The sequence below is a fragment of the Panicum virgatum genome, chromosome 9N, assembly GCF_016808335.1.
Source record: "Panicum virgatum strain AP13 chromosome 9N, P.virgatum_v5, whole genome shotgun sequence".
Classification (NCBI taxonomy): domain Eukaryota; kingdom Viridiplantae; phylum Streptophyta; class Magnoliopsida; order Poales; family Poaceae; genus Panicum; species Panicum virgatum.
The window spans coordinates 58564011-58633128 of record NC_053153.1 but is presented as its reverse complement, the minus strand read 5'-3'; the positions used below and the strand labels follow the sequence as shown (position 1 = coordinate 58633128).

Here is a 69118-nt window from a genome sequence, read left to right as displayed (position 1 = left end):
AGACCTTAAGGATTGGAATATCTCTAAAGAGATAGCTTTGGATAGGAGTGCTTGGAGACTAGTTATCAATGTGCCTGAACCTTGAACTTATTTTTTCGGGTTTCATCTCTAGCTTACCCCAACTTGCTTGGGAAAAAATACTATGTTGTTGTTGTTGTTTTTTTTTTGATGCAGCCGGTGCTGATGTCTCACATTAGTACCGGTGCAAGCAACAAGTGGTACTTTTGGCCTGGATCTTTGGCCTGTTTTCTAGTAGTGAGTATACTCTCTCCTCCAAAGTATAGGTTCATTTTGCTGTAATGGTTGTTTCAGAAGCCAGCTTTTTCAAGTAGTGCTTCTCTAGAATATATTATTATTTTGAAAAATTGGGATTTTCTCCTTCCTATAGAAATTAAGCCATGACTACTAAACTTAGTAGTTTACCTGTTGTTTATTTCTAGATAATGATATCCTGTGAGTTCTAAATGGTGCCTAAATTTAGTGGTTTACCTGGTGTTTCTTTCTGCCTTTATCCGTGCTTTTGAATTTGATTAAATCATTATAGTAATTCAATTAATACGCTAACAGCTTGCTCCATCCTGTTTTTTTTTCCTTAAATATTAGTCTTCCCTTTTGCCGCACTGCACTGGAATTCCTTAGGGGCAATGAGTTATTGTTCTGTAGACTGTAACAAGGCAGAATGGAGAGTGATTTGATTTTTAATTAGGTAATAATCTGTTTTTTTGTTATGCAGACATTATATGGTGTGCCACGTTCCCTACTCCTAAAAAGGGAAGCAAATGAGTCAAACAAGTCTGTAGAAACATAATGTGCCTTGATTCTTATAAGCTTACTAAAGATGTGGTGGATTGATAGTCCACCAAGTCACCAACCATAGTTTCCGCCCACAGTTTTATTTACAGGAATCCAGCCCAGTTTCCTTGATCACTTTCACTTTGTGGTTTCTTTTATGCGAAGTGTCTCGATAACAACTGATCTGCCACAAGCTGAACTTTGGGCCCAGCAAACATTATACTAGTTATGTGTGTCTTTAGCCCAAAGGAAAAGGATGATGGGTGCTTATCCTTAAACTTGTCTGATGTCCACTCGACTATCTCTTTTTCTAACTTGATTATGGGTGTTATTTTGCCACTGCGCTCATGTTCTATCCTTTTCTCTTCTGAGAGGAGGCTAATGTTCTGTCTTGATTTTACCTCACTTCATGTTCCAAGAGGATCAAACAGAATATCTATTCACTCCATATTTTGATTTGACTTTTTGTTTCATTCTTTTTTGGTGCACTTGGCTGGGCTTTCTTCAGGAGCAGCATTGGCACGAACCCAACACATAAGAGTTTTGATCGTAACATGTTGTATGCATATCTATAAGATAACAGGCTGCACTTTAGGAACTCTCTTCTCCAGGATTAATCAAATGAAACTGAAATGGGAAAATGAGAGCCCACTGCTTCACTTTGATCCAGCAATTTCTAAGCTGTTTTTGATGTGTTTGTGTGTCGTCAAATGCCATTCCTTTCTTTTAGTAGCTGCTAGTGAGTGAGGACTGGAGTATCAGTAGCCAAACAAACACAGGTGTGTGATGGATGCATGGCAATTGTGCCACCTGCGACCTGCCTGCCCGCAGGAACGACGATGCTGGGCATGATCTGGGGACGGGGTCTGCTCGATCGGTGTGTCTCGCGGTTCCTGGTACACGCCGGGGTCGAGGCGGTTGTCGGACGCGGCCACCCAAGCGCATGCCCCCCGGCATCATCGTGTGGAGCAGAGCAGAGCAGCATCGTGTGCAGCCGAGCCGAGGGCAGGGGTGGGGACGTCATCGGCGAACAAGGTCCGTGCCTGCCTGCGCCCGCAGCCCGCCCGTTGGGGAGGGAGCGGGTCGGGGATGAGCGGCGTGGTGGAGGTTGGTGAGAGCGCGCCGGAGAAGATGCTGGCGGCCCGCGGCCAGAGATGGCGACCTACTCTGCTTTCTGCTCGTGTGAGCTGTCGAGGGAGGAAAACGACGCGGGCTGTTTGTTCTTCCGGCGCCGGCCATGTGAGCCTGTTCAATGATCCGGGATCAGCCCGCTGCCGCTGTCCCTGGGATCCCAGGTGGGCCGTTCCGGCTGGAGGCCTTCAGAAATCAGCTCTCTGAAAAATTCGAATGGCAAAACTATCAGGCGTTCTCAAAGCATTTGGAAGCCTGCCGGTAAGAGTTGAGCAGACGAGTGATTGGGAACAAGGACAGCTGGCATGCTGCTCAAATATTGACCAACCAATTGAGAACAAGGAATATTGCTTAAAGAATTGCCAGAGTACATGGAGGTGCTAATCATTAGGGCTACAGTTTCGATCTTGGTTACTAGCCGAGCGAATTTCTGCGACTAAGCCGGCATGCTACAAGTAGCCTCCAAAGCATAATATAAGCCTTGCCAAAGTTCGGGAAATGTTACGAATGGTCTTCTGCGTGCAGGAATAGGTTAACTGAAGACAATTCTTCCTGTAAAAAGGAACAGGGTGCCGGCTGCTGAGAAGGGCACCAGATTTTATCAAAGCATCAATGTGGAGAAGCAGTCCCACTGTCAGCCTTGACCACCTGGATGACAGTGAGTTTTGTCTAGAACTGAAACTCCGAGCGGTTGGACTGAGTAAACGACACAAGCATAACAAATCAACATGAACAGTCATTCCCATGCAAATCCAGGTTACTCCTATATAAGAAACCCAGCAAAGCTTAGCAATGCATTTGAAAACCCACTTACAGAAACTGAGAGTAATTGTGTGGTAACTTTATTCATTCTTCAACCAACTCACTAACTACATGGACTTGGTATATTGAACATGCAGTGCTGCAGTTTACATGGACTTGGTATATTGAATACCAAAACACGAGGTCAACGAGGAAATTCTGCAGAATATATCATTTCTTGCTCCATAGTGTGGCACCTGGAGATAGCCTGAGATGATAGATTAGCAACAAAGCCAATTTCAGCTCTCCTGGTCATGGTCGGGGAAGTAGATTTATATTCTGAGGATAATGACTGCGGATTGTCTCTGCCTCTTTTTGACTCCTCTTTGTGTGTTCTAGATATTTTAGCTCTCAGGAGTTGCAATCTTAACTCCACCTCTTTCATTTTAGGTCTGTTTTCTCCTTTAGACCTTAAACACATCTCCGCAACCAAGGCAATCTCATCAATTTCACTTTGGTTGGCTTCCTCGACAACTTGAGGATCCACCATATCCATAATAGTTTTATCTCTAAGTGATTGAAGGAAATAATGACACAAGTTCTGTTTTTCACCAACGCAGTTGAGGAAAATTGACTTTTTCCTTGTTAGGAGCTCAACAAGTGTCACGCCAAAACTATAAACATCACTCTTTTCAGTTAATTGGCCTGTATAGTAATATTCTGGATCTATGTACCCAAATGTCCCCTGCACAGCTGTAACCACACGAGTCTGATCAATCGAAATGGATCTGGAAGCACCAAAGTCTGAAACCTTTGCAGTGAAGGCATCATCCAAGAGTATGTTAGTTGATTTCACATCTCTATGAAAGATTGGTATAGCGGCAGAAGAATGGAGGTAAGATAGTGCCCCTGCAGCCTCTAGAGCAATCCTGATACGATCGTCCCATGTTAACAAGCATTTGGCACCCAGATCGCCATGAAGAAGATCATGAAGTGTGCCATTGGAGATGAATTCATACACGAGAAGAGGCACCTCGGATTCAAGGCAACAACCAAAAAGTTTCACCACATTGCGATGAATTATCTGGGATAGGATCGCCACCTCATTAACAAATTGATCAATCTCACTTTGCTCCATAATTTTGGACCTTTTAATGGCGACTACCCGTTGATCAGATAAAATACCCTTGTAAACTGTGCCATGACCTCCATGTCCGATGATTCGTGTTGAGTCAAAGTTGTTGGTTGCTTTCTCTAACTCCATTGAAAATATTCTTGTGTTATGTGTAACACTTTCACTGGACGAGATCAGCTGCTCCAAGAGTAGACCTTTGTTTTTCCGGAAGTACGCCCTTCGGATTTTCTTTTGCATGCCTCTCTTCCACCTTTTGACTGACATGATTGCAGTCAATGTAAGAAGTAGAACTCCAAAGCCACTGCTAATTCCAACAGAAATCCCTACATAAGTATTTGCAACAATTGAAAACTTATATTTCAACTGGAATTTATAGAAACATCAAATGATAAGGAAAGCGGGACATACCCAAAAGAATATTTTGCCCCTTACTAGAAGTGCACTGCCTTTGTACTGGATCAAACGACATACCATGAGGGCAACAACTATAGCTTCCTTGAAAGTTATAGCATGTCCCATTACAATAGTTTGGTATCAAGCACTCATCAATATCTGAAAATAGAATTCCAAACAAAATAAACTGGAGCGGATAAATATAACTCACTTTTGATGATGATCCTATTGCTTTATTTCAACTACACATTCATTAATACTCCCTCCGTCCAAAAATTAGGAGCGCCTAACCAAATTTTTTTTTTCCAAGAATCGGAGACGTCTAAGTATGGGAGCACAGTTTCCACATAGTCCCAGGCGCACGCAGCTATTCCCAGGCGATAGCGGCTCCTCGTTGCTAGCTCTGCATTAGATGCAGCACCACGGCTCTGCTGGCTTAAATACCCATTCCGTTCCCTCCCGTTAGCATTCAAGTCGCCGTGACAAATTTCGCAGGCGATGGTGAAAAGAAAGCGACGGAAATTTCGTGCGCAGTGACGGCGTTTGGAGCGGAGTTAGCGGGGTTATTTACTCAGTAAATAAACAGACGAGGCCTGAGTTAAAAAGGATGCGGCGATTTAATGGCATCGCACGCATGCACCGCTCCTCCTTGGTCATCGCGCAGGAGGGTTAGACGCTCCCAATTTTTGGACGGAGGGAGTATATAGAAACGGCATACAATCAAATTCAACGGATAGCATACAGATACTCCCTAATCAAATGCATGCATTGGATACATTAGAGAATGTGTACCTGCACATCCATTTTGAACATAAGGATTTCCTTCAAATCCAGGAGAACACTTGCAACGATAACCAATATAGATCGTCTCATGTGTAACACCAACGCACTCGCTGTTCGTGCTGAGGCATGCATAAGTACTGTTTTGTTTTGCACTTTCACATGTCGAATTGGTTATTGACCAGCTCCAAGCACCATACTCTTCAGATAAGCCAGATTGCCCCAAACCATAAATTAACTGCTGGCCAAAGTAATCAGAACCACCATAGTATATTGATAGATAATTTGTGTTGGCATCTTCAGATTCTGAAAGCTTATTGACATACATGAGTCCTTCATCTAATGAAATATTTGTCACTTCATATTTTGCAGGTGGTCTTGCAATAAGAGTGCGGTTGGATGCACAATTCAGTTGAAATCTCCTTTTAGCAAAACACCCTGGCTCCAGCCCAAAAGGGAAAGGAATATATGTCTTGCCACATGATAGAGAACAGTTCGTCTTTGGCGTTGGGTTATACTCTGCTCCAGTTTGATAACCAAAAGTATGTCACAAGATAATAATCAATGACAAAAAGAAACACTTGAGAGTAATTGGGTGCATACCTTGTTTGCAATCATCAAGAAGGTAAGGATTGCCACCATCAAAGTTTCCGGAGCAAGCACAAGAGTATCCTTCGTTTTGTACATCTATGCAATTGCTACTGCTGCATGCATACCGCGTCTTATTATTCAATTGTGCACTCTTACAATTGGGTTCATCTGCAATGACTGTTGAGAGGTATGCTGACAAAGCACCAATGGTAGTTGCATTTATTTTATCAGACAAAAGATCCATAATACTGAACTTATATGGACGGAAGCTTAAGAAAGCCTTGACAGTGATATCATTGAAGGGTTGTGGTACTGTATCATTGCCTTTAATGACAGTCACTCTAAATCCTCGAAACGGCACAGGGAATGTGACGGTGCAGCAACCCATGCCATTGCAGCTACCTCCTTGTGTTGCTATGAGCATAGCCGCCATGGAGGAACACTTGATTGTGCAATGGCCTACGAGGTCACCGGTGTCTGGGTGGAACAGGTAGACCCCAATTCCACAACCAAGGAACGCAAAGTAATTATAAGACTCGATATTGAGATTCCACCCTGGAGATTGCCATGACAGGTTGTAGGTGCCGACGCCTGGTGCCATGGGGATGGTGTACACAAAAGAGGCAAGGACAGTTCCTGAAGGATAGAGGCCGGTCACCTGAGTGATGGTGTTGCCCAAGAAGAGCTTCCAAGGTTTGGTGGTCCTATTGCAAGTTACCTCGAATCCCTGTCGGAAGCAGCCAGGCCCGATGCCAAAGGGATATTGGATGCTCACATCGCCACAGGTTTTGGGGCAGTGCGCGAGACTATCAGCAGAGGGAGGATGAGCTCCAGATGCGATCAACATGACGGTGGATGTTATGCTCCATATCAATACCAGCTGCATGGTAGCAATTGCAATTCCCTTCCCTAAACCCATGAGATGAGAGACAAGAAAACACCCTGTTTTATAGCAAATAGCCTATCAATGGGTCTGTGGAGGTTTCCTGGATACTCTTGGTCTTCACCGCAGCTAACCTCTCATGGAAGGACTTCTTGCCAGATAATTATTTTGATTGATTTGACCATATTGTTGTTCACTAGAACCAAACACATCAGCATCAACCATTCAACCGTCAGTTTGTCTTGGTCATTGTGATGGGGACATACATCAACAACATTACAACACTGGTAAAGATGGATGGACTTCCTTGATCTGGGACAAGACTATGTCATGCAATTCATCCACACAGGTGTAAAGGTTAGGTGTGAATGTGATGACCAATTGTGGGGGGTACTGGTGCCTGGTGGTGGTACCAGGTAACCCCAATATTCCAATTTCAGTATGTGCAGCCTCCAGGTTGTGTACATACTACAAACTGCCTGACGTGTGAGCACTCTAATTTGTAAATCGGGCATTGACCATCCATAGGGCACTATCACTATGCAACAGGTCAAGAGGAAACCAAAGATATTTCAATTCCTAGCAACCTACTCAGTTCAAGATTTGGGGGTGTGCGGGAAGATGCAATCGAATTCCATCGAAAGACTCCTTCCTTCCCTGCAACTTCACATGACCAAGACTCGTGGGAAAACACAAAAGCCATGTGCACGTGCACCGCGTGGATTCTGGATGGGTGGAAATTGCTACCATGGCGACGAAGAAAGAGTTGCGAGAGAGGAGGGGGGACCGTAGTCTTCTGCTGCTGCCGTTGGAGCGCATCGCGGCAGCAAAGCTGTCGCCGCTACACATCGCCAAGGCGCTGGAGCGTGCTGACAGGCCCGTTGCGGCTGCTCCCGCCGCACGCCGCTCAAACGCGTGCTCGGTTCTCGGCATCTTGCCCGCGACGACGGCGACGGCGACGACGGTAGATTGGCGTTTTGATGATGGGGCAGAGGGGCCTTCCTGTTCAGCTCGGAAGCGCATTCTGGAATTACGCTTCCTAAATCTAAAAGCACATTACGGGTTGTGCTAACCCCGGGCATCGTTCGCTAGTCAGTAACATGTGATTTTTTTTTTTTTGCGAGATGATATTTTCTGTTCAGAGGAGAAGCGGAACCCGAAAGAAGAAAGGAGCTTCCATTTCTAAGTGTGATTCAAACATGTTTCTATAATCCATCTATTTCAATATAGTTACGTTTTCATCTTAAGCATATATATCATCCACACTTGTGTCCGCTAAAGAAGCGGATACGCTCACATCTGCTATTCCGAGCGAAAGCCGACGATTTGCACCAGTGCGGACGTGGCGTGGGGCCCGCATGCCTACCCGCCCGCCCGTGACCGCTCACGCCCCACGGCAACTCCTCCCTCGCATGGCCGCCCGTGATGCTCCGCCGCTCGTGATCATGCGCACCGCTCCGCCTGCCCGTTCCGCGTCGGAAGGGAGGATGGCGACGCAGAGGAGGCCGAGTAGGCGGAGAAGGGGAGAGATGCGCCGGCTGCCGGGGAAGAAGGTGCCAGTCGGCCGGTATTGTGGTCGGGGAAGCCTCGCCTCCACCTGCTGGAGGAGGCACGCGCACGAGCTGGAGCTTCGCCGCCGCGTGCGACACGAGCAGAGAAAGCAGTGGCCGGTGCGCACGAGTGGAGGGAGCAAGGACCGTGATCGACACTCGCGAGCGGAGAGGGATGTAGGGCGGCTTCGAGAGAGAGAGCAGGGGAGAGGCGAGGGGAAAGAAAAGAAGGGGAGTAGAAAAGATAGGATAAAGTAAAGAAAAAGAAAAGGAAAAGGAAGAGGAAAAAAGAAAAGAAAAAGTGGAAAAAAGAAATATGTTTGTTGAAATGAGATGTTAGTTGAAGATTGTTGAATAAAATATGTGGTAGTTGGATGGAGGATGAGATATAGAGAGTATGATGAGTGCGGTAGAAATTGGTACAGAGGAGAGAATCTCGATGATAAAATAGAATATTCTTTTAATGGATGAAAATAGTATGATAAGTGCGGACAACCTAAACCAAAATCTTAAAACTACAATATTTATTATATGATGAGTAAAAATCCTAAAATAATCTATTCCATTATGAATATGTTGACTATTTTGCTTCTATTCCTCAGTTCATGCATAACCGAATATATCTATTGTGCAAATCTCCTATTATAGAGCTATAAACATCCGGTTAGCATAAACACCTCTAGTAATATTTTTAAAAATGACATTGTATTTGATGGATAGTAGAAAAATAGAAATAGAAATTTAAAAAACAAAACAAGAAGAGAAAAAAATGGTAACCCTTCAGCACCTCCTTCGGCCGGCTAGCTCAACCAAAATTTTCTTCGTACTTCTGACTTCCCACTTAGGCTGGCGACGAGGTACAAACCAACGCCCTCTTCCTCCGGCGAGATCTGGGCTCGTCGCCCTTGTTTGTCCAGCTGGACACGTGCACCTGCCACGAACTTTGATTGACACCACCTGCCGTGATCTCCTGTGTTCCTCGTCCTCCTCCTCCTCTCCTATATTGCACTTGCGTAGAGTTGAGATCTAACCAGACATGGACTGATTCCTTTCTCTATCGGTAAGGAATCTCTGGATCGCTTAGATTGGTTATTACAGCTTGTAGTAGTGAGTTCTGTTCTTCAATTTTTTTTTATTTGCTGTGAGAATAGAGTCCGACCGTTTGCTACTTGGATTTAGGATTCGGGAGGAATCTAAGTTGTATGTTGGTGATTTAGCTGCTACATGATTGGGAACTAGTATCCATGAATTCATCGTCCAATTAATTAATTGCTACTATGTCGGTGAACCTCTTTCATGATTTGTGTTCAGTTTGGCCTGGTTTCTTGATATGCTATAGCAGTGGCGGATCTAAACTTTAAAAATTAGGTTTACATAATCTTTAAAATTATTTTTATGCATAACCATATTCTAAATAAAAGCATTATAGCTAGTTTGAAACATATATTATTTCACAAGCTAAAATTATTACTTAAACATATATTCCATTTCTCCTTGGCAATATCTTCTCAAGATCAAATAATAAAGATTTCACATATGTTGTTTGTGGTCGCCTAGTACCTTATTTATAAATTATGTTAGTTGTTACATAGCTAGCATATAAAATATCTATCAATGTGATATTTTTCTCCCCTATATGATTTAAAGTGTTGCATGATATATTTTCTAATACTTAGTAGAAGAAGAATTTTTAGCTGTGTGCGTTGCTATGGGTGATACTGTGAAGCATTTATTAATTGTATCGGTTTAATATCATCATGATATACATGACAATATCTGATTCAAAATCCTTTCAAATAAAGTTTTGACCTCTAGAATTTCTTAACACTTTCGTACATGCCACACATCCCCTTCCTCAAAAATTCTCCCTATCCTTCACGATGTTGGTTGTTGCGACGTTGACTTTAGCAATGACGAGGGTACCTACCAAATTAGCTTGCTGCCCGTCCCAATACTATGAGCTGATGACGTGCTAACTTACACCTGCAGACCTGCAGATTATTCACGATTCACCCTTATCCCTATATAAGGTTAGAAGAAAAGCTTAAGAATTATGAGCTATTTATATTTAGCATGCTAAATTCTCAATTCAAGCTAAGCTATATTTAGAATCAAGCCAAACTTCGACCTAACCTGGAGCTCACAAGCTCAAGACCCGAGCTTGAGGTATTCGTTGAAGGTCGAGTATTTTAGTTTTGTGTGGTATGTGGATGCACCCTAATACCTCTATTAATTAATTTTTCAACCATAAAAAATTAAAATAATATAGATGGTGGCGAGTCTTGCATTAGCTAGCAAGCTACTCCCTCCATTCTCTTTTGATAGCCCTATTTCACCTTGATACAATGACCAAGTAAAACAACCTTACTTATCATATAATAAATACAACAAAGACTTTTTAGTTGGTCCTCCAATGTTTTATCTGGAAACTCCTCGTTACTAGTGTTATTTATTACTATAGCTTATCGCAATAGCAAATAGGACATCATTTGAGAATAGTTTAGTTTTTGAAATAGGATTATCAAAAGAGAATGGAGGGAGTACTGTGTTGCACAAGCTAAAATAGGTACAAAATTATACTTACTCTATTTTATTTTGATAGTTCTATTTCATCTTGTATCAAGATCAAGGAGAAGAGCCTTGTTTATTATCTTATTAAGTCATTTTGCGTGGAAATCGAACGAGCATCTATACTATTCCCAAGATGTCAACTTGTATGCGACTATCAAAATAGAATTCAATTTTAGAGATAGGACTATTAAAAGAAAATAGATGGAATAAAGCTAAATATTCAAATATGCTTCTCATTCCATTTATTTATCAAATTAAATTTGTCAATTAGCCCAATCTCAATGCATAGCTTCATTGCACTATTACGAAGACTATAAACTTGGTAACCAAATTGGACGAGTGTTATGGAGATAAAACTTCTCTCACATCCATGAAACTCTCCCTTGTCTCTCCTTGTAGTGTTCCTGCCATATCAGCAAATTTGTTGATGTGGCGTAACATTTAATGTCATGAAATTTGTACTAAAACTGCCATTTAATCAATATTGCTGTCGTGAAGTTGTTCTGTTGTGATTTTCATAAAAGTTAAAGGTGTTTGGAACGTAGGAATGAAAAACATAGGAACGGGTAAAAAATTGCAGGGATCATATGGAGTAAGTTGTGGAAAACTACAGAGTTTCAAAACACAGAAATGGAAAGTTTAGATCATTTGGATCGGAGAAAAATATAAAACCTTTGCAAATGCTAATGAAACAATATTCCAGCAATCCACTCTATTAAACAGGTTTACTTATTTCTGGCTTAAATCTCCTCTTCGTTTCTTCTTTTCTTTCTCCCATAATAATCACATCCTTTCTCATCTCTTTTAATTATTCTTATTTTTTTAAAAAAAATTAGATCAACCTCGGCTCGGGATCCTCCAGCTTCAGGGCGTGTTTGGTTGAGCTGTGGCTTTTGAAAAAGCTACTGTGAGCTGTGGGCTGTGGAAAAGCAGCTGTGAAAAACCAGCTCTGGGAAAAGCAGAAGACCGTTTGGTTGGAGAGCTGTGTGTCGGGTACCACAATTAGGGGCACCCTAATCCAGGGACTAAATCGCCCTCAAAATGCAAAACGCAATCAGAGAATCGGGCCCACAACGCCCAAATCCTCTCCAAACCCCAAAGAGGCCCAATGCTCACTCAGCCTACGGCCCAGCTCCACGGTACAGCCCAACTGAGGCCCCCTCGAACCCGTGGAGCGATCTCCGCTTCGCTCGAGGCCTCCCCGCCGAGGCCCTCAACAGAGCACCACATCTCCGCCTCGCTCGAGGGTAGCGGACCTACCCTCGGAAGAGCAGGCCAACTCCGCCTCGGCCGAGCCCTCCGCAGGGCCTCGGCTCGGGGGGAAACTCCGCCTCGCTCGAGGCTACCCCTCGGCAGTTGGAACTAGCAACTCATCTGCTCACCGACCCGTCTGACAAGAGCATTAACTGCCACCACTCCGCCGCAGAGTGCGGAGTCAAATGGCGTTAGGCCACCATGCCGCACAGTGGCTGTGACCGAAGTCCCCTCCGCCAACTCCGGTCACCGCTCCGCCATCCCAGCACTGCAACAACACTGTGGGAACCTGCGACGCTCTGTGCGGACGTGCCTGGCACTGCTCCCGCCACTGTGCTGCCTACTCCGCGTACTTTCTCCGCTGCGGAACCCTCGGACGGCATGGGCGCGACCCTTGAACGCGGCCTGGGCCTTGACTGGAGCAAGACCCCCGCCTGAAGGACCCTCGGCGCTCTTCCACGCCACGCCTAGAGGACAGTACCCTCCACAGCAACCACCACGACGCCCACAGGAGCTATCAGGACGCCGGCGCGATCTCTGCAAGGCCAGGACATCGCCCAGGACGACTGCACGCCCGGCGCCATGATCTCCAGTGCCACACAGTGTACTTTCTACAGTAGACTTCCACTGCGCACCCCCAATTCGGGGAGAAGACGACGACTTCTAACCCCCTCCGTACATGTACTCCGCCCTCCTTGTGTCTATAAAAAGAGGAGGCGGACCTCTCATCCGCTCAGAGACTCACGACCAACTCCTTAGCTTCACTCGCTCACTCTCTCGATATTGGCACTCGCCTCAATCACTTAGCAGAGACCTGGGAGCTTCCCTCCCTCTCTCGCCTCGCTTGTACCCCCTACTACAAACATCCCGGTGCAAGATAGTACAGTGCACTCGCACACCCCCTTTGCTGGACGTACGACCCCGCGGCCGGAACCAGGATAAACCCGTGTGTTACTGTGTTGCCTCTTGCATCAACCATTTAGGACGAGGGATCACGCAGCATCTTCACTAGTTGGTGCCGGACCGCCGGGTCAGGACACCGACACTGTGGCTTTTGAGAAACCTGTTAAGCGGACCCACATGTCATCCAGAGTTTTTCTTACCCAACTTTCTCCTCTCACTGACGGGCGGATCCCACTCAATTCTCTCCTTCTGACTAACAAGCGGGCCCCACTGGCCCACACATCAGCATCGTCTCTCCTCCCGTGTGCCGGCGGAGCTCCTTCGCTCCACGTCGGCCAAAGCGCAGCCCCTTGGCAGCTCGCACTCGGGCGGACCCTGCACCGGCAGCGCAGGCACGGCGAAGCTCGCCTCGGGGGGCGCAGCCTGCGGTGGCGGCCGGCGTGTGGCGGAGCTCGCCTCTAGGGGCGGAGCCCGCGGCGGCGGCCAGCGCGCGGCGGAGGCCGGCGCGCGGAGGAGCTCGCCTCGGTGAGCAGAGGTCGCGGCTGCGACCAGCGGGGGGGGCGGAATTCGCCCTGGGGGCAGAGCCTGTGGCGGCGGCCGGCGCGTGGCGGAGCACCCCCCCGGGGGGCGGAGCCCGTGGCGGCGGCAGCACGCGGGGATGGGCGGAGGTCGCGGCGGCGGCCGGCGGGGGGCGGAGCTCGCCCCAGTGGGCAGAGCCCGTGGTGGCGGCCGGCGCGCGGCGGAGCCCGCGGCAGCGGCAACACGCGGGGAGTTGGGCGGAGTCAAATCAGGACTGGTCAGACGGCGGCCGGCCATGAGCGAAGGGGCGGTGGCGGAGGGTGGAGGCACGGTGCGATGGAAGGAGTTGGGGGAGGCGATGGAGAAGAAAAGAACGAATCGGTATCCATCATAACCGATGGTAGGTGGGTAAATATTTGATGCAAAAGAAGCTGAAAATAGGAGGTGGAGATGCTTTCACTTTGTACTAGAGCAAAAGTAGTTTTTGGGTTGAAGTAGTTATGGCTTTTAAGCTTTTTAGTTGACTTTTGACTTTTGTAAAAATAAAAACAGGTTCAAAAGCCCAACAAAAGCACTTTGGTGGCAGGCTCACTCCAGCTCGGCTCATTCTCGCCCTTCCGGCTCCCGCTCAGGGCTCGGCCGCTCAGGGCTGCCTCAGGTTCATCTGCTCCCTCTGTTTCTTTCCCATCTCTCGGACTCTCTCCTCGCTTGCTCTTCCTTCCCCGGCGGCGACGACTGGGCCAGCGGCGGCGCCATATGTCCTGACTTCGCAGTTCGCCCAGCCTTTTGCCGGCGATGAGCGCATCCTCCAGGTATGCCCGCCCCCTCTCTTTCCTTCTGCCCTCTCTTTCCTTCTGCTGTGCGAGACGGAGCACCCCAAACCCTAACAAAACTATTTGTATTCGGATCTGAATCCAGTTACAATATATCACCTACTAACTTCGATTTCGTTTGCAAGAATCATCGAGTGTACATCTGTTCACCCATGTTCTATGCTGGGTCAGCCCCTGTGCCATAGTTCCTGCTCCATTTTTAATTAATGTAGGCTTATTTTGATTTGACTAAATATAATACTCTACAACCTTTTTTCACCAATTAGTCATATTTGGCATGTTTAGGACAAAAGCTGCTTTGGTAGATTCCGATTCTAAGGAATTTAAAGATGGTGTTGATTCTGTAACAATTGGCATTGTATTGAAAGAGAAATTTAAGGTCAAAAGTGAAAATCTACTTTTGAAGACTCTCATGAAAAAATATGTCTTCCATTGATAGATGGATCGAGTAATAAACTGGTCGCCATATTCACCAAGTGATATCACTTGCAAAGTGAAATGCTTCTGCTACCTCGAGTGATGTATCTTGATGTTCATGCAGGAGATAGCGAAAGCTTGGATATTTTGCATACACACAGAATCTTCTGTAAGTTCTTACATTTTCTGAATTCTTGATCCAACATTGGACTATACTGGCGAATGTAAACCTTGCATTCCTCTTCTTTCTTGTTTTAACTTCTCTTCCCCCCATTGTGCAATAGTTTTCTTTGATGAATTCATGGAAGGGTGATGCACATTTCCTGAAGATATCCCTTGTTTATTTTCAGAGCTGCCATGCTTAGTGGTTAGTAAGAATTATGACTTATGGGGTAGAGCTTGTGTTCGTTGATGGGGTCTGTGCTTGTGAGTAAATCTGCACTTATACAGATTAGTCACACACTCAAAAGGGAAAAAGGAATGATTTGCTTCATACTGAACTAAAAGGGCATGATATTGTGATACTGAGAATGATTTCCCAACAGCATTGATAAGACTGTGTTCTTTACTTGATTTTGAACTTCTACCTCCATGGTGCCATAGTGGACATCAGTTTGGTGCTCTGTCCAAATCGTTTTGTCCCTAACATCTAGTTGTGGTGATGGTTCAGGCATTCCTATTACCCCCCTCCCAACCATCAGACCACATGATTCTTTTTTTAATAGATCCAGAACATTTCTGGCATTTATTAACACTAAGTAGAAGAGATGATTATAGGCGCCAGAGGTTCCCATAGTTTTCCCTGCTAAGGCGCATGGTGTGAACAGGGGGAACATCATACGAGCTCCCACCAAAGAATAGAAATAAACATACAACTCGCTTAAGTTGGAAACAACTAGAGCCTCAAGGAGTCAAGTTGCTTTGCACCACCAAAATTCCACAATCTTGCTTCATCCTGAATTTCAGAGATCATCCATGCCGTTATCTTTCTTGTCTTTTGGAAACACAAGTTTTTCTTTTCTACCAAAGGCTTGAAATGACTAGGATAGTGATTGAGCGAATTCCTTTTGTGTACGTATACAAGGAATCCCCAGCAACCGCTGCTATGTTAGTTGTTGGTGGCTAGGAAGGATGGATCAAGGCTCTGTCAAGGAACTATTACTTTTTCTTGTGGTTGTAATCCGGGCCTGTGTAGTTAACCATAACTTCTGGTGAACCTTATGTTTCATGGCATGGAATGTGAATACTATTCCTACCGGGACTATGTATAAACCACAACCAGTGTTCGATGCACTGTGAAGTGTTATTCTATGTTGTCATCTTTCTGCAATTAATGAGTATATTACTGTGAAAATGAAGAATTGAATATAGGAGTACTTTGAACATAGTATTTTTTTTGACACTTTAATTGGTGATAGGAATGTCTTAATGCATCTTTTGTTTTTTGTTTCCAGAATCCTGCATCCTGGAGGTGCCAAGGATATTCCATTTCCTTCAATTCTTGGATAGGAATGGACAATGAATTTCATGATGAAGTTCTCAAGTCTGTTTTCCCATTATTGGATGGGAAAGATCTAGTATTTTGCATGCTTGTGTGCCGTCAGTGGCGCGAAATAGCGAAGGATGATTACTTCTGGAAATGCATTTGCTCACGGAAGTGGCCGTCCATTTGCAAACAGCCTCCTTCTGACGCAAACTATCAGAGGCTTTATTTAACCTTCTCCCAGCCACAGAAGATGCATAACCTTCCTGTACCAAAGCTCACATTTGAGGATCTTGTTTTTTATATTGATATGTGGCTTGAAGGATCCATCATTTTTTCTCAAGCAATTTCAGGTTGCACCCTTCGAGCAGGCCTACAGTGCGCACCTGGTGGCATTCCAGATATACTTGCAGCACATTTGAAGTCTGTAGACTGCATCCTGATGTTGGAAGTTGAACCCAAGCTATCAGTCCCTATGGGGCCAGCCATTACTGTATCTGTTCTTGTCCACCGCAAGGATTCCAATAAGATGGCTTGCATCATTAACAAGTCGACCTTTGATTACATTGATAGTAATGCTGCTCGTGCACTGGCTTATGAATATCTCAGGTTTTCACCCAGAAACCCATTCATATCAGACATCCGGGCATGGATGTCCTTGCTTTTCCTGTACAAAGGAGCAAACGTCATTGAGGTATTTGGTATTGAGCTCGATTTCTGTGACGCAGCAAAGTCAGAAACTGAAATCCTATGGCTTTTGGATATGCTTGATTGGAAATAGAAGGGTCCCCCCCCCCCCCCCCCTTGTGACTCGATGATCGACACATGTAAAGAATGTTCATGATTAGTTGATCTTTTCCTGTTGGGAGCATGTATACTACTGAACTGTAATGTTCTGGAAATTGGAATAAGTGGCATCTGCCACTCCTTGTGCTAGCTGTGCGCTGTTGTTTCATAGCTTCTTTCCCTGAAATTATTGCTCATCTTCACAGGGTACAGCTGTTTCTTAGTTTCTCTCCCCAGAAACTGTTGCTCATCTTCACACCTTCTGTTAGACAGATTCTGTATATACTTGTGTGTGGGTCCTGTGCTAGGCATGTAAGCCGGCCGGCCCTTTGTTTGGTTAGGGAGATATGGTTAGTTAGAGTCCTGAGTAGATTTGGTTTCGGAGTTTCCTTTAGCCCCAAGCTATTCTTAACCCTATATATGTAACATGTGTATCTCCCAATTAATCAAGCAATTATTCCACACAAATTACATCTCTTACATGTGTATCTCCCAATTAATCAAGCAATTATTCCACACAAATTACATCTCTTTCATGGTATCACGAGACTAGGTTTTCTCCTTCCGTTGCTGGCGCCGCTGTACGCGCGCCCCACCTCATCGGCGCTGCTCCTAGCGCGCCTCTGCGCTGCCCGCCGGCGCTGCACTTTGCGCGCCCGCCCGGCCTAGCGCCATGACTTTTGGCGACGATGACGCCGCCAAACCTGCTGCCGACGCTGACACTGCACGCGACGAGGAAGCACGCGTAGCCGAGGCAGCCCGAGCTGCTGCTCTGGCCCGCGCCGAGGAAGCTGAGCGGGAGGCCGCCTCCGCTCAGGCCGATCTCGACGCCGCCACCGCTCGTCTCCGTGCCGCGCAGGAGCGCGCTGCTGCCGAACGTGCCGCGGCCGCGCCCTCCAAGGAAGATGACGCCGACGCCTTCCACCATGGTGAAGACGACATCGACCTCCAGGCTGCTCTTCTCCAACAGGAGGCCGCCGTCCTCCTCAATCTCCATGCGCAAGCTGTCTCTGTCCAGAACATCCGGACTCTCGTCCCGCTGCTCCTGGATGTCAACTCCACCTTCTACGCCCGCTGGAAGGAGTCCTTCCTTGACGTCCTCGGAAAGTACTCGCTGGAACGCCATGTTGTCTCCGATGCCGTCGCCCCTGCTTCTCCTTCCTGGGTGCGGATGAATTGTGTCGTCCGCACCTGGCTGCTCGGCGCCATCTCCGACGATCTCGCCGACTCTGTCTCCGAGCGCGGCGGCTCCGCTCGTGCGATCTGGCTCGCCATCGAGTCCCAATTCCTTGGGAACTGTACCACTCGAGCTCTCTACGCCGACCAAGAGTTCCGGGCCTTTTCCCAAGGCGATCTCTCTGTCATCGACTACTGCCGCCGCTTCAAACGCATGACGGAAGATCTTCGGGACCTCGGCCAACCGATCTCCGAGGAGACGCTCGTCCTCAACATCATCCGTGGGCTCAATGAGCGCTTCAGCGCCCTTGGTCTTCATCTTCGCCGCAGCACCCCTCTCCCTTCCTTCCTCTAGGTGCGCGACGACCTTCGTCTCGAGTAGCTGACCATGGCCAAAGCTCCCCCCGCCGCTGCCCTCACCGCCCTCTCCGGCTCCAGCACCGGCGGCTCTGGCGGATCCAAGCCACCCACCCCAGCACCGCCTCGACCACCCCAGCAGCAGGACTCCTCCCCAAAGACGCCACAGCAGTCGGCGTCCAACTCCGGGGGCGGCGGCTTCCAGCGCGGCAAGCGCGACGGCAAGCGCTTCAACAAAGGCGGCGGCGACGGGGGTTCCTCCGCTGGCGGCGCCTCCGGCAACGCATCTGGCGGTGGCTCCTCCTCCCCTGCGACGGCTCCACCGACCGGCACCAGCTTCTATAACCCGTGGACCGGCGCGATCTACATGTGGCTGGGTCCACGGGCCCCAATGCCTCCGCGGGCCGCTCCTCCAGCTCAACACCAGACCTACATCGCCGGCCCACCTGGCCAATGGGCTGGCCAGTGGGGTGTTCCCTCCCCTGTTGCGCCTCTGTCTCCGGGCTGGGATCAGCAGGCCCTAGCGGCCCAATTCCATACCATGTCGCTCCAACAGCCGCCGCAACAAGATTGGTATTTTGATACCGGTGCTACCACTCATATGGCTTCCAATGCTGGTATACTCTCGACCTCCACTATTCCTTCTAGTCACTCTCCTTCATCTATCATCGTTGGCAATGGGAATCTCCTTCCCGTGGTCTCCACCGGTAGTACTGTCCTTCCACATAACCTCCATCTTAATAAAGTTTTGGTTTCTCCTAACCTTATTAAGAATCTTATTTCCGTTCGTCAATTCACTATCGACAATAACTGCACTGTGGAATTTGACCCCTTTGGTTGCTCTGTGAAGGATCTTTCCACTCGGAACGAGATCGTCAGATGTAACAGCTCCGGACCTCTCTATCCGTTGCAGCTTCCGGCATCCGCCCTCCTAGCATCTAGCACCTCCTCGCTTTGGCATCAGCGTCTCGGGCACCCTGGTCATGAAGTTTTGTCTAGATTAGCACACTCTTCCGCCATTCGCTGTAATAAAAGTGCTAGCAACTCTATTTGTCATGCGTGTCAACTTGGTCGTCATGTTCGTCTTCCCTTTCATATGTCATCATCCCGCGCCTCGCGCCCCTTTGAGTTAATACATTGTGATCTCTGGACCTCGCCAGTTACTAGCGTCTCGGGTCATAAATATTACCTCGTTATTCTTGATGATTTTTCTCACTATTTATGGACCTTCCCTCTCCGCCTTAAGTCTGACACCTTCTCCACCTTGTCTGATTTCTTTTCCTATGTGCGCACACAATTTAACACCAGTGTGCAGGGCCTTCAGTGTGACAATGGCAGGGAGTTTGATAACTCCAGCTCGCGCATCTTCTTCCTTGCCAATGGCGTTCGTCTGCGCATGTCCTGCCCCCATACTTCACCACAGAATGGTAAGGCTGAACGCATTATTCGTTCCATTAATAATGCCGTTCGCTCCCTTCTGTTTCAGGCTAGCATCCCCCCCCAGGTTTTGGGCTGCCGCACTTAACACTGCTACATATCTCCTGAATATTCTACCCACCAAGAAGCTCGATTTTTCTACTCCACATCTCTCCCTCTTTGGGACACCACCGTCATATGACCACCTGCGTGTCTTTGGGTGTAAGTGCTACCCTAACCTTTCTGCCACCGCCACAAATAAACTCGCTCCTCGTTCCGCCTTGTGTGTATTCCTTGGCTATTCTCCTCATCACAAGGGCTATCTCTGTCTTGACCGTCATACTAATCGGATCATCATCTCTCGCCATGTGATTTTTGAGGAGACTTCCTTTCCCTTTGCGGAAACACCTCCCTCTCCCTCACGTGCGGATTTCGATTTTTTGGACGAGTTCACTAATCCGGTGGTTGTTCCTTTTCCACCATCACCGCATTTGCTGCCTGCAGGTACTACCGTAAGCAACATGCAGTCCCGCATGGTTGCTACCCTTCCCAGCGATGTACCTCCTACGCCACCTGCGGTCCCTGCACCAGCTGCGCCACGAGCGGCCCCGACGTCTCCCGCTGCGCCACGCGCGGCCTCGACGCCCTTTGCTGCGCCACGCGCGGCCTCGACCCCCCTGCTGCGCCACGCGCGGCCACGACGCCCTCTGTTGCGCCATGCGTGGCTTCTTCACCGAGTTCAGCTGCGCCATGCGCGGCACCGTCGCCACCGACGGCTTCATCCTCCCCCAGTGGTCCTGATGCTGCACAGCCACTGGGACGCTTTGGCTTGGTGTACTCCCAGCGCCCCGCGACTACACCTGCTACTCCCCTCCCTCGTGGCGCCGTCCGAGTCAACCCTGTGACCAACCAGCATGCCATGGTCACTAGAGCCAAGCGTGGTATTCGCCTGCCGGCTCTGTATCATGCGGCGCCCTTATCGCCGATTCCTCGGACGTATCGTGCCGCCCTCGCTGATCCCAATTGGCGTGCTGCAATGGAAGCTGAGTACTCTGCCCTCCTGTCTAATAATACATGGGATCTTCTTCCTCGACCATCTCAGTGTAATGTTGTCACCGGCAAGTGGATTTTCAAGCATAAATTCAAGACTGATGGATCCTTTGAGCGCTATAAAGCTCGTTGGGTACTTTGTGGATTCACTCAGCGTCCTGGAATTGATTTTGCTGAAACCTTCAGTCCGGTGGTCAAGCCTGCTACAGTTCGGACGGTTCTATCTCTGGCTCTGTCACGCTCCTGGCCTGTTCATCAGCTTGATGTCAACAATGATTTCTTGCAAGGCAATCTGTCTGAGACGGTCTATTGCGCTCAGCCTTCTGGATTCGAGGACTCCGCACATCCAGATTATGTGTGCCGGCTTAATCGCTCACTTTATGGTCTTAAGCAGGCGCCTCGTGCATGGTACAGTCGGTTTGCTTCACATCTTCTGCAGCTTGGTTTTGTCGAAGCTAAGTCAGACACTTCTTTGTTCATCTACCATCGTGGCGAAGATGTGATCTATCTTTTGCTGTATGTTGATGATATTGTCTTGACGGCTTCCTCCGCTGATCTTCTGAGGCGCACCATCACCTCTCTCCAACAGGAATTCTCACTGAAGGATCTTGGCGCCCTTCATCAGTTCCTTGGCATGCAGGTTCAACGAGTGGGTTCAAATCTCTTTCTATCTCAACGGCAGTACATGATTGAGATCCTTGAGCGGGCTGGCATGGCAGATTGCAAGCCCTGTGCGACTCCTGTAGACCTGAATCCCAAGTTGTCAGCTGATGGTGCTCCTGTTTCAGATCCCACAGATTTTCGCAGTCTTGCTGGTGCCCTCTAGTATCTTACTTTCACTAGGCCAGATATCTCTTATGCAGTTCAGCAAGTCTATCTTCACATGCATGATCCCCGAGAGCCTCATCTCACTGCTCTGAAGCGCATTCTGCGTTACGTCCGTGGCACATTACATATGGGTTTGTTCCTGCGCCCCTCTTCTCAGTCAGATTTGGTGGTCTACTCTGATGCTGATTGGGCTGGCTGTCCAGATACACGCAAGTCTACCTCAGGCTATACGGTTTTCCTTGGTGATAATCTGATCTCCTGGTCGTCCAAGCGTCAGAACACTGTTCCTCGCTCCAGTGCAGAGGCTGAGTATCGAGCTATCGCTAATGCAGTTGCTGAAGCCACCTGGTTACGCCAACTCCTGTCTGAGCTGCACACTCCTTTGCGCAAGACAACCTTGGTGTACTGCGACAACATCAGTGCTGTCTATATGTCCTCCAATCCCGTTCAGCATCAGCGCACCAAACATGTGGAGATCGATCTTCATTTCGTTCGGGAGCGTGTTGCACTTGGTGATGTGCGTGTTCTTCATGTCCCGACGACATCTCAGTTCGCCGACATCTTCATCAAGGGGTTGCCTTCATCCGTCTTCACGGAATTTAGGTCCAGTCTTAATGTTCGGTGACTCGACGATTTGACTGCGGGGGCGTGTTAGACAGATTCTGTATATACTTGTGTGTGGGTCTTGCGCTAGGCATGTATAAGCCGGCCGGCCCTGTGTTTGGTTAGGGAGATATGGTTAGTTAGAGTCCTGAATAGATTTGGTTTCGGGGTTTCCTTTAACCCCAAGCTATTCTCAGCCCTATATATGTAACATGTGTATCTCCCAATTAATCAAGCAATTATTCCACACAAATTACATCTCTTTCACCTTCCTTGCAAATGTTCGAAACATATCTTGAGTTAGGTGACCAGCTTCTTTACTATGTCACTAGTGTCTGGGGCGCGCCGGTTGGAGGAAGGATTTTGATGGCTTAAAGTATACATTAAGTTTGGTGATTAAAATTTATTTTTGGGGTGGAAAAAATTAGAGGAGCAAATATGGTAATAAATTTAGATGACAGTAGCATAGGTTAAGTAGACAAATTGAATTTCCATATATTAGACGATTAATCGCTAGGACCAATTCATCTTGAGTACGGCAGACCACTCATTAGCACCAGTGCCTGACTGGTCAACCACCTCCAATTTCATCTAACCGTAAAGACAACATATTTGATCCCTCCCACACCACGGCGCAATCGGGTGCGAGTGCGACAAGGATGTTTCTGGAAAAGTGGTGGACGAGCGGTTTTCTGCAAAATCGGCGCGATTTTCGAATTTTCTCTTCTTCATATTAAAATATTTTCAATCATGAGGATCTATATGTTAAAAAAATTAGTGTGTCATTAGTATTCTTTGTTAAATAAACTTCCATATTATATCTGTTTAGTGCTATAAATATTTGTAATATTTTCTATAATTTTGATCAAACTTCAAATGGTTTGACTCTCCAAGAAAGTTGGAATGCTTTACAATTTGGAATGAATGGAGTAGCTCGTGAGAATGGTATAACCAGTGAAAACGGTAGCAAGGGTGGAAGGCTGCAAGCTTGACGTTTTCGATAAAAAAAAAAACTGGATTGATGAGGTTTCAGATTTCATGATATGGACTGCAACTTCCAGTGAATCAGTGTAGGCTACAAGTTCTAGAGTGTCTCAAACAAAAAGCGTGCATATTCGAGATTGATTTCAAGAAAAAAATAATGTGGTTTAGGGAGAGGAGTGATCATATCGTCTGCAATCCTGTTATATGTACTGGCCAAATGGAGTCCCATATTGTTCCAAGAAGTAAGATAAATTGGTAACTATTTTTGCAGTCATATGCCCTCTCCACATTAGTCAGGTATAATTTGCAAAGTTGCATGACAACATTATCTCATTGAGTATGCTATCTAAACTGAAAGAATTTATATCAATGTAAATTATGGTGAGTCCAGAAGTGAGGAAATAAATCAATATTTTGCAGTAATGTATTCTTAATTTCTTATAGGTAGTCCTGCGAGCCTCTATTTAAACAAAAAACTGCACGATTAGATTGTTTTTCAACTGTCATCATGTGTGTTAGCACACTTTGAAGCAGTCAACAGAGAAAACATGCATCTTTGACACAAAGACAACAAAATAAAAACAAAAATCATGCCTAATACAACTGCATAGTCCATAAGCAAATACATCATCAAACATCGATAAGGGGGCTTTGTTTCTGCCATCTGCAACAGAGAACCAAAATGCCACTGACTGTTAGCATCCTAAAAACATGTTACAATGGGTGGTCTACTTGATGTACACAGTTCATGGTCATTGCAAGGTAAACTGCGACATGCCGACATCACACTCCTCACACTCTTTAGAGCTCAGTTAGGTGCTTCCCCGGTTGCTCCTTCGGTTCTTTCCGCCACCCTTCAATCAGCTTCTTGTGCCTGGCAATAAGCTCAGACTTGGTCTTCAGTTCTTCCTCCATTGTAGTAATCTCCTGCGTAGTGCAAAACCAAACATGTGAACAAGATGAGCAGGCATGATTCTACTAAGGCATTATTATGGAAGCAATTGCATGAAAAATACATGTGTAAAGGTGAATACAAGTACTTGGAAATTTCACTGTGAAGTGGGAACACCCACCATGTTTTCTAGAAGTGAGAATTCAGCGAGGCTCTACGTTCCTTCAAATATATTATTTAATTTTGAGTTAATAGATGTCCTGTTCTTTTTTTTTTGAAAGGAATAGATATCCTATTCAGCACATAAGTTATATCAGAATACAACAATATTATTGCATCATAAAATTCAGTTTAAGATTTTCCTGGGTTACATACATATCTGACAAAAAGAAAGGAGACGACGCCAACATAGGATCAAAGAGTCTTGTAATACTAATAAGGCTCACGCCAAGTGTCACAAACTGACTGTAGCAAGTAGAAATAGGTGATTTTTAAGTTAGCTATTCCTAAGGATAGACCAACTTCGAATGACTGGTTTTGAGCTGATAAAACCATGTAAAATCTGAATACTACTTCCGATGACAGTTTCCGATCAGACTTCAGTTCTCCAATCACCATGCCCAAACCTCATTCCCTTGCCAATAACCCATAGGATATACACATCTTTACTCCACTCTCAGTTAGATGAGGATGAAGTGAACGTACCTTCCGAAGCATCTCTTCTGCTGTTGGTCCTCACGCTGCAGGCTGATGAAGTAAGACCGGAGCTTCTTGGCAACCTCCATGAAGTCCCTGGCGTGATTCTCAACATCAACTGTTCACGACGGTACACGCAGCAACATTCAGAATCTCCAGTTAGGTAGTGTCGAATGAGAAGATACAATTTAACTCTTTAATAAGTTGATAACCATTCTACAGTATTCAGGCTAAGAGTCCACAGAATGCATTTATCTTGGTACTCCTGATTGCAATGTGTTCTATACAGTTGATAGAAACTTATAATTTCCTCGGCAATGAAAGCGATCAATCACAAAACAATTGCTGGAGGGGCAAGAAAGATGCAGCCTTTATCTGTAAAAAATAGCAAGAGCCGTTTATCCATCTCGTAGGCAAAACAACGAACACCTGGCGCGCGACGGCGCCATGGACCGATTAAACACCAGGATAATTGGCCAGCGACGAAACCGCGAGGATCGCGCCGCTGCAGAGCGCGAGGGCGTGGGCGCGGCGGCGAAGAGCGCTGTGGGGACGAGGACGCGCGGCTGCGAGGCGGCGGATCTTGGCCTGCTAGGCGCTGCTCTCTGTGTAGTTGCCGGCGGACTCGTTACAGAGCTGCCACGGTAGCGGCTGCGCGGTGGCGAGCTATGGCGCGTGGGGGACAGGCGGTGCCGGCGCGGACGTAGGCGTGCGCGGCGGCGACCGGGGACGTTCGGCGCTGTGGTGGCGGCGGTTAGGGACGGGGACGGTCGGCGCCGGCGCGGCCGGGGCTGGGGCCCCGCGGTGCCTGGGAAAGAGAGCGCGCGGTATTTGCGGGACAAGGGAGAAGAGGCAGGCGACCGTCGGGGAGCGGCGGCGCGGAGCGCAGTGTCGATGACCTCGCCGATCCCAGCCTTCCGCGGCAGCGAATCCCGCAGCTGCTCGCCCGTGAGGCAGAAAGTGTGAGTCACCGTGTAGGACGTCGTCAGCACGGACCACCCCGCCGACGCGGTCGTCGACGGACTCGAGGACACGGCGGCGGGCGTCCACCTTGCTGGTGCCTAGGCGACTCCGCGGTGCGCGGCCTCCTCCCGCCAGATGGCGAGGCGGCCGCTGGCTAAGCACTCCGTTGCCAGGAACTGGAGCGACGGGGTGAGGTACGCAGGGAAGAGCAGCAAGTGCACGAAGCGGAGTGAGGTGAGAGCGGCGGCGGCGGCGGCAGCGCAGGCGAGAGAGAGGGAGAGAGCGACAGAGAGAGGAATGAGGGGAAGAGGGGGAGGGGGTCAGCCGCGCCGTGCACGGAGGGTGCGGCGGGGGGATTTCCGCAAAAAATACAGCCGGCGGTGTTCTGCAAAAATGCCATCAATTCCGAATTTTCTCTTCTTCGTGTTTAAATATTTTCAGTATCAGGGGTTTTTATGCAAACAATTCGAACGCATTTACTGTAGCTAGAGGCTTCCGTGGACTGCGGGTTGATTTCGGAAAAGTGAAAAGGCTTTTTTGTAAATTTTGATGAGCCTGCATGCCTGCCTCTGGACGGTCGGATCGGCGCGATCGGACGGCCGGGCAAGGAGGCGACGTAGCAGCGCTCCTGGTGCGCGAATTCCCGCAGGAATAGTTGGTCGTCATGAGATCTGTATATATACACTCCAGAATGTAAGTTCTGTTATATTTGTGTCTATCATATCGACGCTTTTTGGATGGTAAAAAATGCACGGATCGGGTCTTAGAGCAATTCCAGCAGACCCTCTAAACAACCCCCTATCTCAAGTTTAGCGGGCTAAGTAAAAAAATGCACTCCAGCAGATCTTTTACTTCATCCTCTATTTTGGGGAGGTCTCCAAAATCCCTCCTCCACCATCCATTTCTATGGGGTCTCTAAGGAGCTCTCTATTATATATTGGCATTGAGGGTTATTGCTGGGTTAAAACAAATTTAGAAGCCTCTAAAAAATAGAGGCAGACCTTATTTAACATTTAGAGGGTTTGGTTAAGGGGTTACTACTGAAATTGCTCGGTCAGGTCAAACAAACCTGCTACTTTTTTTTCTTTGACCTGTACCTGGCCCAGCCCGACCATTGGGCTGGATAGACATGTGGTTCGGTTAGGTTTGGTTAGGTCTGAGTCAAATCTGATTTTTTTATGTATAAAGTTCGGGTCAGGTCCGGTTGGGTCAAGTTTTGAATTAAAAAAATTAGTCTGAGCCTAATCCACGCATTAATCAAGTTGGGTATTCATCAGGTCGAATAACCTATGATCAGGTATGCATCTCATCCACTCTCTTCGAGTGCTAGGACGGGCATCCTTGCATTTTGGCATTCTCTCATATTACAGCGGTAGCAAGCTGGTTTGGTTTGGTGAGAGTTCGATCCTCGAGGCGGCACAGGTGATTGTATTTTCTTATATGTATTTTAGAAATTCAGAGCATATTTGGTTGTTATCCAATTTTATCACATTTTTAACTACGGCACTGCTAGCGCCGGAATGTTCGACTAAAATTTTTCATCGGACGTCCATCTCAACATTGATAAATAACAATTGAAATATCGGCGTCGTCTCCCCGGGGGGCGACACGGGCCCGGCCTCCCACCGCCGCCAGCCCCCTCCCCACCTCTTCTCCACCACGCCGCCGCCCGAGCAGGGCACCGGAAGCCCCGTGCCTGCTAGGAAAGCGGCGGCGGGGCTTCTCCCGTCAGCCAGGGTGCTCCTGCCCCCTGGTCTTCGCCGGGCCGACGCTGGGCTTTGCGACGGCGGTCCGGGCTGCAGATCCGGCGACTTGCAGTCCGGATCCGGCGCTCCCGGGGCCGCGTTGAACGCGGGTGTGGCGCAACGGGGCTGGCCGCCGCCGCCGTTTGTGCATGTGCGGAACGGCCGGTGGTGCCTCCTTCGCCGGAGCTTCGCGCCGCGCGGGGATGACGCTCGGCCTCCGGGCGGCGCTGCAGCTTGCAGCTCGCTGCGTCCTCCACGCTGCTGCTTGGTCGATGGCGTGGGGCCCTCCTTCCTCCTCCCGCAGATCTGGGTGGGGGCTCCCCTCCATGCCGCCACCCCCCGCCTTCCCCCCACCACTCTCGGTTCTTGGGCGGGGGGGAGGGGTGGATCTGGTGCTACGGTGGCTGCTTAGCCCGGGTCTCCTGCTCGATGCGGCCTACTCGTCGGCTCGCCGTCTGCAGGGGACGACCGTGGCAATTGCAGCGCCGGGGGACTCCCATGCTGGCGGCTGTGCTGGGTTCAAGGAGCTCAAGGCGAAAGCCGTGCCCGACATGCTGTCGGTGCTTTCGACGGCGGCGTCTGAGGACGTCGCTCACCTCCTTGGAGGCGTCGACTTAGCTCTCTTCACCTTGCAGGTTTCGTCGCGGAGGGGCCCCGTTGATGGTTCTGGTGCAAGGCTGATTCAAGCTGTGGATCTTTTTCGTTTGCTGTCCTCCGTTTGGCGCCTCTGCTCCGTCGGCGCTCTCCTTGCTAGTGTGGCCATCAAATATTATGCCTGGTGTTTTCACTCTTCCATCATTCCCCTGCGAGGTTTCCTCCCCTTGCACGGCGTTGGATGATGGGGTGTGAGAGCTCGGATGCGCTTTCAGGTGGCTCCATCAGCATCGAAGGGGAGATCGTCGTTTTCGGTGAGCCTTGGTTTGCGCCCCTCCCGCCGCCTTAGTCCCCACTTCGTTGGCCTGACCCTCTATGGAGGGTGACAGCGGAGCGGCGTAGCTACGAGGGGTGGTGTGGAGGTGCAATGGCTGAGGTGTCTTCGGCAAGTATGTTGTTCAGTGGTGGCTCCCATCGTTGATCGGTGGCCGTTTTCTTGTTGGTGGTCTGCTAAGAGTGTCTTTGCCCTGTTATCTTCCATAATCCTTGGTTGCTTCGCCTCACCAAATGCTAGGTTACGAGACCATGATCCCCTCTCTTGGATCTCCTCGTTTTCCTCTCTTCGCCCCTCCCCCTTTGAGGATTCCTCCCCTTAAATGACGTTGGAGGCTCGTTGATTGGATCCTGGATATGCTCCATAGGTGATGCAATCACAACCGTCGTCTGTCGGACTCGACTCTAGGCTTTACGATCGCTTGTGGAATGGAGATTGATGGTGTACGGATATTCGGATGTGGCTTTGTTCAGTAGGGAGTGGCTTGCCTCTGTTAGATGGACACATGTTGACCTTGTACCCCTCTCCTCTATTTTATCTTTTCCATTTTTCCCATCTCATTCTCCTTATTTTGTACAACCCCTGGTATGCCGGGGCGTACCTGTTTGGTGGCGCTTTGCCTCTTCGATTAATATAGTAGGTGGGGATTTCTCCCTCGAAATTATTCGAAAAAAAACAATTGAAATATCATAAATCAATGTTTGCAATATCAAAAAAATATATACAAATATTCTGATATCCGATGGAAATTTCTACGGCAATATTAACATCAACACTGTTCGGCTAGACTACAAGCCGACTGGGCTGCAGCTGGTGGGCTGCTGATGGCTGCCTGCTGCTGTAGCTGCAGCCCAGGCGAACGGTGCAATCATGTTTCAAGCAATATCACTGTCTAACATAAAAAAATAATAATTACAATATCAGTGGTTGATTCTTGCAAGTTGCAACAACCTAGGTTGGAGGGTCCGATTTTTTCTACGTGTCGGACGTCCTAGTCTAGCACTACCGCTTTAACGAAGGAGGCTCCCTGGTCTTGCCACCACTTTTGTGGCAAGGAAATGACCAACTAACTTTAGGAAAAATTAGGCGAGAAAATTGGCTATACGACAAGACGACAAGTGGGTCAGGACGCCATTTTTTGAAGTTAAAGAAACTAAAATATGGCAAAATCCGGTATTTTAAATCAGGAAGACAAAATCGGCCTATCCCAACAATTTAGAGGTTCAATGGGCCCTTTCCTTGTTCATACGTTCTCGGCCCAACTAGGGCACGCACACCGTGCTCAGCCGGCCCATACCATTCCCCAACCCTAAACCCACCTGCTCACGCCGTCGTGACCGTCCGATCCCCATCTGACGCCCCAAACCCGAACCCATCTCCTATATATTCGCACTCCGCCACCCACGCCGCCCCCGACAAAACCCTAGCCCCGAGCAGCCGCATTGGCCAGCACTTCACGTCCCCTGCCTCCCTCTCGTCACCTGGCGGCGGCGGCGGCGGCAGCGGCAGGATGGCGGCTTCGACGGCGAGGACGGTGAAGGATGTCAACCCGCACGAGTTCGTCAAGGCCTACTCCGCCCACCTCAAGCGCTCCGGCAAGGTAACGCCCCGCCTGACTTGCCTTTCCCTTCCGATCCGACGACGCTGCAGTCCGTAGAATCGTCGCGCCCTTCGTCGGCGGTCGAGGCCACATCTTGTCCCATGCTGCACCTAGCTCCGGATCCCGCCGTCGCAGCACGGGTTCGGCCGCGCACGGCGACAGTTCTCCCCTGACAGCGCCGCTGGCGGCCGTCACCCGGCTCCTACCCTCTGATTTTGGGAAAAAAGCGTTCTTCTCAGATTTGCTTGATTAGATGTAGGGATAACTTGTTTGGGATTGGTAGGGTTTGGCGTCAGAATTGAACCGAATCATTAGTTGTACTACTGGACGGGTAGCACTAGTATCTTCAGTTGCCTACTTCAGTGAGTTGTGTATCTTTTCGAATTAAGTACACACACAAGTTGGTCTGTGTCATAATATCTATTATTACTCTGTGGAAATGATGCTCTTTCGACCAACGAGGAAGTTAAATGGTATTTGTTGCTGTGGTTACTTGAGCCTATGAAGATTGTAAAAGTTAGTCTTGAGAGAACATTTTGATTCTATGTGCCTGATTGTAAAGGGGATCAAATGATACATATAGGTGGGATGTAGGCAAGTTTTAAGAGTTCCAAAAGTTCTCAAGTTTTAAGAGTTCCAAAAGTTCTCTGAGCTCGTCAGGCATGACACAACGCATGAGGTGTGATCTATTATATTTCTATTCATATTGGATAGTCTTGAGTGAACCTTGACACTGTTCAAAAGGTTGTTTTCGGAATCCATATCATTTGGATTCAGACAATTGATTGGCTATAAATATTTCAACAAGCTCCCTTCGAAATATACTTTGAAGTCATAGTTCATTCTGTTGGTGTGTAATAAACATTCTTTGTGTGAATGATGTTGGGCTCATTTTAATCAAGGGTAACTACATCCAAGATTTCTTTATGTTTGGTTGCCTTTTAATTTGAAATTGTAGTTAGTTTGTCGCTATAGGAAATGAAGATTTTGTTTTCCTCTCTTTTACGTTAGTTTCCTTCCATGGATAATGACTAAATCCCTGTGTTGCTATGTGTAATAACTTTTCTTTACCTTCTGTTAGATGGAGCTCCCTGAGTGGGTTGACATTGTGAAGACTGCGAGGTTCAAGGAGCTTCCTCCTTATGACCCTGACTGGTACTACACCAGGGCTGGTGAGGAATCTTGTTCTTCTCCAATATCATTTATATTAACTTAAATATTCAGATTTTGCGCATCAATTTGATTTCCAATTTTGTCCCTGCAGCCTCAATTGCAAGGAAGATCTACCTCAGGCAAGGCATTGGTGTAGGTGGATTCCAGAAGATCTATGGTGGCCGCCAGAGGAATGGCTCCCGCCCACCACACTTCTGCAAGAGCAGTGGTGCCATTTCACGTAACATCCTGCAGCAGTTGCAGAAGATGGGCATCATTGATGTTGATCCCAAGGGGTAATCCAATTGTCATGTGCCTTTGTCTTGCTTGACAACTCTTTGTGGTTGTGAGAAGTTTGCTTATTGTTTGTTTTGGTGCAGTGGGCGGCTCATCACCTCCCAGGGAAGGCGTGATCTTGACCAAGTGGCTGGAAGAGTTGCTGTTGACGCTTAAGCATCTCTGTTTTCTGTTTTGTCCGTGTTCGATGGTATGGCTACACTTTATTTGCAGTTTTGAACTAGGACTTGTCCTGCCTTGGTTCAGAGAATTTAAGATTTGATGCATCTAGTTATGGAACTGCACTATGTTTTCCTCAAGTACCTAATGCACTATTGGAATTCATTCTGGAATGAAAGTAAGGAATTGTGCTTGTGATGTGCACCCATGTCGTGCCATGTCGATTAGATGAATACGTTGTCCCGTGTTACAAACTTTTTTCGCTACTGGCCGTTTTACCAAAGTTTGCTCGTGGTTTTTTGGTTATGGTGCAATAGGTTTATGTTTGCAGCTGTCGTTTCGATGGTTTCTTGTCATGAACCTAAGTGCCGAAGAAAGATCATATTTAGCTGTCCCCTTTCCCTAATAAACTGTCACTGTTGGGAAAGAAATCCTCTCCTGTTTTCAATTTTCAATACATAATATTTGGGTTCCCTAACTCCCTCCCAATAATTATTGGGTTCTTTTACTATTTGCAACCTAACTCCCTCAAACAAAGGAAGAGTTTATTGTATTGTGATAAGATTATTGATATATTGCAAAAGTATTGTACCTATAGTATGCGTCTGTGTTGCAATATGAGTTGAATCGTTGATGGTGTCCGTTTGTTTCGCGTGTGTTCTGCTGAGATGATTGAAACCACCAGGGTTCAATTAGGATTGGCTGGCACCTGGTCTTCATCCCCGAAACGGCGACTAACAATTCCTTAGTCGAGCTGTTGAAAGATGGCATAATTTGGGCCGTTTGGGATGGTTCCTCAGTAATCTGGTTGCCAAGGCCAAGATGATCTACGAGAAGGCTGATTAAAAGTGCCCAACTCTTTCGTCCCTGCTTGGCAGTATGATTGGAAGTTTGTGGCACAAAACTTGGCATCTAGTATGAGACGCATGCAAGATTTTGACTTTTTACGATGAAGTTAAAGATGGTTAGACTTACGTGTCAATCTAAAATAACATACAGTTGCTCAAATACTCTAATGTGCCCACAGCTCAAGCTCCAAGAAATATTACCATTTTTTTACTGGAGGTAAGAAAATACACTCTAGGTTCCACTCGAAGTGTACTTCCAGGACACCATGGTGAGCTAAAATTAGCCACACGAAGTGTACTTCCAGGACACCATGGTGAGCTAAAATTAGCCATGAAAGTGAACATATATCTGATATGTGATTGTGAGGACTGAACCGAAGCCAAAATCAGTAGAAAAGTAGAAAATCATCGCAGGCCTTAGAAATGGGGAAAGAGGGAGTAACATTTAGGAGGCGGTGGATTAACCTCATCTGTTTAATTCTCATGATCTCTGCGCACTAAACAAAAACACATTTAAAAAGTCCACCGGTAATTTCCAATTTGCAACCACCAGTGCCCTCCTGATGTAAACCCACGGAAGGATATGTAAAGCAAAACCCATCGGCAAAAAGTGCTTTTTGATTGATTCTTGTTGCAGTGTGTTCTTAGTGATTTAATCTAGCTCCTGTAAAATTTTGGTGATTTTTAGTGCCCGGGAAGGTCTTGATTTCGAATTTTAAACTTCTACCGTTGATACACTCACCCGGGCCCACTCGTCAGGCGCCCTTCCTCCTCTACCGCCCACCCTCGCTCCCTGGTTGGGCAGCAGGGGCGGCGGCGCCCCACCACCGGCCGTTGGCTGGGCCAGCGTGGCCGGGCCGCCGCGGCGCCGAGCCCCCTGCTCGCCTCCCTCCTCGCCTTTATAAGCCGGAGCCCCCTTGTTCCCCAAACCCTAGCCCCCTCCCTCCCTTGCCGCCGCCACCCCGAGCTTTGCTCGCCGATGGCCGCCGCGATTTCTCCTCCTCCTGTGAGACTCCCTCCAATTCCTCGCATGGGGAGATACCTCTCATCCTCCTCCTCCGATTCCGGCCATAAATCGGCCCTTTTCTCCGCCGTGCTGGGCCCTCGCCGGAGCTCTCCACCCGCCGCCGCCGGACCACGTCGCGCCGTCTCCTCACCGCCTTTCCTCGCTGGCCGCCGCCTGAGCTTCACCCTGTAGGATCAAGAACACCGACTAGAGGAAGGGTGAATAGACGGTTTAAAACTAAAACCACAAACACTAGATAAATTTAATTAGTAAAATAAGAGAGCCCTATGTCTTACTACTACTACTACCTCTAGTTTGGGTTTGCAACCTATGATGACAAGATGAAATTCAAGCTCTAGGAAAGTAACTTGCTCAAAGTAAATGCACTAAACAAGATAAGCAAGAGAGATAACCGAGCTTGACACAAGAATTTATCTCGTGGTGTCGATGACTTGCCGGTCACCCCTAATCCACGTTGAGGTGGATTCCAAGAATCAACTGCTCCTCTATCAAAAACTCTCTTGATCTTGAGCCGGCTTGAATCAAAGAACCGCTCCACACCTCGATTCCACTAGAGTTGCTCTTCACCACTCCGGTAAGGTGAGCACAAGACATCTCACAACCGAAATCGGGGCTCCTCAACAATCTTCTTGGAGGTGCTCCACGAAATCCACTTCTCCAAGCCGTCTAGGGAGCGGCAACTCCCAAGAGTAACAAGTCGATGACGCTTGCTTGAAGTTTCCCTAATACCACAAAGTTGAAACTCTTGATGCAATGCACTAGGATACTCTCACACTCTCAAGAATGCAATCTCTATGCAAGAATGTGTGAGAGAGGGATGACTCAGCTCTAAGATGTCAAGTATGCAGTCCAAATGGCCAAGAGAACCTCCCAAAGGCCGGGCATTGAGTATATATAGAGATCCCCTCAAAAACCAGCCGTTACACTCTTTTCTGCGTAATCGCAGACCGTACGCGGTTCAAAAACCGGACTGTCCGCCCTTATAAACCAGTGAGTCAGAGTGCAATGATTGTGTGTCAAAACTAGCCGCTGGAGCCCTGGTGGACCGTCCGCGCCATAGGGGCGGACCGTCCGCGGTTATAAGTTCTAGACCACCAAAGACGAAAAACGTCTCTGGTCACTTTTCAGAATGACCGGCGGACCGTCCGCGCCCCAGGGGCGGACCATCCGCCATTCTACCTTAAAACCCACCTGGTCATTTTGTTAAGCGACTGGCGGACCGTCCGTGCCCAGGGCGGACCGTTCGCCGTTCAACCCATCGGCGCAACCAGAGATGCAAAGTCTCTGGACAAAACGGAGTTAGAAGGGTGGACCGTCCGCCCGTCATTTATCTTGTCCACCAGAGACAAAACATGTCTCTGGTCATTTTCAAAATGTATGGCGGACCGTCCGCGGACTGTCCGCACTTAGGCAGTCAGCACTCAAACTTGTTCCCGTTTTCAAACTTTTCAAAACGTCGTTAGCCCTCATGCATGCATCTAGACATTTTGAGCAAAATGGCACCAAAGACCCGTCAAGCACGAGTACACGACCCCTCTTGATAGTACGGCTATCTATCCAACAAATCCGGTCATTTTTCATCCACTAAACGCTTTATGACCGGTAAAATGCAAAAGCCCTAATTGATACCTTTGCCTCGAGCCCGAGCTTTGCACATCATCTCCAAAACGTCATACGATCACAATCAAATCCCTTTCATCCGTGGATCAACCTATGCTCATTATCTCAAATGAAATTATTAATTCACAAAACATTGTCATTAATTACCAAAACTCGAATTAGGGGCCTAGATGCTTTCACACCCACACCTAGAACATCCTGTGCGCTTGGTGTTCCGCCCTCCGCCGCCTCGCTTCATGCCGTCGCCGGCCGGGCCGGCACCCGCACGACGCGCGCGCCTTGGCCTGGTCAAGGCAAGCCAGTGGCCTTGACCTGGGATGGGGGAGCTACCTGGCCTCCTGGGCCCACCTGTCGAGTAGCCAGGGTGGCTGCTGTGTGTGGATCTAGCCTTTTTGAGGAAGTTGTGTTGTGCTGAGATCTTGTAAAATGTGTATAAATTGGTATATACCTCCAAAAATTGTGAAACTTGATTTGTTAGATTAGTCTTGCTTAGATCTACTCTGGAAAAATGTTTTTTTTTGTATGTTATCTTGCTGTAGATTTATTTTTGATTTAATGTTGTAAAAGTGATTAAAATGCTTAGTTAAATATCTACTACTCTAAAAATATTAAACTAAATTATTTTATAATCCTTGTGAAATTAAATTTTCAATAGTGTCACTTTTTTCATGCACCTTTATAGTTTAATAGAGTTTTAGTGTGTTTTCTTGCTTGCTGTCTGAAAGCTTGTTTAGTGTATAACTCTTTGCAAAAAATGATAAAATGGTGAAACCTATTTTTTTAGCTCTGTATTCATACCTAGTATCTTTATTAAATTTCTTGGATTTGTTCAGTTCAACTTTCATGCCTTTTCTGAATTAACTTGTATAGGACAGATGAAACTTGTAATATTCATAAGTAATTCTAGAAAAATGTTTTTTGCTGCAAATCCAACTCTATTGAGTTCCTTATGATGTCCTCTATGTACTAAATTTATTTCATTATTTGTTCTTGCTATTTAGAATTCTTTTGTTAATACTTGCCATAGTCTTCTTGCTTACTTGAGCATGAGTGTGCTTGATCGTTGAGTTGTGTTCATATTGTGCATCATCGCATGTCATATCGTTCATTCTTCATACCATATCATTGATGAACCAATCATGGCATCATTCTAATGCATGCATCTCATTCATACATTATAGTGACCCAACCGTCAGAGAATAAGCCCGGCGAGCCCACCGAGTCCGTTGAGCCCGAGCCCGGTGTCGAGTTTGTGGTTGAGTCCGAAGCTAACCAAGGCAAACAGCTATGCATGATTCCTTGTGCCTATTTAAATTGATGCAATTTAGATATCTCACTTGGGTATTATTGGGTTATCTATATTATGTTATTTATTGCATTCTTGTATCTACTTTATGCATTTACCTTCCTTGCCTTGTTATATCCATGTCCTTGCCACTTGTAGCTAGTAACTAATTAATTGATTAGATGCTTAGCCATGCTTAGAATGGGTCTATGACTTGTAAGGAAAACTCTTGGAATAGGATCACACTACACTCACTTGGTTACCTTTGATCGCACATGTTCGAATTAGGTTATGTTGGGAAGGTCGATTATGTTGAAAAGTTGGTTTCGTGATTTGGGCGGAATGTTAGAGCCTAGAGAAAGGAGTCTCGGAGACATAGTCCGCTTGAATCGATTAAGGACCGTCCGTGGATGACCTCGGTTTTGAGCAATTTTTATCGTGCTACCACATATCCAAAATAATGGTATGAATGAGCCAATTACCTCCTTTGGCTTGGTGATTGAGGCCCGGTACTAGATGCGTGGCCAAAGGGTTATGTAGAGAGGCTTGAGGGTGTCCCCGGTGGACCTAGGTGACTCTCCGCGCAAGCTAGGCGTACCCTCAATGGTTAAGCCTTGTTGGGAACGGTTGACGTGAGTACCCCTTATCCAACGTGATCGGTTGGGTGAGCCGCATGGTCCTTATGTCGTGTGGGTAAAGTAGTACACCCTTGCAAGGTTTAAATCAATTCGAATTGCTGCGCTCTCGGATATGAGATCGCTCTTTGTCCGATGAATTCTTCGTAGAAAGTTTCGTTTATGTTGGAAAATATTGATGGCACTTTTATGATGAATTATTTTATTCTTGTCGTAATCAACTAAAACTTGTGGTGGGTTGGGCAAAATTAATTATTTTTGCTAGAGAGCTAAATATTAGTTAGAGAGCTCATGCTTGCGCAATAATAACTTAACCTTAAAGCCTCTTTGAGCCTCTTGCATGATCCTTGATTATCTAATTGCGTAAGACTTGCGAGTACCTTTTTGTACTCATGTTGCTTTCTAAACTAAGTTGCAGGTGAGCCGGAGGTTGTTTTTGGCCACTTCTACCCCGCCGATCCTAGTGTGGGGGAGGAATAGGTCCTTGTGGTTGTGATGACGCCCTTGAGCAAGACGCTATTACTTTTGTTGCAATTATCGTTTCCGCTGCGAGATGGGTTCTTGGGAGATCATGACAAACACTAAACTTTATTATTCATGTCTCTTTCATTTGAACCAAACTTGAATTATGTTGTTGAACCTTTTATTTTCAGATTTGGACCGTACTATGTCGAACTTGTAATAATCTAATTATTGTACTGCTTTATGTTTAAAAATTGCTCTCTATGTTCTTTGGTAATGTGCCTTTCGTAACCGGTATGCGCGCTCGATCTTGGGCATGTGGCAAGCACGTATCGGGACTACCAGATTTAATATTATTTTAGACGAATGACGTGTCGGTTGTTCGTGTCTTTAGATGTGGGTTAACACGTGGCATGCTCTCGGGCGATCATGTGTTAGCTCTAATCTTTATGATAATGACCGGCAATTTTGCCTAAAATGGTGTTAAATTAGGCGATTCTTTAATCTACACCATCCCACACATCAGCTAGTTTTTATCCCATTTACTGTCTTTTTTAATTGAGGTTTCCCTTTTACTGTCTTTTTATATTAGAGAGAGATAGAGAAGAAGAGATTTGGGTACCCCTACCGTGTTCAGGATCGAGACGCCGGCCGGCGTTACGCTTGCGCCACCCCTGCTGCCGACACCACCACCACGGACCTTGACCCAAGCGACATGCATGTCCGGCCCACGTGGCGGCCTGCCCCGACACGTGGCCGTCGCCCACCTATTTAACGAACCAGCCTGCGGTGGCAGGCAGGGTTAAAATATCCGACCGGTTAGTGGTAACAGCCGGCCTCCGGTTCCGGTTTACTGGATCGGTTTGATCGGTTACCGGTAGAAACCGATCAAATTCAAATTTGAATTCAAATGGCGCAGTTCAACCGGTTCGTACCGGTATATCGGCCGGTTAAACCGGTTTACCGGTCGGTTTGACTGGTAACTGGTCAAATTCAATTTTTTTTCTTTTTTGGTTTAAATTCAAATGCCCGCAAAGTATACTAAATAAATATTTGTATAATATATTTTAGTCTAAATGAACCCTCCAACCCTCTTTTGTACTACTTTTACATTGTATTTGTATACTTTTGTATGCATATTTTTTTATTTAACTTCAAATCTCTGCAAACTATACTAAATGAACGAATTTTGAAGAAAATTTGACACCATTAGATTCGTCGCACCTTGAAGTATTTTTAGGAATTGTTTTAGGAATTTTTCATTTTTTTGAATTCAAATTTAAATTTTGAATTTGGACCGGTTTCATACCGGACCAAACTGGAACCGGTCCGGACCGGAAACCCGTCAAACCGGACCGGTTACCGACGGTTTGGTGAATCCTGGTGGCAGGTGCGGTGTGGCTGCTGGAACCCTCGGCAGGCCGCCAGCGCTGGGCGCTCCCGGCCCACCACCACCAGCGGCGGCCGCCCACGGCCTCCACGCGGATCCCTTTCTCGTTTAAGTAGTGCTAGTACAACGGCAGCGGCAGGCTGCAGTATCACACCAGATCCTCCGACCCCATGGAACTGATGGAGCCATCGTTGCAGTTGACCCATCTCCAGTAATCAATTCTCCATCAGCCGGCCTGCAGGTAAATCGCTCTGCGCCGATCACCGGTCAGTAGCCAGGCATTTTCCTTCATCTCAATTCGAATGGAGTTACCGAGATATAATACTCAATAGTATTTGCTTTCATATCGCTGGTTTACTCCTACTACATGTTGCCATCATCAAATTCTTGTGCTACTAGTTCGGATTTTTCTATCCTTCTACTCATCCCCGTCCCACAAAGAGTATTTGTTTAAAAAAATTCAAATATATTACTAGCGGTGGTGAGAAATAATGTATTTATAATTAATTAAAGAAATTGTGATTAGCTGTTTATTTATTTTTGATAAATACAAATGCATTGAAAATAGAAAAATAATAACAGCTGCGTAATATTTTTTTGGGTACTTAATGCATCTTTAACTAGAAGAATCTTGTTACAATCTAAATTAATCCTGGGGTAAAATTTGAATACTAAACTAATACTCTTTATAATATGGAGAAAGTATCTTGTAGTTATGTGTAATTACCACGTGCTTGAGGGGCCTTGTTGTAAAATGAAAACGACGGTATCTTCTTCCTCCGGTGGGACCTTGACCCAAGATTCACCCCGTCGGCCATCGTGGGCACATCCACGCTGTCCCTGCCGCCCAAGCATCGGACCAACGGCTGGGATGCTGGCGAAATATATTCCGGCCCCACGTGGAAGCATCCGGAAGCACACCACTTTGCTTTTGCCAAGGGAAGCCGCAACGGTACGGAAGGAGAGGGAAGGGACGACGACGACGACCGGCGGAGGCGGAGGGGAGAGACGGAGGAGAGAGACACGTCGAGGAGAGCGGGCGGGAGAGCCGTGCTAGGTGATCCCCACACCATTTCCTCCTGATTTCGTTGTGTGAGTTGGGGATGATTCTGGCCTCACAGTTCGCTCACTTCTATTTCCACCAATTTCTGGGCTCGATTTAGCCGAACTCGGCCCTCCCTGTTTCCTCTACAATGTTTTTTTTATATGCGCTCAGCTCTGGTGTTAGGAGTTTAGGACGCGTCCACTAAAATGGCTTGGGATAACTGGCCTGTTAGCCTGTCGATTTTGACGCTCCATGGCAACTATGTATGTACTTTCAACAGTAGAAGGTATCTTAGCTTCTAATGGTTTTGATGGGCTGTTGCCAACTGCTCTGCTGGATCTTACAGATATGTGCAAATACTCAAGATTGTTTAGTAGTTACCATCAATCTGTGCTCATGAGTGTGGATGAAAATGACCATATACACACACTTTGGTGCGTATTATCTGCGTGCCAAGCATATGAATATGGTTATTTCAACTCGATTGTTAATTGTTATTATGGCTCATAGGTAGTACTGCAGTAGCCAATTCCATAGGTTGGTTATCAAGGTGAGTGTGAATTTAGCTGATCCTCGATGGAACACCAACTGCAATGTTTTGTATGCAATTTCGCGGTCTAGCTAGCTAAGCCAAGCCTGAGCATAGTTGTTTCATATAAAATTAGACCATTCCAGTTATCAGCCAATCTCAGGTGCAACTGAACCTTCTTTTTTTGAAAGTTCTGCAGTCGAGCCACCCATAGGAAATGCTACTAAAATCTTGCCCCCCCCCACCAAACTGGAAGGATTTTCTCATAGACGTCTCAAGTTTAATTAACAGAGCAGTGTTCAGTGAAATGTTAAAAGGAGATCCAGTTTTTGTGAATAAACCAGTTAGAACACACAAAAAATATCTGCATCTAGTTTAAATAGGAAACAGCTCTGCAACTACATTATGTTCAGTAATTTTTTTCTTACACCTGGCATCCATGATCCTGATTTAAAAAAAATCCAATTATGTATTTATTATGTGGTATTTTCCTTATCCCTTGAGATAGGAGCAAAGTTTAACATTTGGATTTTTTTCATCCGCCAAAACTTTTTTTAGACATTTTTACATGCCATTTTTTGTGCCATTTGAGCCTTAATAAGTAACATGGTTGTGTATATTCATGCAAAAATAGCAGCTCACAAGGCACCTTAAAAAGGAAATACAAGTATAGAATAGCATGCATACAACAAAATACAAAGACCAAACTAATATGCGAATTTCGATTGCTATCATTTCGTTCCTGACCAAAAGCCTAAGGTTGTTAGCCCAGTTGGTGCGAAGCAACCGGCGGCACTCCACAGGTGGGGGGTTCGAACCCCCACCGGGGCGGATTTACCCCGCCTGTGGGAAAAAAAACCCCCTCGCTGTGCTTTCGTTGAGCTTGGCTGTGCGACACGGCTCTTGGGCGACGGAACCCGGCCCATGTGGCTACGGCCCGGCCCAGTGGGCGACGGAACCCGGCCCATGAAGGTTACGGACCGGCCCAGGGCCAAGGTGCCGCTAGTCCAAGCCCGGAAGCCGGCTTTCGGGGGTTTTCTCGGCCGGGGTCAACTGGCCTCTTCTTAATTGAAAGCCGTGGGGGCGGTCTTTCCCCCGCCGGTCGAGTTTTTTTTGTTCCCGACCAAAAAGAGCGAAATTTGTGAATTTCGCAATAATTTCTGCAAAATTTTGAACCCTGTATAGGAACCCCCCATCAGATGTCTTCTGATGTATTTGGTTGTTACTTGTCTTTGTAATAGAATATTGCAACTCCTGTGTATTAAAAAAATTCTTAAATAACTTTACTAAACTTCTTGATTTGGTGCATCACTGATGGGTTCGCTTCATTTATTTATGAATTGTCATACATGTGTAGTTGGCATATCTCCTTTTGTGGTTGGTACTTATAGGTCCATGTGATACTTAATTCAATGAATATATGTTGTTAGGACATCTAAAGTTTGACCACTAAGGCACTAACTGATTCAGAGCCTTCTGTCCAGCATGACCCATTCACCCAGTTGATCGGATATTTGTATTGGTTGCATCTGTCATATATGTGCCCTTTATTGATTCATATGTCTTCCAATTGCAGCACATAGTACCAGAGGTTATTCAGCTTTTCCAGACATGTGATTGTCCCTACTCTTCTGATAATGACTGGTTTCAAGGTTAGAAGGATATAAGTTCTTATTGTGCATGTCCACGATTCAAGGTTATGTATTGTTTGGACCATCTATTCTGAGAATGGTCTGGTTGCAAGACCAATTCGAAATGGATAATCTCCACTGGTACAGTAGACCCCCAATTCTACCAGAGTTCTGGATACCAATTGCAGCTTCCTTCACTATTGGTTTAGTTGGTCTTTGGACATTTTGGTACTTCTTTTCACTGTGGCGGCGAAAGATCAGTTTAAGCTGGATGAAAATTATTGCCAAATCAAAGAGAAAGAATTTTGAAAGAAACTGCAAGATCCCTACTTCTGAACATGTTTGGAATACAGAATCTTTGGTTCGTGCAAAAGGGCTGAAGTGCTGTGTATGCTTGGAATTTATTTCACCTGTTCAGCCCCTTGGGCAAATGATGACTTCAGAAAATATGGTTCACCGTTGCAATGTTTGTGGTGTGGCTGCACACATGATATGCTCTCCAAATTCTCAGAAAGACTGCAAATGTGTCTCAATGTTTGGGTCCAAACATGTGATCCATCAATGGACTGTACTCTGGACAGATGTAGCTGATCAGTCTGACGAAGACCAGTATTGTTGTTACTGTGAGGAGCTATGCAGTGAATCTTTTCTCGGAGGTCCTCCCATATATTGTTGCATGTGGTGCCAACGATTGGTGCATGTTGATTGCCAGTCAGCCATGGCTGCTGAAACAGGTGACATTTGTGACCTTGGTCCATTCAAACGACTTATTCTTTCACCACTTTTTGTCCGTACCATTAGCAAACCTGGTGGCATCTTAAGCTCTATAACTCAGGGAGCAAATGAGTTGGCATCCACTGTGCGGGTACATCTTGGGAGCCGAAGTAGAAAGGTGAAGCATCACAAGGGAATGCCATCTGAGTCTGCCCATGATGACAGTAACGATAATTCATCTAGTGAAACCACATTGAACTCTAACCAGAAGGCTAAGGAATCAAAAGCAACTGGGGGCAATGCTCAAAGGAGTGCTGAAAATGAGCATTATAGCAGTGAGAGTGATGGTAGGGAACTTGTATCGGAGCCCATAAGACTCGGTAATGATGAGACTGGTGGAGTTAAATTTAAGTATGCATTATCTGAGTTGCCTGCTGATGCCAGGCCTCTCTTAGTTTTTATCAACAAGAGAAGTGGAGCTCAGCGTGGAGATTCACTCAAGCACAAGCTACATTTCCTTTTGAATCTGGTGCAGGTCATGATAAATCTCACACTACAATTTACTGAAAGTTTGGTTATTAATGATTTTATGATTAAAATTACAGTCAACTTGTCGTGCTACCTATACACACTATTTTGTAGAATACACCAAATGCATTGTGCTTTGGGTGTATGCGTAAACTCATCCATATGTTGTTAGGTAACTTCATTTTACAAAGCTACTGTGATGTAATTAACAGAATCAATCTTTTCTCATTTTCCTAGTACCATGCTCACTTAAAAAAAAAAGCTTATTTGTGCTAGTCCGTAGTAACTGCTTGGTCCGAGTGATTCAGGAGTCTAGATTTGTCCACTTCAGGTAATCCAATTAGCGCAGTATATTGTACCTGAAAAATCCAATTGGCACAATATATTGCACCTCAAGTGGGATACAACAGTGTAAAATTTGGAAACAGTGTGCCCTTTGGAAAACAGCACCTTGATTGCCTAAATCTGGTGCTGTAGCATCGTGTATAAAAAGCTTTTTGCGACACCTATGAATCGTGGGCACAGTTGAATCAGCAACTAGTTGTCAGTTGTGTGTGTTTTCAAATTGAAGGCTGTTGTGCTTTGTTTTCAGCTGTGGTTCAGCACCCACCTTAGAAAATGCTGCTCAATTTTTGTGATTTCTGTGATGCTAATGTGCCCTATTATTACTTTAGGTTTTTGAATTGAGTTCTTCACAAGGGCCAGAAACAGGATTAATTCTGTTCAGAAAGGTACCACATTTCAGAATACTTGTGTGTGGTGGTGATGGTACTGTTGGTTGGGTTCTTGATGCGATAGATAAGCAAAATTATGAATCACCTCCACCTGTTGCAATCCTTCCAGCTGGCACTGGCAATGATCTTTCAAGGGTTTTATCATGGGGAGGTGGCCTAGGTGCTGTTGAGAAGCAAGGTGGTCTCTGCACAGTTTTACATGACATAGAGCATGCAGCAGTCACTATCCTAGATAGATGGAAGGTGACAGTAGAAGATAAGAAATCGAAGAATGTACTTCTAGTGAAGTACATGAACAACTATCTTGGTAGGTACATAAAAACTTTGTTATCAGTGTCTCTTATCCAAGAAACCTTATTTTACCATGGTGACAGGTATTGGTTGTGACGCAAAGGTTGCTCTCGACATTCATAATCTCCGTGAAGAAAATCCTGAGAAGTTTTACAGTCAGGTAGTATCAATACCTGTCATAAAAAATCTACAAATGTTCACCTCTTAAATTTCATAACTCCTTTGTATATTTATAATTTATATCCATAAAGTTCTCTGTTTCAATTTTTACAAAATATTGGCGCACTGTGACTGGAAGATTATATCTTTTATGTGCCTTATTGCGCAAACTATGTGTTAATCAGAATATCTGCAGCCTGCATTGAGAAATAGGCAAACAAGAAAATAATTATACAAGTTACCTGTTAACTAGGTAGAACCAAACAGCTTTTCAATCTCAAGTGAGCTGAACACTCTGGACCTAGTAATGCTCTCCAAATCACCATTCTTGTTGAAGATCGAACTTTTCTCCTGTAGACTAGGGATATTTTAAAAAATATATTATTGTTATCTCCATGTATGTTCTCCGAGCTACAGATTGTAATTGAGTGTATTAGGCGGTCGTGATCGAAACAAGTCAAGCAACTGAGCTGTACATCGTTATACTTTTGCAGCGTTTTGGTGTCTTTATCATTGTGATGCTGATTAATCTGATTTTGATAATGGCTCTTTTTTGTTTTTTTTTTCTTTGGTCTCAGTTCTTAAATAAGGTGCTATATGCGAGGGAAGGCGCCAAGAGTATCATCGATAAGACATTTGTGGACTTACCATGGCAAGTTCGGTTAGAAGTTGATGGCACTGAGATTGATATACCTGAGGTTGTGTAAGATAATTTTTGTGATTGTTACACACAGAGCCAACTATCTTTACTAAACACTCACATGGTAGGCTATGAATTCTTCAGGACTCAGAAGGAGTGCTTGTCGCAAATATCCCAAGCTACATGGGAGGGGTTGACCTGTGGCAAAATGAGGGTGAGGATCCTGAAAACTTTGACCCGCAGTCAATCCATGACAAGATGCTCGAAGTGGTTAGTATTTCCGGAACTTGGCATCTTGGAACACTTCAGGTGAGTGATCACAGTTCAGTAATCTTTCGACAATGATGTAAATGCTAGAGGGATAAATAATTGAATTAAGCCGCAACTCAGGTTGGACTTTCTCGGGCACGGAGGATTGCGCAAGGCCAGTCGATCAAGATGCAGATGTTTGCTCCTTTCCCTGTTCAAGTGGATGGCGAACCCTGGGTTCAGCAGCCCTGCACGCTTAAAATATCCCATCACGGACAGGTTTAGCCTATTGCAATGCGAGTCACATGTCTAATGAATAACAGAGTGATATATATTCAGGCATTCATGTTGAGGAGGACGATCGAAGAGCCTCTAGGCCACGCTGCCGCGATCATCACCGACGTGCTTGAGCATGCCGAATCCAGCCACGTAATCACTGCTTCCCAGAAGAGAGCCCTCCTCCAAGAAGTGGCTCTAAGGCTGGCATGAATCGCAACTCATCCGAATGTGCGCTGTGCTCCGGTCCCTCTCTCGCAGCAGCAGCTAAGGATCCTGTTCTACCCGGGGAGAAGGCGAGAAGCGAGTTTTGGTTGGGTTTCCCCTGTGGAAAACACCAAGTAATGGTGTGTGCATGTTTTTGTGTGCAGTGTATAGCATGGAGCTGCCTGCTGCCGCATGCTCCATGCCACATTTGGAATCCCGGCTGGCCATTTTGTGTTTGTTTGGCTGTACGCCTGTACCTATTCGGACTTTTGCCCGTAGCCGCTGTTCAATTCGCCTGGTGCCTCACTTGTAAATTAAAGGGAAAATTCGATTCATGCCACCACAACTCCGTGAAATTGGGTGTCATGTTGAAAATCATGCCACTCAATGGCATGATTTTCAACATGAGATCCAATTTCAAGAAATTGGAATGGCATGGATCCAACTGACCCTAAATTAAATGTGTTTTCTTGGTTGTAATAAAGTTCCACACATGCCAAAGTATCATCTTAGTCAGAATATGCTCTCGTGGCTCGCCCTCAAAAAGGAACCGAGGACTGATTGACCTAGCAAACTGATTGAACCTCTAGCAAAGGTTGGAGGATGAACTCCTCGCAAAAAAAGTTGGAGGATGAATTCCTCTCAAAAAAAAAGTTGGAGGATGAAAATTAATGGATTTAATTAGGTTATAATTGGTCTCTTTAAGCACAATTAAATCAAATACATTGAGTTATGAATGAATAATGATCACCACCTCCTAGTGAACGTAGTATGCAAGTTTGTTGTCAAAGGGCAGGGGCGGAGCCAGGATTTGATCATGGGGGGGGGGGGGGGCAACAGTCTTACCGCATGTCATCGTTGAGGTAAATTTCACCTTCGCCAATGGTGCTACGGGAGCATTAGGGGGGGGGGGCAGGCCCCTGCCCGCCCCCCTGTCAAAGGGTATCACTTTGAAAACACCATCCTCCCCTGGGAGTCGCTAATTCACGAGCGCGCGCTCAGACAGTATTCAGCGAGTGATTTCTAACCATCACAGTGCTCTCCCAAACTTTCAATTTTAGAAAATTTATTCCCATAATTTTCTAATTTTGGAATATCATAATTTATATACATAATTTAAACACATACTTCTTGTTGATGACTTCTTACAGAATAATTTTGTAGCACAACTTCGACCATACACACCATATACCTAGAACTTCTAGGAACAAATTTCAAATGACATATTAGTAGAAGATTATAATAAAATATACGTATGATTTGCATGCATAACTTTTCACAACATGTTCTCACTTGATAATTTTGTATCACAAGTTTCATGTCATATGGTTACTTAAAAAAAACTTTCATGTCATATGTAACTTATACACATAACTTTTGTCATAACTCCGATGGGAAATGTTGTTAGCTAATTTATACACGTACGAGTAATTTACAAACATAATTTACAGACATAAACAATATACACGTAAGCAATAACTGTATAAAAAATAATTGAATGAAGAAAAAGAATTGGAAAAGGAAAATAGGTCCCGTGTAGGGTTGAAAACGGTCGGGAACGGTCGGGAAAGTACCCTAACTGTTACTGTTCCTGTATTTTTTTTCGGGCACGGGAAAAGCGGACGGGAAAATGAAATCGATATTACGGTATGTCGGGAACGGAACATATTGATTACGATCGGGAATCGGTAACTCAAATCGGTAACAATACATGTAACCACTCAAAACATTTAGCTCGACACAATAGTTACAACCATACATCATTCACATGCAAACAATATACTGAATAGATGATTTGATAAACAAATATCATTGCGGCTGCAGCATTCAAGTCTCCAACAGGCAACAGGCTATCTCCATCACCCATTCACCCACAGTCACATGCATGCAACATAGTCATAGTGTCTCTGTCCACTCCACGGCATCACCCAGACACCCACACGGCCACAGGCCACACGACAGAAGAGAGAAGACTCAGTTGAAATTTCAAAGGTGCAAATAAAAAAAGGTACATGCCACATTGGGCAACAGTAGGCTAGTAGCCAAAGCCAACAGATCACAACTTCAAGAAATGATTAGGTAGTAGTCAACTTCTTCTCCATCAGGCCATCACAGTAGGCTAGTAGTCATAGAAACCCCCATCATTAGGTAGTGGCCCATCAACTTCTTCTCCATCACTGTCTGCGACATCATCATCCTAGAACAAATAGATTCAATCAAAGGATATTCTTGGCATATACAGCAACTTCAAGAAATGATTACAGTAACGAAAAAAATGATGAAAGCATATTACAGTGAGCAAAAAATGATAACAGCAAGCAATGGTCACAAAAAAAATGATGACAAAAAATGTACCTCACGCTTCAGCTTTTCTGCAAGGACCTCTATAACTTCAAGGTCACCAACAATTGAACCAACTCTCTTACCTGAAAATCAGCAAGATACATGAACTAGCCAAGATATGGTAAAATATAGTACAAAAATTGAATCTGAACAACACTAAAAAATGTACAAAATCACAGCTCACCTCTTCTTCTTGCAGCAACCCAATCCTTCATGCATATCAAAGCTTGAACCATTTCAGGATCTAAGCGGCTGCGGAATGGATCAACAACACGTCCACCAGCACTAAAGGCATATTCAGAGGCAACGGTAGAGACTTGCACAGCTAGAAGATCACGAGCTATTTTTGCTAGAATAGGATACTCATCAATTTGATTCTTCCACCATGCCAAAATATCAAAATGACCACTAAGCCTCAAAGGTGGATCTGCCATATATTTGTCCAACTCATTCATATCGTCCCCTTCAAGTCCACTACTCATACAAGTAGTTCTCTAGTTTGTCATCTCCATTGTCAACTAACAGATCTGCTGTATCAAGATCCCTAGGTTCATTTGCTCTACTCTTATGCCTTGAAGATGATGGTTCAGCATTAACATAAGACTGGTAAAGTTTCTTGATTAAATCAACAATTGCATCAACATGGACTTGACATGTATTGCCATGGAATTTCCTCATGTAGAACTCTATAAGCCTTTTCTTGTACCTAGGGTCTAGAAAGCAAGCAACAACAAGTGTGGTTGATGACTTCTTCCAATACTTTTCAAACTTCCTACTCATATTAGTAGCCATTCCACTAATGATTTCATCTTCACTATGACTCCAATCATCTAGCAAAATCTTAATCTCACAAAAACCTCTATAGAACAGATTTGCAGTTGGATATAATGTTCCAGAAAAAAGCTCAGTGAGATCATAGAATTTCTTTAAGCATTGGAAGAGTTTGAAAGCCATGGCCCATTCACTAGGAGAAGGTGTAATTTTCTCATACCTACGGCGATCTGATGATTTGAGCCTCATGAATGCAGCCTTATAGTACAGAGCATCTCGGAGCATCAAATAGGTTGAGTTCCACTTTGTTGCAACATCAAGAGAAAGCCCCTTTGAAGTATCCAATCCACACTCATTTGCACGCCTCATGAGCTCATCCCATTGCAGAGGAGATCCCTTTACAGCAAGTACCAGTTGTCTGATATTCTCAATTGTGGGTGCAATTACACTTAAACCATCCCTTGCAACTAAATTTAGAATATGACAAGCACACCTCACATGGAAGAATGCCCCTTCACATACCAATGCAGAACTAGTATTGGAAAGCAAATCAGCAATGATATCTTTGACTGCCACTTCATTGGCAGCAGCATTATCCAATGTGAGAGAAAAAACTTTCTTGTCAACATACCATTTAACCATTAGTTCAGTGAATGTCTCCGATAATTTTATACCAGTATGGCGGCCCTCTACATGAACAAAGTTGACAATCCTTTTCTGAATACACCAATTCTCATCTACCCAATGTAAAGTGACACACATGTATGACTTATTCTGATTTGAAGTCCACATGTCCATTGTAGCACTAAAACGACAGTTGACAGTAGTGAAATATGCATTCAACTTTTCCTTTTCATGCACATACATGTTCAATATCTCTTTCCTAATGGTAACACGAGACTTGATTGGGAAACTAGGACGCAGCGATTTAATGAACTCCACAAAATACTCATGCTCAGATATATTGAATGGATACTCATGCATGACTATTGCTAAGTAAAACTTCCTCAAACTAGCTTCTTCATCATACCTGTAAGGCGTTACAGTAGTGATGTTCTTTCCATCATCCTTTTCCGCCTTGAGCTACTGCTAACCCTTCACAATGCTATGTGCAACTCTCAAATGTGTCCAAAAACCATTTGTCCCATAATTGCTCTCACATCTGCCCTTGTGTTTGCATTTAGGAAAGTCGCAATGTGCCCACATTTGCTGATATACCTTGCCATTATCCTCAATTACCACAATTTTCTTGCTGAAGTACTGCCATACATCAGAAGTACACTTTTTCTACCTCTTCGCAGGCAGCCCATCTCCATCAATGTGACCCGCATCATCCTCAACATTGATGGCATTGTCAGTATTAGTTCCTTGTTGTGCTTGCACTTGTGCTCCACCAGCAGCACCACCACTTCCATCACCAGCAGCACCACCACTTTCACTTCCACCACCAGCACCACTACTTCTACTTCCATTAGCAGCCCCACCGCCACATCCCCTTGGCAAAGAAATCCCATCAGTACCACCTCCACTTTGCAAAGAAGGCATAGAAGCTGCATCAGTCGCTGCTGGGCTTGGACTAGATGCCGGAGTTGGAGTTGCACTTTGCAGATGCTACAGAAAAACAGAAACCAAGATCTTTACTAGAGTTTCCAGTTCCTGCCCTTGACCTCTTAGATCCTGCCAATATAGCTAAAAATCAAAATGTGTACACCAATGGATCTCTGATCTATCTACCAAAATGACTACACCTCAACTGAACTACAACTATTGATATACATACATAGTCACATACACAACTATCTACTAATCTGCAAAAAATAAAATGCTTCAATCACTAATCAGTAGTTGAGTACCTGGTGGTGGAAATGCAGTAGCATCTAGTGTGCTGCTATTCACGTTCACCGGCGCTTGAGATGAAGGCTCCAGTAAAAGCCGGCGCTTTGAGGCCGAAGAAACAAAAGCATTTGCTGAACCTCGGGATGGCAGCTGCATGTCGTCGTCTCGTGACTCGTCACTCACCAGTCACCGTGGACCGTGCGTGCGCCAAGACGTGCTCTAGCTTTGGCCATTTGGCGGCTCGGCGGAGGGGCCTGGCTGCCTGGGCGTGGCCGTGGACCACACAGAGATTAGGGACGGCCGACGACGGGACGATGGACGAGGCAACCGGGGGACGCGCCTGATGGTGGCGGAGTGCGGACGCGCCTGGGGACGCGCTCGCGCCTGACGGGCTAACGGTGGCGGACGGCGTCATGGCGGGAGGTCAGAGGGTGGTGCCGCTGTGGCCTGCGAGCGGGTGGAAGAGGCGTCAGGCGAGCATTGCGGCGGTCGCTCGGCTCCGGCGCACCGCCACTGCGGCAGCAAGGGGCGACCTCTGGGGTGCGGCGGCGGCTAGGTCGGGGTCGCAAGGGCAGGGTCGGGTCGGATGGAATGGGGATGGAAGTGCAGGCACCGATAGCGATAGGCAGTTAGGGTTTGGGGGGGTTGCGGGTTGCCTTGGGCCGGTTATGGGCCTTTTGTCCTTTGACTCCTGCGGGCTGCGGAGGGTATTCTGGGCTGTGGGGTGAATTGCTAATTGTGCTACACAAATCCGGGAATTTCCCGCGGCAATATCCCGGATGAAAACGGGAACCGCGAATACGGTCGGGAAAACACCCCAAACGAATTCGTTCCCGTTCCCGCCCGTTTTTCTGTTTTTTCCCCGTTTTTCTATTTTTCCAGCGGGAACGGTTCACGATCGGTTTAGGCGGGAAACGGTGCCGGTCGGGACGGGAATTTTCCGTCCCATTTTCTACCCTAGTCCCGCGGAGTACGTCTTGGGCGAGCACACATGGGTGGGTGCTCAGCAAGGTTTTTTTTCCGACCGGTCCGATCAAACCGCCGCCCTCCGGTAGCGGTTTACCGGACCGGTTTGACCAGAAACCGGTTGAAACCGGTGGAATTCAAAAACAAATTCAAAAGCCCCCGTTCAACCGGTTCCGACCGGTTTGACCAGTTTACCGGTCCGGTCTAACCGGTAACCGGTGTTTTAACCAAAAATTCTGACGGTTTAAAAGTGGTTCCCCAGTGCGAAATAAAAGGAAATTTTGGCATGAGGTATGCACATATTAATGTAAAAGACCACACCAAAGCAACAATTTATAATTATGCATACAAATACAATAGTAATAAGCGTGCATACAAATACCGAGTCATAAGCGTGCATACACTTATACACATCAACAAAAGTTCAACGTAGAAATGGGAAGACCCCCATTTGGGACGCGGTTTAGTAGTCGGCGGTGGACATCACAGCGATACCTCGCACTCTAAGCAGCTCAGCCTAGTAGTGTTGCTAAGTTTGGCCCGTCCACGTCGATGTTGTCTCCCATTCCGGAACTAACATAGTATAAAAATGGGGGTCTTCCCATTCGTACACCCATCTCGTTGGTGGCTGCATGCTAATGTCAGGTATGGGGTAGTGAAAAGACTGTGAGGAATCGCTGTAGGAGGAAGAAGAGTACCGTGGAGTGTCGTAGTCCATCGGTCCAACCGTTCTCCTCTGTGATTGTGGTGCTCCATGGTCGGTGTCCTGAGTAGCATGTGTGAACTGAGTCTCCCTTGCAATCAACCATATATCATAATTAGTAGTCATAGTCAGAAACATGTGTGCATATGTAGGTGCAATGTATACCTGTGAAACGAACACCACGAGCACCACCACTACCACCAACACCAGCACCACCACCACCACCACCACCAGCAACAGCATCAGCATCAGCACCGTCACTATCATCACCATCACCGGCCGAGCTGCTATCCTTGGACTCCTGATACGGTGGACTACGCTCACCTTCGCCATCATCAGTCTCGGTGTCGCTGCTCACTGGTTTTGCTGTTGCTTTGCCTTTTCGACGCTTCAGGTCACCCTTCGTAGGCCCCTTCTGGAACTTCCTCTTCCCTAGGTGAGTGTCACCCACATTTTTACGTGCCCAATCGCTGATGGAATCATCCCCTGTAGCCTCATGTAGATCTGAGAGGTTTATTTGATCTCTAACAATATGGGATGGGAGAGGGATGTTGTTGGCGGTCGATTTCAATAATTTTTACCGCCAACATTCCTTCAGATTTCATTCATTTGGAACTATATTACTATGATTTCTACTAACATTAACAAGTTCCATAAGTTTTGATGTTTATTTGAAGTCAGGAGCAGCTGGTGCAAAGTTGGGCCAAAATGGGGCAAACCCTAGGCTGACCGGCCTACCCCTGTCATGTCTGGCCTTGAAACTTTGTGGAGAGTTCCCTGAGCCTGAGGTGGAGCCACTATAAGATGGGTTTTGTACAGTTCATGAGTTAAGACCGAAAGGCCTATACCATGTTAAGTGGAGATCAAAACCCGAGACAACTCGAAGAATCAAAGCCCAATTCAACCTAGGAAGCAACACGGGCCTGGAGGGCAACAAGTCGGTGCAACGCGAGCCTGAGCCAAGTCAGACCCAGGCCGGCCGGCCTCTAACTGCCACTATTGGAGCTATGCAACCACTACCGACCTTCAGAAACAATCCAGAGCGTCCCTGCAAAGGCGGTGGCCACGCGGCCACATCCCCAGGCCGGCCGGCCTAGGGGAGGCCGGCCGGCCCCACTTGGTGGCCTCTGAAGCTCTACCTTGGTATGAAAGACAAGCGTAACCGTCTTACCGGCGTGCAACTGATGCTCAGCCCAGTACTAACCTCAGAGTAGTATAAATAGAGCACCTTACCCCTCTTGTAACACACACCATTCCATAGAGAAGAGAGTCTCTTGTACACTTGTGTTGAGTAGGAAGAGAGTGAGGTGAGTGCTCTGGTGAAAGCCGAGCAGAAAGGAGCGGACTCGAGTTCTCTCGGTCTTACTCCACTTTGTATCCACCTCGAAGGAATTTAATTGAGTAAGTTCCTTGTCTTAACTTCAGTTTCTCGCTTGCTTTACTTTCTGTCTTAGTTACTAGTTAAGTACTTACTTTGATCTGCGGGATCCTGAGTCTGCGTAAGTAGCAAGTTCTACTTATCTGAGGTTGCTTTCTATCTAAGTACACGGTAGGAGCAAGTAGCTCGAGGGCTGTGGGCGTGGTGCTCAGGCATGGTAGTTACCTTAGGTTGTATTCCACCCCACGGAACCGTTGTGGTAGTTGGTAGGTGGTGATAGCCCTATCCGTCCTTTGTAGTCCACCACGTTCGGGTGTTTTCATAGCAATAGTGCAGGTTGCCGTTGGACTCCCCTCTCGTCCCCTTCTGAAGTCCTTCCTTTTCCAGCCGCCGAAGCAGATCAAGTAAGTAGTAGCTAGTTAGCTAGTCAGAGTAGTAAGTTATATGGAGTTAGGCCCCCTTCCCGTATCTTCTTCTCGCTAGTTGTGTCTGGCTGACGATCTTTAAGTTTGGTCGAAGCTTTACCGTTCCATGGATTTGATATCCCAGGTGTACTCCCTGGTGAAAGCTACAATCGGTCTCTGTGCGCTTGCGGAGTAATTCGTTAGGCTAAGGAGTGCCAACAGACGTCGCCCTCATCATCATCCTCGTCCAGAATTGGAGCCCGGTTAGATCTACCATATTCCATCCATTCCCGCACCGGATTATTCTCATTATAGAAAGAAAGATGGGCCAGCTGGTCAATGAAATCACCTTCTTCACGCATCGGTGGGCCGGAGACCTCCTCAAGTCGGAGACGAAGGTTGTAGTTGACATAGACAAGCTTGTTAAGTTTCTTATGCGACAACTGATTGCGAACCTTTGTATGCAGCAAGGCAAAAGTACTCCAGTTTAGCTCGCATCCACTGGACGAACAATATTGTGAAACAAGCCGCATGGCAAGGTACTACAGCTTTGGAGTGCTTGATCCGAACATCATCCACCAGGACGCTGCATGTGCAACCGAGTATGTAAGCAATATATTCAAATAGAGCACAAAACAATGTCATACGGAATAGTTTCTTACATGGGGATGTCCTGTGGTCCATCGCCATTTTCATTGCCATTTCACCTCCAAACTCGCCAACCTTCTGCCGAAACAGGTCAAGCTCCTGCAATGCCTGCACGACGCTCTGGAGATCCGTCATGCGCTGAAATGTATCCTTGAGTCCACGAAACATTTCTTGAGTTGGATCCATCGTATATGCATACCTCGGATTTAGAACAGCAGCTGCAAAATATAAATCACTTCAAATAAGCATAAGGTCAATAGAGCTTAAAAATAGATGACTCCTATAGTCTTACCTGGACCCACATACGTGCCTATGAAAACGTCACCAACCTCTCGTCCACCACCTCAACATACTCCTTCAGTGTGGAAACATTTGTTCCAAAGAAAGACCGCAGCTCCCGTTTCATAGTCTGGTAGGCCATCATGACTTCGCACATGTTGGGCCTCTTGTCCTGATCAACGAAGTGAAGGAACTTGTATATTGGTTGAACCATGTCGACGATATATTTCAATCCATCTCACCACTCCATACTTGAAAACCTGGCATGAGTAAATCTACCATCTTCGGTATCCGCCCATTTGCTGTGTTGGAACTCAGTAGATGCCATCCACTGCATGAACGATCATGTTTCCGATAGATGCTCTCTAGAAATATGTAGTTGGTTCCAAATCGAGTGGCATTCCTGCAATGGACCACCTCCACCCCGCGCCCAGCCAAAAGTTGTTTCAATCTAGTCGCACCACCTCATCCTTTCTGCGTACGACAATAGTTGCATCGCCATCCGGGATAAAATTTTTCATAATGTTCCCATACAACATCTCTATCTCTGTCTATCATTGTCTATCTGCATAAATGGATAATAAAAACATATCAATCACATAAATAAAATCCTAAATCCTACATCTAAATCTTACCTAAAACCTAAAACATATCACTCATACACCTAACTCTTACCTAAATCCTAAAACAAATCATCTAATATTCTAAATCATACACCTAACAAATCATTCTAATAAAAAAATCAGAGTTCATACCTTTGCTTTCGGTCGGACCGGCTTACCGGCTCCTACGCCCGGCTAGCCGCTCGACCCGGCCTGCTGGCCGGCCCTGCACGCCGGTTGCGCAGTGCGGAGCACTAGATCCGCGACCGGGTCGGCTTACTGGACCTACCGGCCGGCTAGTCGCGCGCACCCGGCGGCTTGCCGGCTGCGGGCGCCGGTCGCCAATTGGGGGCGGTGGACAGGGCGCGGGGTGGGGAGGGTAGGGTTCTGGGGTCGCGCGACCCCCCAGCTCTCGGTTGTGGAAGCTATGAAGGTCGCCATATGCGGTGGGCTTTAATGGGCCGGCCCATTTTTTTTCTTTTTTTTGATTTAAATTCAAATCCCCGCAAACTATACTAAATGAATGAATTTTTGAGAAAATTTGACACCATTAGATTCGTCGCACCTTGAAGTATTTTTAAGTATTTTTTAATTTTTTTTTTCATTTTTTGAATTTTGAATTTGGGCCGGTTGGGTACCGGCCGAAACCGTAACCGGCCCGGACCGGTTTGACCGATAACCGATCAAACCGGACCGGTTCCCAACGGTTTTTTTAACCATGGTGCTCAGTCCGCCGGTGCGGGTCTGCATGCTCGCCCTCGAAGCGAGGGAACGCAGAATCAGCTTCGCGTCCTCCCACTCCCTTTTTCGCGTCCCTGTTTCGCTTTTTTTTTCTTTTTTGAGCATGCGTCCCTATTTCGCGACGCGTAACACGTGGTGGGCTGGTGGCCACGGCACCGCCGCCTCGTAGGGGTGGTAATGGGCCATGACCCTAGTGGCCTCTTTACAACCCAACAAGATTCTTAAATTATTTAGTTTAAAATTATATAAAATTAGAATTCGATTTTTTTTAGAACCGACTCTTACATTTTTTTAGTTCAAAATTTGGGACCATTTACCACCCCTACCGCCTCGTGCCAGTGGAGGCCATCGCACTTCCTCTTCCGGATTTAGTGCTTCTAGAACTGACCTGCTGCTGCAGTTGCGTCCCGCGCTGCGATTAGGCAAAGCAGCCAGGGGCGTTCAGGTAACTTCGCTCGACCGCGGCACGAGTTGGCACTGGCGCCATTAAACAAAAGCGCACCACGCCCACCGCGATTCGCCCCCAAGTTTGCGATTCCCCGCCCCGCTCCGGCTAAGATTCCGTCCGCATCGAGCCCCCGTTCCCCGAATCGGCCGCGGATCCGAGCTGCCCGCGCCGCCGGCTTATTATCGGTACCCATTTCCCCTCCCCGCGCTCCTTTAATCGCATTCTAGGGTTAAGGTTTGCGTTAACGCGATGCGATTGCGGAATCGGCGTGATTTGGAGATGAATGTTGCGAGTCAGAGGCCGCGGTTAGTGATCTTGCCTTTGTCGATGTAGGAGTAGTTTTAATCAGTCCGTGGCCCTTCTTTGTCAGCCGGCTATTAAAAAATTCTAGTGTCCTCACAAAAGAAAGGAAAAAAGTCCTAGTGGGAAAATATAGAAAAATGTTGCATTGAAACTTCTACGCTGCCTAAGAAAATGTCATATATATGGGCTTCCATGTATGATGCGATTTTGAGTTTTGACAATTAAGGACCGGAAGCGCAGCTTGGAATAAACTTCCATGCATGTAAAATCAATTGCTGTATCGTTTAATATTTTTACTATTATCTCGTAAGAGAGGGACATTAATTTGTCTATATGGTGCGTGAAATTAGAGTTGCAGGAACCTCTGTTGGCGTTCCTTCTGTATGTACCTATAAAATAATTGTATGTCATTGGCATTGCCATAGTTGAATATTTCTTGGATGTACATTCAAATATTCAATATTCTGTTTTGTCTTTTGGCAGGATAATATGTTGTTCACACACGAGAAGAATGCCGACCAATTTGATCTTCTTTCTTATGGTAACATGAGGGGACTAGACAGTAGTGGAAATTCTGAGGAATCCAATTTTCGAAATGGCTGTAAGGACAGTTCTTCAGTTTCTCCTGAGAACTTCAGCTTCCCTTGGCTCCCTGTAGAGAATTGCCAATCTGCCACACTAAATCATGACAAGCGGCCTCATTCTGATGTCAAGCCATGCCAAGTTGCTTGCAAACGTCCAAAGCAAACAGACCACGATGCCTGGTTATATTCCTTTGAGGAACACCCTTTCACCAGGGAGGCTGAAATATCTGCTTCAGGTTTTGTACTCCACTAGCTTTCTGTGTTCAGTGCTCTAACAAATAATTGATATGAAAGATATCTAGCTGTAACTATTATTTTTTTATTTTAGCTTTGCCTGATGAATTAGTCAAGACCAGACAACCGGATCACATTCCTGCAAGTAATGGTGCCACAACCTGCAGTGTTAGCTCAGGCATCCCTTGTCCTAACCGCGAGCAATCAGTTGGAGTGGAAAACTTACACTTGCCTGATTGGGTGACTTCTTTCCCCGGTTATTTTGAAGATTGTGGACCAGTTGCTGGATATAACCTGGTTGGTGACATTGATTCACCTGTTCATGAGCACCTCCCTAGAAAGGCTGTGCCAATTGGACCTGAGCACCAGGCTGACATTCCAGAATGGAGACCCCAAGTCTCTGTGAGTGTACCTGGTGGTTCTGGTTTTTGTGCTGATCTGGGTTGTAGTTCTGCTTCTACTTCAGAACCTGTTTCCCGAGGTTATGACTGTGAGAGTGACAAGTGGGTCAGGGACTGTGTCATTCCAATATCATCCAGCTCATCTCCTGTAGATTGGGTTGGAGACAACAAAATAGATTGTGACTGCAGCGATGAAGGTTCTGTTAGGTGTGCCAGACAGCATGTTATTGAAGCAAGGGGATCTCTCAAAATGAGTTTGGGACAGGACAAGTTTCGTGAGTTAGGTCTGTGTGAAATGGGAGAGGATATCGCTCAGGGATGGACTGAGGATGAGGAGAAGCTATTCGAAAGAGTTGTTTTCTCAAATCCTGTCTCCTTGGGAAAAAACTTTTGGGATCACCTCCCACATGCATTTCCTAGTAAAACTAGTAAGGATCTTGTTAGCTACTACTTTAATGTCTTCATGCTCCGGAAGAGGGCTCAGCAGAACAGGTCAGACCAGTTGCGAGTGGACAGTGATGATGATGAACTGCATGGCGACTCTCCAGTACCTGGGCAGGAGGAAGAGGATTCTGCAGTGAAGTCCCCTAAACGTGAATATTTCGTCAACAATTCTCTGCCCATAGAGGGTAACCATAAAGAATATGAAGGAGAACATATTGCTGGACCTTCTTTCCATGGGGAGGAAATTGAAAATGCAGGTGAGTGCAGACATCTACCAAACCAGATGCCTCTCTATTCAACTGCAGTGAATATAGCACATATCTACAACCAAGATGAGCTGCAAGCATCATTTGACGGCTGACACAATGGAGCTCATGCTCTGATGCTCCTAGAGCTCAGTGTGCCGACTTTTCGCCGAATCATGCTACAAGAAACCTTGGGAACCAAGGTGCATCTGTGTAGATGTACAGAGAGGATATTCCAGTAATCTGGTGTACTGTTTTCTCGAACAGAGAGATTACATTAAAGTATTTCTTGTCAAGCAAGTTATGAAAAAAGAACTGTGAACAGCAATCTAGTAATAATGCATAGCCAGAACCTCTGCAGAAGCTTGAATATGACATCTACTTCAGACTGTTGCTCTGCTCGACTGGAATTCTGCTCTGAGATGCTGTGATGTGCCGTGGCTCATGTAGCTGAAACATCCGACCACTTATCCATTAAGTGAACATGGATTATGGAAGCCTCATGGAGATGTACATTCTTCAGCATGTCAAGCCTTTTTGCTGCATTTTGTGAAGTGCATGTGGAGGCAAACTGAGCTTCCACAGGGTTTTTTGTTTCTCCCCCTCATTCGTTGAATTAATACAATTGTATGTACAATCTATCGTGTTGTGTTCATGTAAAAAGTCATTATTCGAGGGATGCCCAATGTATTCATTTCCAGATATTGTAACTGCACATTATTCGGATAATCTGACGCTTTGTCAAGCGGCTTTCCTTTTTTGCTTTGCTCCTGGCTGTCGGTGGTCGCTTGTGGTTATAGGCCAGCAACAAGCTAAAAATATTCATATGGCTTCTACTGGATTAGATTGAACATAATATAGATATTCTAAAAAAACAAAGAAGCACAAGATTTATAGAAATGACCGCAACTGAGGGTGCTCAGACAGCGAAAACAGCTCATCTTTTCTTTAATGTCAACATGTTACAGGCTAAGCAAGACATTCAACATCTCTTCATGGAGGCTGATTTTGTACTGGATTGAGAATTTAAACTTTTGCTATTTTTAGTTTTCTTTCGTGTTGTATGTATAGTTTTTTCTTCTAGGAAAATGGATTCTAGTCTTTGTACATTTTGCTCCTTTTGTTTTAATATAGAGCTCGTTTGGCAAGGCTGCACCTCTAAAAATGGCTCTAGCTCCGGATGATGGAGCGGCTCTTTTAGTGGAGCCGAATCTATTTTGGAAAATATTTGGCAAAACAACTTCATCTTTATGAATGGATTGAAGAGGAGGAGCTGGTTGGAGCCGTGTTTCGTGGCTCCACCGTTATACTGGAAGGCGTTTTGGACTTCACCAATGGTTTCATGCATGGAGCCGCTCCAAAACCACCCATTTAACAGGGTTTCGGCTGGAGCCGGTTTGAAGCTATTTTTTAAGACCTGCCAAAGGGACTCATAATGGGAGTCCACTACTGTTTCTGCTAAAAAAGGCGAAATGTATTAGATAGTGACACCGTTGCCCGCTGATTGAACGATTGCCTTCTCTCTTTCGAAGGGTGAGCCCACAGATGAGCTGCCGTTTTTTTTCAGGTGTTACTGGCCATGCCAATGCGTCTTGCAGTGTCACCACTCACCACACACTATGACAGCATGATGCAGAAGCTTCCTCTTACAGAGATGTTGAAATTACCCATCTCATTCTCTCTTCTTCTCAATGACAACCGCATCCTGTTTCATTCTTTTTTATTTTTCGTGATAGCATGCCGACTGAAATAAGGTCAGATTTGCCAGTGAGATGAGGCTATGATGGTGCGCACAAGATAGATGCAAGAAAAAGATTGGAGCCTTTTTCTGAAGAGTGTAACCCAAGCATAGCTGTTGTGAACATGATCTTGCTCGCTAACCTTTATGTTAATTTCTTTGGGAAAGCTTGCTCACTAACTAATCAACCATCCAAATAATTACAATCAAGAAACATCTAGAGTAGTAGGGAACTAAGGATACTCTTTAATCCCTTTTCTCCAAGCCAATGATACACTAACAAGTTGGCCAAAATAACATAGAAAATCAAGTTTGTCGGTCAACAGTTCTGGCTTCTGGTTGCTAATTTACTTGGTCAAACCTTCAGGAGTCTCTCTCTCTCTCTCTCTTGGCCAGTAACAAGCTTGAGCTACACATAGGCAGTACAAGTGTCAAGGAGTGAAGGGAGCAGATTTCTGAACACACATCTGCTGTAGATCTGGATCTCTACAAAAATAGACTGGCCACGCTGCTGTCCTGGCTCAACAGCCTCAATTGCTTCAGCTGGAGGTTGAGGGCATGTGTTCTTTTGGTGAGCACAGGTCTACTGCAACCAGAAATAGGAAGTTCTCTGCGCACCTCACAAATCTCATAAATATCTTCCTCACTCTCTTTTTTTTTCGTTTTCTTTTTCTAGAGACATCTACTATTCTGTGAAAGCTGCTCATTTCTTCCAGTATTGTTTTAAGGACGTGTCTGCCCATTCCAAGGAAGTCGTGTTATATTATCATGCTAGCTTTGGAAGCTTTGAACATAAACAGCAATATTGGCAATGGAATAGCGTACCTCTTCTTAAATACTCCTAAGCAGGAATACTAATGGACACCAGTAATGTTTTCTAAAGCTGATTTGCTCCAGTTTACCATATGGAACCAGAAGGCGGCTTCGCTGGACCAATCAATGATTTTTTTTAAAAAAAATAGAATAAAGTTCTAACAACATCTAATATCAAGACAGAAGCAGAAAACATTATCACATATGCCAACGTAGTACTTAGATGGGAGAGTGTAATCGGAATCAGACTAATATATATATGTTAGTCCGATTCCGATTACACTATATATATATGTGCAAGCGAAAGGGTGCCTAGCCGGATTGGTTAGGTGGCCTCAGTAGCACTCCTCAGATCCTGGGTTCGACTCCTGGTGGGAGCGAATTTCGGGCTGAGGTTAAAAAAATCACCTCGCCTGCCTACACGCCAAAACACATGAAAATAGGTCCCGGCTCACCCCGGCCCGCTCTCACACGGGTTACGGTATGGATTACGGCGCCCCTGTGTAAGGGTGGGGCAGGGGTTCGGGGGTTTTCTCAGCCTGCGTGAGATGTCCTTCTTCTTACATTAATGCTCGGGGGGCGGCTTGCCCCTCGCGGGTCGAGTTTTTTTAATATATATATGTGCACTGCACCCATCATCTGGAATCAATCTCTACCAAAGATCTTGTTGCTTGTCGGTTCACTGCAGTTACCAACCAATCATTTCAACCCCATGGCTGTTATTGCAGCTCCTGACTGAACTTTTCCATCTGTCTGTTCAGAAAAGTTTCTTGCTTGCTTCTCTCCCCTATTATTTTCTTTTCTTTTATTTTAGTTTTACCCATTGCTTCTGTTAGGGTGGGTCACAATTCATTCCTTGTGTCAGTTGTGTGTCGCATAAAGAGCAAGGGAGAAATGATAGATGGAAAGGGAGCCGCCGATAGACCTGCTTGTTGCTTCAATCTTTGCCTAATGTAACCAACCACCAGTATCAAGAGAATGCAGTCCTTGTGCCAGTAAGCTGCCACTGCTTCTTGTTATGAATTGTAACCGGTAAAAAGGCTAGCAGATTCCATGTACTCTTAAATCAGATATACAGAGGCAACAAAACAAAATAATGAGCAGATTCTTGTGAAAGCTGAAGATATTATTGACTGAACTCAAAGTGAGAAAGGTAATGCCGAGCCAAATTGAAAGCCTTTCATTGTATCAGTTCAGTTTCTCCAATTTCAGAAGATGAAGTTCTTATTGTTTGTTATTACTCTCTGCATATGAAGAAGACCAAAAAGACCTAGTAAAAAGAATAGCTTGAAAAAGCTTGCTGAATCGAGCAAAACTATCAAGTTGCATTGTTTATTCCCCCCAAGCTCACTTCTAAGTTCTAACTTGAAACTCCAAAGAATCAATTGAATCCGAGTCTGTACATACCCAATTCAACCAGCCATGCTTCAATCCTCAGCTCCTGGAGCTGGCAGGTTGAGATCAAGAAACCCATCGGCGATCATAGGCTGCTCGGGTTCATCGATACCAGCGTCTCCGTCAGCATGCGCGCGCTCGTAGAGCTCGCCAGCGATCAAGTGCGACCGCTTGTGCCCGCCGAGCGCTTGCCCTGACCCAAACACCTTGAAGCAGATGGGGCACTCGAACTTGATCGCCTTCTGCGGCTTCGCCTTCAGGGCCACCACCGCAGTGTTGTGCGCAACGTCTGCGGCGTAGTCGGCGTCCGGTGACGCCGTGTTGAAGGACGCGTTGGTCTCGATGCTCAGCTCGGCCTGATCAGGCGCGACCTTGGCGATGCTGCAGTTGCTGTTGATGCGCTTGTGGCTGGCGCGGTGGCCGCCGAGCGCCTGGTAGGACTGGAAGGCCCTGCCGCAGCCGGGGCACTCGTACCGAGCCCGCTTCTCGTCGCCGGCGAGGCTGCGATTGGGCTTCCTCTTGTTGTTGGTCTTGGTGCTGATCTCGACGTCGGCGTACTGGAAGAGAGCAGAGGCGTCGTCGGAGTCGGTGTCGTGGTGGTAATCCCGCCTCCTCCTGCCTTTCTCCGGCGAGTACTCGGCGCCTGCAACCGTGGAGTCCCGGCGGTGCAGGATGTCGCGCGACAGCATGATGAGGCAGAGCGCGACGTCCTCCGGTTCCTTGTCAAACGCAGGTGGCGGCGCGGGGGCCGGAACGCGCATGGAGCGCCGCCTCCGCCTCGGCGCCGGCATCAGGCCGACAGCCGGCTCGGTCGGGATCAGCATGGCGTCCTCCTGCTCCCGCTCCGCTTCCGCCTCCATGCCAGCTCCGGGAGCATGGCGGCGCTCGCGGCCCACCTCCGGAGCGCATGGCGGGAGCAGCTCACCGCGGTCGCCATGGCCGCACTCGTCCTGGCGACCGCCGCCATCGAGGCCCGAGAGCCGTCGCGTCTTCTTGGGGTTCTCCCTCAGCCCATAACCCCCGGCGGCCGGAACCATCAGGCAATCCGAGCCCCGCCGTTGTTGCTGCTGCTCCTCACCATTGTCATCAGCATCGTCCTCCACGGCGGTCTCCACCTCGGCCAGGGAATGCGAGCGCATGTGGCCGCCGAGCGATCGGCCGCAGGGGAAGCCCTTCCGGCACACCTTGCAGCTGTGCCGAGTGGCGCTGCTACTGAGCACAGCCGCATCGCCCATGGTGGTGGTTGATGGATCGATGGAACGGGATCACCGAGATATGAAACTAAATTAAGCAGCTTGATCGCGTCGGATCAAGATCGATCAACCAAGAAAGCTACAATAACTAGGCAAGTGGAAGTGAGTGGAAGGAGAAGAGAAGAGGTCAAGTGAACAAGATGATGAAGAAGCTCGAGGACGGATCCATGCATTGCCCGCGGATGATCGAGCTTGCGAGGGGAAGCTGCTAGGTGAGGAGCAGCTAAAGTAGCAGTAGATGGGAGGAGGGGAGGAAGTCAGGAAGCAGCAGAGGGAGGAGGAGGAGGAGGTCATGCTTCGTTGCGCGGTTGGTTGGGCAGGAGAAATCTCTGCTGAGCATGCAACCAAGCAAGCAAAATTAGCAAACTGACAGGAGAGAGAAAACGAATCACAAGCAGCCCACATTCACAGCTGTGTAGCTGGCAATGCAAGCCATGGATGGGAACAACGGGAGTGCCGCCGTGTCTGGTACTGCCAGGGCCGGGTTTCTTTTGCCGAGCCTTCGAAACAAGCAAGGAGATAAGGGAGATGCTAACCGTCGGGCAGTTTTTATAAAAAAAAGTTAAACTTGAGTTTACGAAACTTTTTAATGTATGAGATCTTTTTTTGATCATCTTAATGTATGAGATTAGCACCACAAGAGATAGATAGCTGAGATGAAATGGGTGAAAGTAAACCAATCGGTGCGTGCCATATGTCACAATTTGGTGCGTGCCATATGTCAAACTTGAAACTGTACCTTTTCTTTTAGATCATGAGTATGTTTTCAAAACCACCATGTTATGTAGAATAAACTTAATAATTGAGATGTAATATGTGTTTAGTTTTCTTATTTAGCTTGTTTATGAAAAAGTCTACATTTGAATTCTACTATTTCAACCTTTTTGGATGTACCACTTCAATATTTTGAATGAACAATTAATGTTTTAATAAACTTTTAAACTAGTTTATTTAAAATGTTGAGTAAATTAGTATTCGATTGTTGGTCAAGTTTTAAAAATACTAAAACAATATAAATGTATAAAATTGTAAACAATAAACATGATTAGTTATATATATGTTGAAAATATTTTTGGTTAGGATTGTGATCTTAACTGTTAAGGAAATTATAATAGATTATTAAGAAAACGTTGAAACCACCTAAACTTGACTAGGAAATCTAATGATGAATGGACTATGATCAGCAAATCCATTAATTTATTTCCAAACAGATGTTAGTTCATAGCCCCACAGTGCCTATAAATATTAAGGATGTGGTTAGCAGTCAAATCATGTTTTTAAAACTCTATCTACCTCAGGTCGGATCGCTAAGGGTACTGGAGGGGCATGAAAGGCCAAGTGCTCGCCCAGGACAGTGCCGTTGGCGACCCGAGGGACATCGCTATCTTGTTGCTCCTACACTGACACGTACGACTACTTCCTCTATGGCTGGGGCATCCATGGCTGCTATTGCTAACGCCGATATAACGATCTATCAATCTTTTTCGTATTAGATTGATCTGTCATGAACTAGGTTATGTAAAGATCTATGTTTATGTGATGTTAATATGATTAGGCAAAAGTAACAATATAGATTGGAATGGAAAAATAAAAACAAATAAAAAGAGGGAAAATAGCTTGGTATGTATTTGGGTCCATTATGGATGGGCTGCAATAGCTACGCCACGGGGCTTATATGGGCCGAGTGATGTATAAGCAATCATCAATAATTCAATATACTGCTAGCATTTGTGGTGTTTGATACAACAGTTAGAAGTCCAGATTTTGTTTTAGAGTTCCATATCGAGCAAATCATTATGGACGTGGGATGTACGCCTAGACCATCCAAATTCAAGTCCTCCTAGTTTGATTTTAAGGAAGATTTGTCATTGATTTATATTGTGTTTCGTTTTGAAAACTTACAGCAACTCCTATAGTTGAATTCACTTAGAGAATCTTCAAAAGTTTGCTATATTCTATTTGGCAAATCACAAGATTTGCCAACTCTCAAAACTATTTGTCAAGTAAAAAATCTCCAATAGTTTGCTATTTCGGACTTGGCAAAATAAAAAAAGGCAATATGCAGCATGCAAGTAGGGAGAAGACTTTATTTTTGTGGTCAGTACACAGCATGCAAGCAGAGAGAGGATTTGCCAAGCCCTTTCCCAAGTTGCCATATATGCGCGGTGAGAGAGGATTATGCCAAGTTGCCATATTTTGCCAAGTCATTTGCCAAACTATTGGAGGGGTATTTTAAGCATTTTTGCTAAAAATCAAGGATGCCAACTCCATTTGTTAAACTCTTGGAAATGCTCTACGTCATAGCAAGGCGAAGCTAGCGTAGCATAGACGCATAGTGGAGTTTGGCAATCAGACCTTATGTTGGAGTTGCTGCTTGTTTACTGCATTGATTAAGTAGCAAAAATAAGAAGAATAGATGTAAAAGAAAACTGCACTGGAGTTTCGTTGTTCATGTTCTTAGATTTTAATTAATTGTGAGAAGAGCCATTTCGAGAGAGAGAATATCGCTTGGGCTTGTATTTAGGCTAGGGGTGAGTGGAGTAGTTCATTTATGTCCTAAACAAACGCCAACGGGCCGGGGCACGCACAAGAAAAACACCAATTAGATATAATATTTGATGCTTCGAGTAAAATTAGTTATTAGGACTAGGTTAATAGGACTAGCGAGCTAAATTAATATTATAGCGCTTCGACGTCTTCCAACCATCATCTGATGGGCCATCAGCCCACCAATATAGGCGCATGCATGTCTATCGATGAGAAAAGAGGAGAGACATTGTATGAATGCATGCGGAGAGGAGTATTGTAAATGAAAGTGAAAAAGGTTGTCCTCTCTATTGATTGATTGTGTTTATATACAAGACCAAGAGACAAATGCCCAAAGAACATGTCCTTTTGGGATGACCCCTTCATGAATAGTAACTCCCTAATGACATCAAAATGATGTCATTAATCTAATTAATTACTTAATTACAGAATTGATCACTAATTCCTAATTCCTTCATAACACTCCCCTTTGATCAATTTGTCCTTCTTGTGGTCTTGTAATCAATTTGATCTTCTTGTGGTCTTGTAATCAATCGAATAACTCCCCGAAAACCCTATGGGAAAAATCAGAAGATATGATATAGTATATAACTCCCCCAAAAACCTTTTAGGAAAAATGTCAGGAGAATCTTTGGAAAACCCTGTGGGAAAAACCAAAGTAATACCGGTATACTAGGCAAAACTCCTTAAAACCCAGTGGAAAAAATAAGAAGAAACACCATAATATATAATTACCAATGTTAGTAGACCCTTGAGATAAATCCAAAGTCTTAGTCTAATAACACCTTGACCATATGGTCAATATGCTTCAAATATCATCTTCCAAAAACCCCGGTGGGGAAAACTAGATGACATGCATATAACTTTATGTTGACATTGCCTCATCAAAAATTTTATATGAGAAACCTCAACAGGAAAAACTCACATAAAAAAAGAATACAATGTATCGTATGTTCCAATATCGTCCACCAAAAACCACAATGGGAAAAATATATGATAGGACATAATTTTGTGTTGATATTGCCTCATTAAAAACTTTATATGAGAAACCCAAAGGGAAAAAACTCATACAAAGAAAAGAGTGCAATATGATGTTTTCAACAAGTTATTAATCAGAGAGACGACTCTCCCCCTGAAACTTACAAACCTTTCATACCAATGCACTCAACACATATGAAATGTGGAATATGGTAGACTTTGTGAAAATCTCAACGAGATTATCACAATACTTAGTTTGCAAATGTTCATATGTCCATATGGCCTATGGACAGAACCATCTTAATGCGAAATATTGCATTAAGTATAACTTGTCTCCATCTAAATAACACAAGCTGCATTACCTTTATAGATAATGACCTTTGATTCAATAGAATCAATACCACATAACTTCAGTATGTGATATATCATTCTGCCAAGCTATGCACATTCATGTGCAGCCTTGTATAGTACAATCTCAGAATAATTAATGAAATTGACCATTAAATATCTACTTAAATACTATTACAAAATGGTATTTTCATATTCCTGTAAAGTTTATTTTAATGATATGAAATTTGGGAATCTTATAGATAACCAAAATCATGATATCCACGTAATCGGATCATGGATTATACCAAGTCCGTATGTGCTATTTTAAAATATCAAAGATATTCTTAACTTCAATCTACCAACCTTAGGTAGAATAGCGCAGCTATTAGATATCAAATTATTGCAAAGACAATATCCGGTCGAGAACTTTTGCAATATATATATTAGCGTACAAATAGCATAGAGATAATGGACCACATTTTCCATTATCTTAATTCAATCACTATGGCATAAAAACAATCTCCCCTCATGTCTTTCTCTATCATGAGGTAGAACCACCATAGGATTCCCTTTCATATTAAATAATTCAATATGATATGGATATAGATAGCTTTACTACAAAAACCTGGGAGAAGATACTTGGATCCTAAACACAAAATAAAATTTTGGTTTAGACCGTATCTCCCATCTCTAAACTCCGTCTTTAGATTACAACATGTTCTTCACAAGTGTTCATTACCAATGATGTCAAGATTATTGACAATCATATAATACAAGAAAATCTAATTAATAATTCTGAAATGAATACCACGTGTAATCAATCATGTATCCCTTCAATATAAGAAATACGTACAAA

At 45.8% G+C, this 69118-nt stretch overlaps 8 protein-coding genes and 1 long non-coding RNA gene across 15 annotated transcripts; 5 read left to right on the top strand and 4 right to left on the bottom strand.

The window, feature by feature from the left end:
• Positions 1-2668: 2668 nt before the first annotated feature.
• Positions 2669-7438, bottom strand: LOC120691146 (wall-associated receptor kinase 3-like). The gene is made up of 4 exons (XM_039974137.1): positions 5576-7438; positions 4985-5491; positions 4208-4351; positions 2669-4122 (listed from the first exon to the last, which is right to left on the bottom strand). The coding sequence occupies exons 1-4, from the start codon at positions 6480-6482 to the stop codon at positions 2870-2872; spliced, it is 2811 nt and encodes a 936-aa protein (XP_039830071.1). The 5' UTR covers positions 6483-7438; the 3' UTR covers positions 2669-2869.
• Positions 7439-13006: 5568 nt separating this feature from the next.
• LOC120689170 (formin-like protein 3) lies at positions 13007-13540 on the bottom strand. The gene has a single exon (XM_039971493.1). The coding sequence runs from the start codon at positions 13538-13540 to the stop codon at positions 13007-13009; it is 534 nt and encodes a 177-aa protein (XP_039827427.1).
• Positions 13541-13821: 281 nt separating this feature from the next.
• Positions 13822-16931, top strand: LOC120691243 (F-box protein At5g39250-like). 4 transcript variants are annotated; one of them, XM_039974270.1, is made up of 4 exons: positions 13871-14055; positions 14618-14662; positions 14778-14860; positions 15948-16931. In XM_039974270.1, the coding sequence occupies exon 4, from the start codon at positions 16005-16007 to the stop codon at positions 16755-16757; it is 753 nt and encodes a 250-aa protein (XP_039830204.1). In that variant the 5' UTR covers positions 13871-14055; positions 14618-14662; positions 14778-14860; positions 15948-16004; the 3' UTR covers positions 16758-16931. The 4 variants fall into 4 exon arrangements, with proteins under 4 accessions (XP_039830202.1, XP_039830201.1, XP_039830204.1 ...); XM_039974269.1 differs by having other exon boundaries at positions 14516-14662; XM_039974268.1 differs by lacking the exon at positions 14778-14860 and having other exon boundaries at positions 13822-14055.
• A 504-nt stretch (positions 16932-17435) lies between these two features.
• Positions 17436-18293, top strand: LOC120689169. The gene has a single exon (XM_039971492.1). It carries the CDS (start codon positions 17436-17438, stop codon positions 18291-18293), a length of 858 nt encoding a protein of 285 aa, XP_039827426.1.
• Positions 18294-23731: 5438 nt separating this feature from the next.
• LOC120689759 lies at positions 23732-26051 on the bottom strand. The gene is made up of 2 exons (XR_005681432.1): positions 24774-26051; positions 23732-24103 (listed from the first exon to the last, which is right to left on the bottom strand). It is a non-coding gene; the product is annotated as an uncharacterized LOC120689759 (long non-coding RNA).
• A 3758-nt stretch (positions 26052-29809) lies between these two features.
• On the top strand, positions 29810-31812 carry LOC120689758 (40S ribosomal protein S19). Its single transcript, XM_039972156.1, has 4 exons — positions 29810-30000; positions 31082-31172; positions 31265-31448; positions 31533-31812. Exons 1-4 carry the CDS (start codon positions 29911-29913, stop codon positions 31603-31605), a joined length of 438 nt encoding a protein of 145 aa, XP_039828090.1. The 5' UTR covers positions 29810-29910; the 3' UTR covers positions 31606-31812.
• A 7177-nt stretch (positions 31813-38989) lies between these two features.
• On the top strand, positions 38990-46191 carry LOC120691478 (diacylglycerol kinase 1-like). Of its 4 annotated transcripts, none has more exons than XM_039974548.1 (8): positions 38990-39116; positions 42026-43329; positions 43997-44363; positions 44431-44507; positions 45085-45204; positions 45291-45455; positions 45537-45674; positions 45735-46191. In XM_039974548.1, exons 2-8 carry the CDS (start codon positions 42130-42132, stop codon positions 45882-45884), a joined length of 2217 nt encoding a protein of 738 aa, XP_039830482.1. In that variant the 5' UTR covers positions 38990-39116; positions 42026-42129; the 3' UTR covers positions 45885-46191. The 4 variants fall into 4 exon arrangements, with proteins under 4 accessions (XP_039830482.1, XP_039830481.1, XP_039830483.1 ...); XM_039974547.1 differs by lacking the exon at positions 38990-39116 and adding an exon at positions 39679-39932; XM_039974549.1 differs by lacking the exon at positions 38990-39116 and adding an exon at positions 39679-39967.
• A 10761-nt stretch (positions 46192-56952) lies between these two features.
• On the top strand, positions 56953-59971 carry LOC120690250. Its single transcript, XM_039972841.1, has 3 exons — positions 56953-57182; positions 57784-58120; positions 58213-59971. Exons 2-3 carry the CDS (start codon positions 57790-57792, stop codon positions 59322-59324), a joined length of 1443 nt encoding a protein of 480 aa, XP_039828775.1. The 5' UTR covers positions 56953-57182; positions 57784-57789; the 3' UTR covers positions 59325-59971.
• A 2945-nt stretch (positions 59972-62916) lies between these two features.
• LOC120691748 (zinc finger protein ZAT4-like) lies at positions 62917-64918 on the bottom strand. The gene has a single exon (XM_039974929.1). The coding sequence runs from the start codon at positions 64387-64389 to the stop codon at positions 63187-63189; it is 1203 nt and encodes a 400-aa protein (XP_039830863.1). The 5' UTR covers positions 64390-64918; the 3' UTR covers positions 62917-63186.
• Between the last annotated feature and the right edge of the window lie 4200 nt (positions 64919-69118).

Bases quoted from the DNA above. Each gene is read 5' to 3' on its own strand.
- LOC120691146 (XM_039974137.1), bottom strand. From the start codon at position 6,482: ATGGGTTTAGGGAAGGGAATTGCAATTGCTACCATGCAGCTGGTATTG. The intron at 5,492-5,575 runs GTATGCACCCAA...AAACTGGAGCAG, and splicing joins TCTTGATGATTGCAAACAAG to AGTATAACCCAACGCCAAAG. The intron at 4,123-4,207 runs GTATGTCCCGCT...ATACTTATGTAG, and splicing joins GGGGCAAAATATTCTTTTGG to GGATTTCTGTTGGAATTAGC.
- LOC120689170 (XM_039971493.1), bottom strand. From the start codon at position 13,540: ATGGCCGGCCGCCGTCTGACCAGTCCTGATTTGACTCCGCCCAACTCC.
- LOC120691243 (XM_039974267.1), top strand. From the start codon at position 14,606: ATGTTCATGCAGGAGATAGCGAAAGCTTGGATATTTTGCATACACACA. The intron at 14,663-15,947 runs GTAAGTTCTTAC...TTTTGTTTCCAG, and splicing joins GCATACACACAGAATCTTCT to AATCCTGCATCCTGGAGGTG.
- LOC120689169 (XM_039971492.1), top strand. From the start codon at position 17,436: ATGACTTTTGGCGACGATGACGCCGCCAAACCTGCTGCCGACGCTGAC.
- LOC120689758 (XM_039972156.1), top strand. From the start codon at position 29,911: ATGGCGGCTTCGACGGCGAGGACGGTGAAGGATGTCAACCCGCACGAG. The intron at 31,173-31,264 runs GTGAGGAATCTT...TTGTCCCTGCAG, and splicing joins CTGGTACTACACCAGGGCTG to CCTCAATTGCAAGGAAGATC. The intron at 31,449-31,532 runs GTAATCCAATTG...GTTTTGGTGCAG, and splicing joins ATTGATGTTGATCCCAAGGG to TGGGCGGCTCATCACCTCCC.
- LOC120691478 (XM_039974548.1), top strand. From the start codon at position 42,130: ATGTCCACGATTCAAGGTTATGTATTGTTTGGACCATCTATTCTGAGA. The intron at 43,330-43,996 runs GTCATGATAAAT...TTATTACTTTAG, and splicing joins TCCTTTTGAATCTGGTGCAG to GTTTTTGAATTGAGTTCTTC. The intron at 44,508-45,084 runs GTAGTATCAATA...CTTTGGTCTCAG, and splicing joins CTGAGAAGTTTTACAGTCAG to TTCTTAAATAAGGTGCTATA.
- LOC120690250 (XM_039972841.1), top strand. From the start codon at position 57,790: ATGTTGTTCACACACGAGAAGAATGCCGACCAATTTGATCTTCTTTCT. The intron at 58,121-58,212 runs GTTTTGTACTCC...TTTTTATTTTAG, and splicing joins GGCTGAAATATCTGCTTCAG to CTTTGCCTGATGAATTAGTC.
- LOC120691748 (XM_039974929.1), bottom strand. From the start codon at position 64,389: ATGGGCGATGCGGCTGTGCTCAGTAGCAGCGCCACTCGGCACAGCTGC.